At 48.8% G+C, this 70,322-nt stretch overlaps 2 protein-coding genes, 1 long non-coding RNA gene and 1 pseudogene across 4 annotated transcripts in view; all 4 read right to left on the bottom strand.

Moving 5' to 3' along the window:
• Positions 1–5,499, bottom strand: part of LOC132656434 (uncharacterized) — a 6,178-nt gene extending 679 nt beyond the window's left edge. The window contains exons 1-2 of the long non-coding RNA XR_009594184.1: positions 4,370–5,499; positions 392–549 (exon numbers count right to left, since the gene is read on the bottom strand). This is a non-coding gene — a long non-coding RNA (uncharacterized LOC132656434). The remainder of the gene's footprint in view (positions 1–391; positions 550–4,369) is intronic.
• A 13,769-nt stretch (positions 5,500–19,268) lies between these two features.
• Positions 19,269–24,329, bottom strand: Gjb2 (gap junction protein beta 2). Its single transcript, XM_021639072.2, has 2 exons — positions 24,095–24,329; positions 19,269–21,066 (listed from the first exon to the last, which is right to left on the bottom strand). The coding sequence occupies exon 2, from the start codon at positions 21,042–21,044 to the stop codon at positions 20,364–20,366; it is 681 nt and encodes a 226-aa protein (XP_021494747.1). The 5' UTR covers positions 21,045–21,066; positions 24,095–24,329; the 3' UTR covers positions 19,269–20,363.
• Positions 24,330–41,284: 16,955 nt separating this feature from the next.
• Gjb6 (gap junction protein beta 6) lies at positions 41,285–51,526 on the bottom strand. 2 transcript variants are annotated; one of them, XM_021639087.2, is made up of 3 exons: positions 50,955–51,526; positions 48,607–48,784; positions 41,285–42,782 (listed from the first exon to the last, which is right to left on the bottom strand). In XM_021639087.2, exon 3 carries the CDS (start codon positions 42,765–42,767, stop codon positions 41,982–41,984), a length of 786 nt encoding a protein of 261 aa, XP_021494762.1. In that variant the 5' UTR covers positions 42,768–42,782; positions 48,607–48,784; positions 50,955–51,526; the 3' UTR covers positions 41,285–41,981. The 2 variants fall into 2 exon arrangements, with proteins under 2 accessions (XP_021494762.1, XP_021494763.1); XM_021639088.2 differs by lacking the exon at positions 50,955–51,526 and adding an exon at positions 49,786–49,933.
• A 16,924-nt stretch (positions 51,527–68,450) lies between these two features.
• On the bottom strand, positions 68,451–69,118 carry LOC110549740 (myeloid leukemia factor 2-like; annotated as a pseudogene).
• Positions 69,119–70,322: the final 1,204 nt, after the last annotated feature.

Here is a 70,322-nt window from a genome sequence, read left to right as displayed (position 1 = left end):
ACATTCCCCAAATGTAAACACAAGCAAACATGCACCATGTCTCACTGAAACCAAGGTGTCATTGGTCATAAGACCTACTGTGGGCTGGGGGAGACATGGGCTTGTCAAGGACCCCAGAGCTTCAGACCCATGGAGGAATGGCAACCCTTATCCCCACCCACAGGGTATGGCTCAGAGGGAAGCAGCAGTCTTTCTGTGGTCCATGTGTGGATTTGTTAGTGTGCACACAGATGTCCTCAGTAACACCCCTTCCCAGCTTTAAGCATGTTTGCATCCTAAAGCCTGTTCCCCAACAGGGGCTGCTCCTCTTGAGGTTAGCTAAACTTGTCCCCTTGGTCCAGCTACTTACCATAAACCCACCTCCCTGTGCAGCTGTATACCATAAACTCACCTCCTGTCCAACTCCATGTGATAAACACGCTGAGCGTCCAGCATGTTCTGGTTTCTCCAGCAGATGGCCCAGTTCACCGGCCCGTGTCTGTCTGTGTGTCCGTCTGTGTGTCAGTCTGTCTTCTCTTCATATCCTTGCCACCAGAGTCGTGTCTGTCCCTAGAGGCCATACATGAATGAGACAACATTGCACCGCTCATAAACCAACAAAAACGGAAGCCTATGGCCACGGCCAGGTGTCGCTAATCCTGAGAGCCAGTTCTCTGTTTTAGAGGTTTGACAGCTGGAAAAGGACTCTGCGTCTTAGTCTTGGCATGTGCTGGAGGAGTAGTTTGGTTGATAGAATGCTTGCCTAACGCCCCACAAACCCCGAGCTCCATTCTCACCACCTAATCTGGCAGCTGTAGTGAGTCATACCTGTGCTCCCAGCACCTGGGAGGTGGAGGCAGGAGGAACGGCAGGGTTCCGCTCTGCAAAGCCAGTTTGAGGCAGGTCTGGGCTATATGAAACCTAACCCTGCTCCCCACTCCCCACTCCCCACCCCCTGAAAAAAAGTCTCAAAGAATTTGATCTCTCTGTAAGAGGTAACTTAGAAATAAGTTTATTATTGCTCATGGTGAATTTTTAATAAAGATCTATTTATTTTTAGAATTCCACGTGTCTGGGTTTCTGCCTTCATGTGTGTCTGTGTACCATATACATGTCTGGTGCCTGTTGGAGGCCATAAGAGGGCATCAGATCCCTTGAAACTGGAGTTACAGATGGTGGTGAACCACCGTGTGGGTGCTGGGAATTGAACCTGGGTTCTTCGGAAGAACAGCTGGCGCTCTTAACCACTGAACCATCTCTCCAGTCCCCATGGTGAGTATTTTACAGATGAAAACTATCCAGACACTCAGAGGCAAAGGCTGGAGATCACACAAAACCAGCTGGTGGTCTATGTAGTAAGAATTTGTCTCAAAAGAAGAAGAAAAAGAGGAAGAAGAAGAGGAGGAGGAGAAAGAAAACTATGATATTACAAGTAAAATTGATAGAAAGTTTACCTTTAGGTGCAGTACACATGAAAAAGAAAGGAAGAAAGAAAGAAAGAAAGAAAGAAAGGAAGAAAGGAAGAAAGGAAGAAAGAAAGAAAGAAAGAAAGAAAGAAAGAAAGAAAGAAAGAAAGAAAGAAAGAGAGAAAGCCAGGCGGTGGTGGCACACACCCTTCATTCTAGCACTAGAGAGGCAGAGGCAGGCGGATCTTTGAGTTCAAGGCCAGCCTGGTCTACAAAGTGAGCTACAGGACAGCCAGGGCTACTCAGAGAAACCCTGTCTCAGGGGAAAAACAAAGAAGAAGGAAAGGTGCAGACGCAATGGAGCCAGAGCTCAAAGTGGGTGGAAATAGTCAGGGGGGCTCTGGAGGCAGGAAATGGAGCTGGAGTTTGAACGGTGAGATTCATTTCAGCTGGAGAGGGACCAGCTTTATCTGGTGGTGCAGGCTCACCATCCAGGTTACCGAGGAGGCAGAACTGAAAGTTGAAAGCCTGCCCAGGCTACAGATGAGTTCAAGGCCAGCCTCAACAGCGTAACAAGAGCCTGCCACAAAATTTAGAAAGTAAAAAAAGAGCCAGGAAGATGGCTCAATGTTCGGGCACTTGTTAGCATGTGTGAGGCCTGAATACAATACCTAAAAAACAAACAAACAAACAAACAAACAAAACCCAAACAACTAAACCCCCAAACCAAAAAAGTCAGCCAACCAAAGAAAGGAGCACAAAGTCCCTAAAGGGGACACAGCTCATGTGGAAAAGGCAGAACAAATGAGACTTTAAAACTCACCACAAAGGCATCAGAACAGTGTAGCGTGGTACTGACATGAGAACAGATGTGCAGACGAGTGGAGCAGAAGAGAACCCAGAAAGAAACCTTTGTACACGTACGTGGTCACATGATTTTGGTGGATGCTAAGAGTATCACAATGAGGAAATGACAGGGTTTTGACTAAATAACATTTTTACTAATGTTAGAAATTCAGAAGCAAAAAAAAAAAAAAAAAAGGGTGAAAGGCATGAATCAACAATATTTTTTTTTTGTTTTGTTTTGTTTTGAGACAAGTCCTTACTATGTAGCTACCCTTGGTTGGTGCAGAACTCACTATCTAGACCAGGTCGACCTTGAACTCAGAGATCTATCTACCTGCCTCTGCCTCTTGAGTTCTGGGATTAATGTGCTGGTATCACCATGCCCAGCTACAGTACAAATTTTTGAAAAACAAAACAAAACAAAACAAAACAAAAAACCATATAGCAAAACATTGACAACATTGGGTTTGACAAGGATAACACCAGGGTAACACCAAAAAACAACCAAAAAGACATCCAAAGAGGAAACAAACAAACAAACACTACAGATAGAACTTTGTGAAAATTGAAACAATGGTTCCTTCAGTGGACACCATCAAAAGGGGAAAGACCATGAAAGGAGAAACTATTTGTAGGTCAATATATCCTGTTAGGGATAAGAATCTAAAACTGTCAAACACCAAAACACACAACTAGATTGAAAAATGGACACAGGGGCCAGAGAGATGACTCAGGGGACAAAGCAGTGGCCCTGCAACCCAGAGGACTGGAGTCCAGGGTCCCAGCATCCACAGAACCCCCAGTGGGCACGGTCTTCCACCGGGAATCCCAGTGCTCAGGAGGCAGAGTCAGGAGGCCCCTGGGGAAAGCTGGATGCTAAGCCAGCTGAGTTGGCAAGCTCTGGGTTCAGTGGAAACCTTGGCCTGGTAAATAAAATATTGAACTGTCCTGGAAGTTTTGGTTTCTTCAGAAACTCAGTTATGCCATGTAAGCATGTTTTTGTTTTAATCCCAGATGACGTGGCTGCTTTGGTTTGTCCACAGCTGTTAGCTGTGAGTGTCTAGTACCCTGGCAAGAGCATATCTTTGCCAGCAGCAGATAGTTTAATTCTCAGGACTCTGAGCTGGGAGCCAGCAGGTGGGGGTGGGGGTGCACGCCGAGAAAGAAGGCTGCTGCTTCCCCCTGCTGTTTCTGGATTTTGTTGATGCAGTTTGATGAGAAGTTGTAGATATCCTGAAACGAAGATTAGACTTACTCCAAGGAACCTAATGACCCTAACCAGCTAAGAGACCTACACTCCTTCTCCCCACTATCCTTCTTTCTCTCCAACCTGATGTTGGGGTGTTGAAAGAGACTGGGTTGGAGAAGGGAGCTAGAGGTAGAAGGAACCCAAATAAAATAGACTTAAAAATATGGGCTGCATAGAATGGCTAAGGAAGACACTTGATATCAATACCTGGCCTCCACAAGCATTCCATGTGTCCCTCATGTATGTCTCTACACATGTGGACAAACACACACACATGAAAAGTGGGCAAAAGATTTGAAAAGACATTTCTCCAGAGAAGGCCTCTATTTGGCCAAAAAGCACACAGAGATGCTCATTTATGCTAAGCAGCAGGGAAAGGCAAATCAAACAACCAAACCCGAAATGAGTTGCCTTACAGATGGATGTTACGAAGGCATTTTCTCAGTGAGGTTCCCTCCTTTCAGAAGACTGTAGTTTGTGTCGAGTTGACATTAAACTAGCAGGACGAACTGTAATGCACGTTATGTTGGTGAACTGTCATGTGCTTTGTAAGAACACAAAAGCAGACCCTGAGCAAGGAGACTATCTCTGGTACTTTTCAAAGCCTGTCCTCCTGGGCAGGCCGACCCTCTGACTCCATAACAAGGAGAAAGGAAATTAGCAAGCAGTGAAGGGTATTGAAGCACCATGTGGTTGACTGTAACAGGTTGACTATGTATAAACAACTCTGAGCGTTCAGCTGTGGGTCCAAGATGGGTTTATCAACTTCCCAACGTTCAGGCCTTAGGAACCTCACAGAAGAGGAAATGGGACGAATGTAGGAGCTGGTAGGTAGGGAGGAGAGCTACGAAATGCTGACTTCTAGACACGACATAGCAGATGCACTCACCAACGCACGGAAGCGGTGGTTTCCTGAACAAGATCTGCACGAGAGCAGGCCAGTAAAAATTCCAGTAGGGATGGAGGAGGGTCCTCTGAGGCCTGTGTCTGCTGGAGGACTTATCGGGAGATGAGGGCTGCTGAGGAAGGGAGAGTCGCTCTCTTTGGGGACGTGGCCACCGGTAGATTATTCAGGCCCCAGTGGATGGTCACATACCCGTGTACATGTGCACAGCACTAGCTGGATATGAGGCTCTCAATAGCAATAAAAATAAAATAAAAAGAGGACATGAACTTGGGAGTGAGGTGCGGTGGAGACACGTTAGGTAGTGGTGATGGACATAATCAATATGCATTGTCTAAATGTTCGAAACCTTCAAAGAATAAGCAAATATTATTTTTAAAAATGACAGCTAGAAAGCAAAGTCCTTCCAACAGAGGTTACCGCCGTTTATGAAATCATCCAGAAGTGGAAAGAGAAGCCGGAAGCTTCTCCTTGGAGAGGGCGGAGAAGACACTCCCAGGGGCCCTCTCATTTTGGAACTCCATCTGGCTAACCCTGAATTTCTGCGGAGTGGTTTTAAGTGCCTGATTTGATGATGTTATTATCTGCTGCTATTTGTTTTTTTCACATGGAAGCTTTACCCAAGAGGACAGTCTGCCTGGTCCGGGAAGCTCAGTTAGGGGTTGTGCACTGGACTGATCCTTCTGAGCCTTCAGAGGTGGCTGTGGAGGCCTCTGACCCCATGGGCCATGTGCTCCTGCACATGGGGATCTTTGCACGTCATTTTGCAACAGCAGAACCTCCACCATGGAAGAGGAAGACGGCAAGCTCTCCAGACACAGCCAGTCTGAAGTTGGGCAAATGTAGGCACCGAGAAAAGCCAGGGGGGTCTCGGTGAATATTCCACTTCCACCATGAAACGCTGACCCTCACCTTTAAAGGGGTCCAGTGGACAGGGGTCAGCTTCCAGGGAGGAGAGCAACCAGAGAGGGGCCTGGCCAGCACCAAGTCCCCAGGACAGGATAGGCCGCCACACTTGCCCAGCATGCTTGACTTGCCTTAGTGGATTCTTCTCTTCCACACTTAGCATCCTTTCCGACTGTCCTGGGAACATTCACATCACTGTGAAAAGCTTTCCAGGCATCTGGAAGACAGGGACCCACTGGCTTCTTTGTTTTGTAGGTGAGAGGCAACAGACCCAACCACGGCAAGAGGGGCATTCAGTGGGTCCAGAGTTTCTCCTGCATGGATCCGTGGCTGTGTTTGGTGGCAGGAGCTGCCACGGCCCTCTCTCCTATAGAATGCCTGACTTGAGTGTGTTATAAAGAAAAACAATGTTTGAAGCTGAGTGTGCTGAGGTTGCGGGCAGGTGCCACAGCCTACGGTGGCACTTTTCAAGTGTGTGCTGGGGGCCCAAACTCAGGTCTCCACGCTTGGGCAGCAAACACTTCACCAGACGAGTCATTTCCCCAAGGTTGCAGGTGTGTGCCGCCAGGCCGTCTGGAAAGTCAGCTCTTGATACCCCTTTCTAAAACAGAAGAGCTGCCTGCTCGTGGGTGTTGGCCTTCTTACGGACAGACCAAACGGCCCCTGGGCTTGAGGGTAGTGCCACCCAGAACAGGCTGGAAGGTATTGCGCCTTGCAGGTTGATTTCATCTCCCAGATGGAGAGGACAGGGGAATCGCGGGGGTGGGGAAAGGGGCGGGAGGGCGGGGCACGGAGGGATGGAGGGAGAGAGAAAGGACACTGGGTGATACTGAGTCAGGGTACCCAACGGGGCCTCCTCATCTGAGGCTGACGTGTCACTGAACCCACAGAGTGGGAAGGGGCCAGGATTACGATTTACTCCATAACAAGGAGACTTCTGGATCTTACATTCTTTAATCGCTCCACTAAGGGCGGAAGTGGAGCGAGGACCCGCTCTGTGCATCTTCCGCTGGCCCCATGGTTCTCGCGATTTTCTTACACTCCACGCCATCCTCACCTTGGCCACCTGGTCCCTGGCTGTTTCATCCAGGCCTTGTCCCCTCAGCTCATCCTGACACACCCTGGCTATGTTTGCTTTGACCTAGTCAGCGCTGGCGCAGGACCCTGGGGCCTGAGCATCTGTGATACCCCTCTGGCCCCTGCCCCCAGCTCCTCCTCCAGCGCAGTCTGGGATGTCGCCATTCCTTCCCATCCAGAGACTCCTGCGCTTTCTCATCAGATGTGGGAGACAAAGGGCTCTGAAGCCCTACGACAAACCGGTCCTGACCTCGCCTTGGCACCAACTCAGAGAGAGCTTGCTGAATCACCCACACCGGCCCAGCACCCCGGTAATGCCTGTAATTATGGCCTCTCTTCTACACCTTGAATCATGCAGCTCCGGAGTCTGAAATGAGGGGTGTCCTAGGGCCCGCCACGATTTTACAAGCCGTACATAGCCACCTTTTCTTTGGAACTGAGGGGTGCTGCCTGCTTCTGGCTTCTGTTGAGGCGGAAGTGATGCGTGTGGATTAGTAGAAGATCATTTCGCTGCTGTTTGTCTTGGCCTCAGTACTTCAGAATTCAAACACTTGTACTCTTGACCCTTCAGTGGTGGCTGGTTTTGAGTCTGCTTCCTGTCTGATTGCGAAAATGCTCACTCCCTCTCTAAGGAGCTTTAATTGAAGTCACTGGCCTGATACCATTTAATTAATTAATTAATTGCATTTTTTTTTTGCAGGGTTAGTGATGAAGCCCAGAGCCTCACAATGCCAAGCACGCACTGTGTGATCAAACGCTTTCTTTTTTCTTATTTATTTATGTGTTTATGTATTTATTTATTGTGAGACAGGGCCTCAAGTAACTGAGGTCAGGCTGGCCTTAAACTTCCTCTGTGGTCAGGATGACTGTGAGCCTCTGGCCCCCCTTCCTCTCCCTCCCATCGTGCTGAGAGAACAGGTATGCGGCTCCACGCCCAACACCCTGCTACCATGAAGCACTCAAGGAATGCACATATCCCAGGTTGACTGCTAGCTGTCGAAATACTAGACATTTAAAATAATTTACAAGTCACCAAAAAGCTTTCTAGGGCACTTAGTCCAGCTGGAATTATATATAAACACACACACACACACACACACACACACACACACACACACGTGCGAGAGAGACATAGATCTTTCAAATTCCAGCTTGGTGGCTTGATTTGAGGTCTTCTTTGGACAAGCCCTCTGGCTCTCCTCAGTCTGCTTGGCCATAACGCAGGGGAGGCCACGCCCACTTTATTGGCATTCTAGAGATGCCAGCATTGGCAAAGAGAGGGGACAATTACATTCACTGAGGCCCACGTGGTGTGTCAGCGACTCTGCAACCGCTTTCTTATCTTAGCATCGTTTAAATCAGTGTGAACACTTCAGAGGTTGTGTAAACGTGGGTGTCTAGCGTTAGTTGTTGCTTTGTTTTATGACGAGTTGCATTCCCTCGGGGAAGTGAATTGCTTGGAGCTCAGTTCCTTTATCTGCAAACCTGGGCTAATACTCCTGACTCTAATGGCCATCTGTCACAGGACTTAGCTGAGAAGGAGAAGACTGAGGCAAAAGTCAGAGCGATTTACAAATATTAGACGCCCTTACCGGTGCCCGTGATACATTCTTCAAATTGCTGTGTGATAAAGATCTTGTCAGGCTTTCTCAAATGTCTATCTTCCCATCAGAGTTGTCTGTCCAAGTTAAAGACAGCTTACTGGAATAGTTCTGTAACCTTTCATCCTATCCAGGAATTAAATATAGCCTGCAATTAGATCGAAAGGTCCATTTAAGAAAAGGGGTGGGGGCAGGTGGCTCTGAGTCCACCCCAGGTGGTGACCCTGGGGTCTGAATTCTAAGTCCTGGAAAGGAGGCTTTCTTTCTGGGAAGAGAGGCTCGCTGCCTTTTGCAGTTTTTGTTTCGGTTTTTAAGACAGGTTGGGGGGTGGTCCATCTTAAGTATCCGAATGGTGTGAAAACAAGCAAGCAAGCAATGCAGCTACTGTTTGGGTGGCCTCTTTCTGCCAAGTTTGCCTCACCTGAAGTGAGCTCCTGAAAAGCCTCAGCACCCCCTGAGACCTGGTGTAGGGTGAGGCTTCCTGTCCCCAAAAGAGGAGGCATTTAAAGGAGGAGGAGGGACCGGAGAAAGGGTCGCCCAGGCAACAGGTCCCAGGCACCTGGCGGGAAGGAAGCCTTACCTTATTATTCCTTGAATGTGTGGAGAGAAAAGCCAGCCAGGACCCTGCCCTAGAGCCCCACTCAGGCAAGCGGAAGCAGGGACAATGCAACCCTTCCTTCTACCTGTTCTCTTCCCCACCATCGTTAAGGAGGCCCCCACGTGGGTGTTGCACAGCCGACCTTCATTCGGGCACCTAAGCCCCACTCCGTGGACTCTGTCAACTAAGTTAGCCTGAAGTTGGAGTGAGGAGATGTAACATTTAATATAATGGGTCTGGGACACGCAGATAACTCGTGCATTGTACTGAAAGCCGTTGATGCCTTTCAGCCACCTGACCTTGGTGGCGACTGAATAAGTGACCTTGGTCTAAAACAATTGCTCCAATGTTCTGTTCTGCTCTGACGCTCTGAGAAGGCCTTGTGTCAGAGCGGATGTTTTCAGACTGCTGCTGGGGCCAGACTTACATTTATCGCTATTTCCCAGCTTGTTTCTTTGTTGTTGTTATTGTTGTCTTTAGGTCTAGACAGGGTCTCATTTTGTACCCAGCACGGCTCAAAAATTTATTAATTTTCATTCTTTGTGTATTAGTGTCTTGTGTGCATGCATGTGTGCGTGCCACGTGCACACCTGGTGCTCAAGGAAGCTAGAAGGGGTCAGATTCCCTGGAACTGGAGTGACAGACGGTTGTGAGTCACCATGTGGATGCTGAGGACCGAACCTAGGTCGTAACCACTAAGCCAGCTCTCCAGTCCCCCAGGCTGGCTTTGAACTTGCAGTCTCCCGGCCTCCAGCTGCTGCTCTAGCAGGTGTAGCACGGCTCCATCGGGCGCCATCCCTGCTTTGATCAGGAAGCTGACGGCTGGGGAGGCATTGCTCAGCCGCCTGCACTCGTGTGGGAAAGATTATAACCAGGCTTCTGCTCATAGCTTCTGCAAGGACCGGCTGGAAGGGGCAGGGACCTCCAGGCGGTCTGTATCCCAGTCCAACTTCCACTGCTCTGTGGACGCTTGATGCTCCATACCTCGGCACAACCAGAAACAGGACTTGGAGGTGTGGAGGGCAGGGCAGGCTGAGAGAGCCAGGTACCCCGGGCCCTGTGCACAGAAGAGCTGCTGTCTGGGAGGGGAAGCACCGGAAAGTCCCATTAGTCTCAGTTCTTGAAAGGCAGCAAGGCGGGGCCAAGAGCACGGAGCGCAGATAGGCAGGTGGTGAGAATGGTCGGGACTCTGGTTCCGCTAGGCTTCTGTTCACACCCATTGGCTTTCGCTCCAGACCGCTCAGATTTTAAAAGTCTTAGGTTTTTTCACGGACAGAATAACTGTACGCGTTTATCAGCCATGTGTTGTTTCTTTACATGTAAATACACATCGCTCGAAGTTGGGCGGTGGTGGTGCACACCTTTGAGCCCAGAGCTCAGGAGTCAGAGGCAGAAGAATCACTGAGTTCAAGGCTAGCCTGGTCTAAAAAGCCAGGGCTACACAGAGAAACCCTGTCCTGGAACACAAACGAACAAAAAAACCAAAATACAAACAAAATCACTTGACCCTCTGTTGGTTCAGTTATCAGTTATTTTGTTGGTGAGAACACTCAGGACTCCAGCTTCTTCCCAAGATTCTCCCTCTTTGTCTTCCTTCCTCCCTCCCTCCCTCCCTCCCTCCCTCCCTCCCTCCCTCCCTCCCTTCCTTACCTCCTTCCTTCCTTCTTTGTCTCCTTTGCCAGAGCCAGGGCCTGGAGCATGTCCCGCCAGTGCTTTGTCCCTGAGCAGTGTCCCAGCTGCAGTAAAGGTGACTATGGTTACCCTACTGTACGGTGGCCACCAAGACTCATTTTTCTACAGTGTGTGGTACCACATCCGGGACCCACCTTTCCATTATTCCCTCGTTCTCACTGTCCCCAGAATCTGCTAACTACTACCTTATTTTCAACATGGAGTCACAAATATGTCTGCCATGCCAGTTTTACACCCTCTGGGCGTATGCTCAGGGTTGGAGTCATAATGTAGCTACTTTTAATTTTTGAGATAGTCCCACGTGGTTTTCACAAAGGGTGTATAATTTTTTTTTGGGGGGGGTGTATAATTTTTATTTACCACCAAAGCTCTGGCCCACATCTCAGAATTTGTTATCCTGTCTTTTTGGTAAGCCATTCGAAGAGCTACATGCTGTATGTCATTGTGATTTTGCAGTTTTCTGCTGATTAGAAAGGTCCATCTGCCTAACCAATGCCCCTCCAACCCCAGTTGGGCCGTGTGGCCTTCTCAGTCTCACCTTTGACTTCATTTCTGCTGCCTGAGCTCTTTCCCACGAGCTCCCCAAACACCATTCCTGGCCAGATTGCCCTCAGCACCTGCCTTTCATTGGACTTTGCTTGTGAGCTGTCCCACTGTGGTTTAACTAATGATTGACAGTTACAGGGTACACATGTCCAGACCTTGTGGCTGGGCTAGCACTTCTAAAAGCGTCTCTTCAGGGAGGCTGTCACCCACTGTAGCTGGCTCACCCAGGCTTCTTAAGATTCCCTGCAGAGAGCCTCCACTCCTTCCCATTGTCCCTGGCATTTCCCAACCGTGACATTCGGTCCTGTCACGGTGTTACTCTATGGGATCCCAACGCCTTCCCGGCTGCAGGGAGAGAGAGTTCAGAGTTCACTTTTCTTTCTTTCCCTTTCCTGGCACTCTCATTCTGAATTCAGACCTTGCCCCCTTCCCTGCCTGCCCTTCTCCTGTTTTGCTTCAGAGACTGTATCCAGAGACGTCCACAGCATGACCCCGACAGAAGCCCAGAGGACGGCTGCCCACATGCATGATTCTAGCCCTGATGTTTTTGCGTTTTGTAGTGCCGGGGGTGGAATGCAGGGCGTCTTGCATGCTGAGCAGGGAGCTTGGCCACTGAGCCATGCCCCTAGCCCTCAGCCCTGATCCTATGTCATGAGTTTCTGCCAAGCCTTTCTAGGGCCTGCCTTATTTCCCCACTTTGCACGTGACTCATTTCCAACATGCTTTAACTCGGTCGCACCTGTCAACACAGATACCTTAGTTACTTCATTTCTGTTTCCCAATGCTCAGGCATGTCTCCGTGATGTCGTCCCGGCTGGCTTCAAACTCACCATTCGGTTAAGAATGGCCTTCAGCTCTTGGTCCTTCTGCTTTCGCGTGGGGATGCTGGGGTGAGAGGTGGACTCCACCACGCCCCACTGCCTTCTGTTCAGGGGTCTGCGCTACCAGTGCTCAGCGCCCACCCCAAGCCCCAGCTCTGAAGCGTGATGCAACGTCTTTACTCTGCGAGGCCTCCTTTTGTTCTACAGGTTTCCAGGCCTGAGTTCACAGGGCTTCCTAACTACTTCAGAGCGCGGTCGAGTTCATGTTTTTCTGTTAAGTCATCCTTAGATCCAATTAAGTTTTCTCATAAACCTTCTGGGTTTTTCTATTTAGTTCTGTAAATAAATGGAATAGGGTCATTTTATAACATTTTGGACAGATACAAGTAACTCAGAGAATTAGTCTTGGACATTTGTCCTGTGTCTGCCTGTTTGAGAAAAATTCATCTTAACTCTCCCATGATACAGTCCTATAAACATAGATATGCCCTGGTCCCCTCCCACCCCGACTCAGTGGTTCTCAACCTTCCTAATGCTGGGACCCTTTAACACAGTTCCTCCTGTCGTGGTGACCCCAACCATAAAATTATTTTCAATGCTACTTCATAACTGTAGTTTTGACATTGTTATGAATCACAATGTAAATATCTGATATGTGACCGCCAAGGGGGTCATGACCCACGGGTTAGAACTGCTGTCCTGACTGGACCCAGACCCCTCCCTGTTCTCTCTTCTCCTTGCCCCAGAAGGCAGCATGAGCCGAGAGGAAAAGCAAGCAAGGAAGTGAATGCTAGCAATAAAAGGTGTCCATTTCCTGTGTCCTTAAAAACTTAGTTGATGGTGGAGCCTGATGGCACAGGCCAGTATCCTCACTGCTTGGGCAGCTGAGACAGGAGGATTATGTGGACTAAAGAGTGAGTTCAAGGCCAGCCTAAGCAACCAGTGAGACTCTGTCTCAAAGTAAAAAATAAAATAAAACAGGACCAGGGATATCTCAGTGGTAAACTGTTTCCAGAAAAGACAAGAAGAGAAAAGGAAAGGAAAAGATACAAAAGGGAAGGCCAGTGAAGGGAGGGGAGGGCAGGGAAGGGGAAGAAAAATGTAGTCACTTCCAGGAGTATTGGGAGTGTGGTCTTGTGACGTAGTTAGACTTTTAAATATTTTCTTTTATTACGTTTATTTGTTCATGTGTACATGTATATACACATACACATACGAGTGCATATACATGTGTGGTCGGAGGAAGGCTTGCAGGAGTTGGGGCCAAGGGCTCAAACCGAGGTAGTTGGTTATGTTTGGTGGCAAGGGTCTTCACAATCTCACACACTTGTGAATATAAAAGGCGTGACGATTGCTCAAGCTTCTGTTTCTGAACTGGATGGAAATGAAAATCCCTAAACAAGATCTCCGAGTAGACATAAGTATGAATCTACGCCAGCTTTGGGAAATAAGTTGTTGTGGGCTTAACAAATCAGGGTCCTAGAGAGCAGGGAGCTTTGGGAAGCTGCCATGGGGCAAGACCCCATTTTTCTCAACGTTATTTGAGAATAACATTTCCCCACAACATTCCACATGACGGAGGCTTCCAGGGAGCCTCGGTAGCTTTGAGATGAGCAAAGGTCACTGCTGGCTGCCTCATGAATGCGAGGCAGGATGATTTTCTGGTATTTCTCCCTTCAAGAACTTGACCAGACTACAACACGCTTGTTTTCATGAGGCTGGCTAAGCCTCAGCTACGTGTGCTGACTTGTCTTCTTCATGGAACGCTCATGGTTAATTTATATAGGCTTAGGAGGCTATTTCGCGCAGCACAGTGCTAATAAAGTAAGCCGGGGGCGTTGACAGTGTTAGAGCCCGCATTCGGAGCACATCTCGGTGAGCTGTGTCTTCCTCTGTGGGCCGTACACTGTCTCCTGGGTGGAGAAAAGAGATCTTCTCCTCCTCCTTAAAATATTGTAGTAGGAATATCTAAACAAACTGTCATCTTAACTGGTTTTCTTCTTTTTTTCTATGTGGTTCTGGCGCTCCTGGAACTCACTCTGTAGACCAGGCTGGTCTCGAACTCAGCTATCCTCCTGTCTCTGCCTCTCTAGTGCTGGGATTAAAGGCATGTACCCGCCCCCCCCCCCAGCTTTCTTAGGTGTTTTTAAGTACGTATTTTTTCTTACTGCTTTATGGCCAATTCCACCAGCCGCCTTCAACACTGTTTCACCCCTCCAAGCTTGCCAAATGCTCCTCTCCCTCCAGTTTTTGACAACCCTTCTGTCTTTGTATTGCTTTGGTGTCTCCTGGAACTACAGGGTATTTGTCCCTTTGTGTCCTGCCTGTTTAACTTAGCGTGATCTCCTCAGAGTTTGTGTAGGTCTCAGGAGCCGGATTCTCTTTCCTGTGGAAGGGAGGGTTCTCTGTTCTGTAAACCGAGCAGTTTGTTGATGGCCATCTTGGCAGGTGTGAGTAGGAGCACCCTTTAAAATGGGGTTTACAAATCAGTTGGGATTGCTTTTTCTTTTTGGAAAACGTTTGGTAGGTGGGAAAAATGCTTTCTTGAGTTACTATAATTCAGAATTTTCCCAAGCTCGTAAATGTTTTGAGGTTTTGAGAAGTAAATGTCACATTTGTGAAAGGCCTGGTATTTGTGGATGGTGACTTCTGGGGTAGCTCAGGGGCAGACTACTCGCATAGCATGTGTGAGGGCTTGAGTCCCCTCCCTACCACAAACAGGCAAACATAGGACAGAAAACCAAGGAATGCTGACTCTTCAGAGATGTCCTCGGTGTTAGCTAACCAGGTTGGAGCAAGGAATGCCCCTGCGCCGAAGACTGTGGAGGGAGAAGTAATGAGACTTCACTGCAGTTCTGATCCAACAGCAGGCTTTTAAAATCAACGCTGGAGGAAGAGCCGACACACGGACCTGTGTGAGGCTAAGTACGTCACGAGGCCACACAAAGTGGTTAGGACTCTCTTTGTCCTGTCTGTGAGGAAATAGGGTGTGGGGACTTCAAGCTCCCTTTTATGGTCTCCATAACAAAATACAAGCAGGCATATGTCTATGAATTACAAATGCAACCCCAGAGCCGTGGGATTGGAGGTTTCTATGCAGGGCGGCAATGTTCAGGCTGAGGAACGTCTGGAGGCTCTTTGACGCTCCAGAGACTGGCAATTACCCCCGACGGACTGCAGGTGGCAGCAGAGAGAGGCATGCCACGGGACTCAGGTTCTACTCTGGGTCAGGGCCTCTCAAACAGGAGAAGGTTATTATGCAAAGAACAAATATTTAAATATACTAATCTAGAGAGTTCCAAGACATATCATTGAGTAGGAGCTACAGAAAAACTGACTTCAGAAATGTCAGCAAAGGGCAGAGATGGCTCAGTCGGTCAAGGCACTTGACTTCAAGGCTGAAGATCCAAGTTTGATCCCTGGAACCTCCATGGTGGAGTACTGACTTCTCTGAGTGCTTACCTATCCTCCACATACTCAGGCTAAATAAAGAAATGTGACAAGATGCAGCCACGTGAACCAAAGCCATTTTTATAATGCATGTGTGTGTCCTTGACTGACACCAGCTTATAGCCTAAAACCTGCTGGTAAATTGAAGAGATTCTGAAGTAAAGATTTTATTAATTGCCAGGCAGTGGTGGCGAACACCATTAATCCCAGTACTCTGGAGGGAGAGGCAGGAGGGTCTCTGAGTTCAAGGCCAGCCCTGGTCTACAGGTCCAGTTTCAGGACAGCCAGGGCTACAGAGAGAAACCTGTATCATAAAACCAAAATGGAACAAAGCAAAATAAAAAGAAAATGCGAGGGGTCCACTCACTTTACTGAGTATTTCGGCTCGGTTTCAAAGCACGCTGTAGAGTGCTGTGGTTTCCCTCATGATCTCAAGGCCAATCAGGAGCTTCGGTCACTGCTATGGCCCAGCAGAGAGAGCACCAGACAAACAGTGCCCCAGCCCAGGAAAAGGTCCACATTTGAAGTCAGAGTATGAACTCTGGTGCCATCAAAAAGTAAGACACTCTCAAAACTGAACTGTTGCTGCTGGGGGCTGTTTGTACAACTGTACGGGAAAAGACTTGGAGGTCATAGGACGAGATACGGATAACTGAGATTTCTGGCCAGGAGGTGAACGGCAGCTGAATCCCACTTCTGACTGTATACAGCTCTGCATTATTCCATTTGAAATAAAAATACGCCTCTATATGAACATTTACACAGTAACTAACATTAGTTGCCTTTTCATTTAAAAGTGACCGAGGGAGACAGCGCTGCTAAAGTGTCAGGTTGAAACTAGTGGGTCACTAGTGCACAGGGAGGCTGTGGGGACGGGACTCCTGGTTGTAATCGCAGCCCAAGGGTCGGGAGCTGTGGCTTACTCCTTCTCGGAGTTGCTTAAACCAGCTCGCACTTACTAGGGCAGTTTACAGCAATTGCTTAAGGCTCAAAGAGGTGTCAAGTCTGTCCTCAGTGATTTGCAGAGTGCGCTCTAGAAGAAAATAGATCTGCTCTTCCTCTCCAAGTGAGGGCAGAGCGAGGCTGGACCTAGAGCAGGTGTGGCAAGGAGGCCGAGGGTGGGTGGCTTGGTCTCACGTGGACAGGCCATCTCCACTTTTGCTTAGGTCATCTGCGTACATGCCCCTGATTCCTGGCATCTTTTCCCAGCCCTCTATATCACGGCCCTGAGACAGGTGGCTCCTTGTTACTTGTTTTCTTTAGGCCTCTTTGAAGAGTGACCATCCCACAGTGGCCTGTGTGGGTACCATGGCCTGGTGCCTGACATTCCCTGCTCTCCCTTTGTGCTGTGGCGTTGGCCTGCACCAGACACAATCTGTGGGATTTGTGGACATCTGTCCTTCTTTAGCATAAAGGCTCAAGTTCTTCTTCTTTTTTTTAAAATCAGCTCCAGTTCCAGGTACTAATACTGTCTGATATTTAGTTTGTGCCCAATCGATAGCAGCTGATCATGAGGAATGTGCAGGAATGGAGCATGGAATCTTGTGGGGTGTGGTAATGCCACGGACCCCAGTGTGGTTGCAACAGAGGTAGGTGCTGGCCTGTGGAGTTAGTCTGAGCCTGGGAGGGAGGCCACATAACCTTTGTTACGAGTGGCTGGACGCTCTCATTGGCCTTTGATCTTGACAGTTACCAGAGCAGTGCCTTCTCGAGCAGCCCCTGCCCCTCCACAGCAGGAAAGGGGAAGGGACACTTCTTTCACAGTGAGGCTGGAAGGAGGCAACAGATGTCCTATGGAGACCCTGACAGGACAAACTTGAAAACATTCTTTGTTACAATACTGGTTCTCTTTTCTAGCTGCTTGTTTGTATTTATTTAAGGCTTTCCCCCCCCTGTTTTGAGGCAGAGTCTCATGAAGCTCAGGCTGGCTTTGAAGTAAGTATGTAGCTGAGGATGACCTTGAATTTAAGATTCTCCCGCCTTTGCCTCCCAGGAGTTGGGATTGCAGGCATGCCATTCCTATACATTTACTTTCTCCAAGGCTAGGGACGGGGCCTATGGCTTGTGCGTGGTAGGCAGGCGTCTTGGCATTGAGCTGCTTACTCTTCGGCCCTCGACTTTGTTGAGTTACAGAGTGATACAGGTGTGACTCCTTTTACCCTGCTCCCGTGTCTGCAGCCAGCCCTCCTTCCCCTGCTGGTGTGGCTGGTCCCTCAGGTCACCGTGTTACACTTCCGTCAACATGTGCTTTCTCCAGCTTCCCGCTAATTGGGCTTTGCTGGAGACATTCCTGTGTAAGATGTCACTCATGGTCTCACTCAGGGTCCACGGAGTGGAAAAGAGGTGACGGTAATGGCGCTGTCCTAGGTGGAGGAGAGAAGCTGTGGAAACCACCCACTGATTTCCCCAGGCCTGGGAAGTATTCGGGAAGCCCCCTCTAGCCAGGGTGAGCAGGGAGCTCTCTTTTATCCACTGTGGCCCACTCCTCATATGCAAGCTGCTCCTCGGTGGGTGAGCCAGCCGGTTAGAAACAGCGCCACCAGGGAAACCCTTAGACTAGCAGTGGCCTGTCTCTCAACAGGTGGCATCAGGGCTCCTGGTCAGTGAATGCCCCCCCCTCCGAACACAGGTTCCCCCTCCCCATCACCTGTAACACCTTCAGAGTTCACTCACATCACGGCGTCTCCTCCAGGACAAATTGCCAACTGCTGGCCGAGGATGATCATATTTCAGAGGTCAGGCTTTAATTTTCCAGCTTGCGGCCAGACCTCTCCGTCAGTGCTATGAAGTGGTTGGTGGCGGTTTGTAATTACTTTGGCCCCGTCCTTTAATGCCTGAAGAGTGATAGTCTTCCCAGTGTGTGGGAGTGGAACCAGCCATTTAAAAAGCCGTGTGTTCTTTTAACAGGGCACCCCGGCAGGTGGCAGAGAGCATTCACCTCGGCTCTATTACTTGAGTGGAGGTGGGCTGAGTTTCATTCCTTTCAAGCTATGCGGAGACTGTATGGTCCTCCATAAAACTGTCGTCACTGTGTTTAAAATGCCTTGACATCCTCTGATGGGAGGCTTGTGCCTTAAAGGATGGGAGTGTTGCTGCTGCCCCGCAGAGAGCTGCATGGGGCAGTCACTTCCTCGGGACAGGCTTGCCTGGCAAGGTATGCCCCATGGGAGGAGATATGGAAGAAGCATAGAGCCGTCTTGTGGGCTGAGTGCTCCCAGACACAATGAAAATGTTGGTAAAGTCCCAGAGGACACTGTGGGCCACAGCTCGTGTGGTAGTCCTCACAGTGGGAAAGGTTTTGATTTTTAAACAGAAGGAGTATTGTTTATTGATTTCTGTGATGCTGGTTGTCAAATCTGGGGACGCACCTGTGGAGACTTAGCGCTGACCACACACTGACCCTAAGAGCCTCATGAACTGTGAGTCCCTCTTCCAGTAACTGGACTGATCCTGTCTCCAGGACTTAGTATCCCACGAGCTGTGTTCTCTCACACGTCACAGTCCTTAGGGACGGGGCTCACTGAACCTCTTAGGGTGTTATGGATTTGGGGAGCAATGCTGTCCCCTCCCTCTTGATCAATTTTTCCAGCCACAGGGCATTTTCTGTGAGCACACAGGGTGGCCTGTGAGCACACCCGTGGGATGCTGCAGTTATAGACTGGGAAATAGATGTACACACAAACCACCATAGTTGTCCACCTTTGATCTCAGCACTCGGGAGGCAGGGGTGGGTGGATTTTTGAGAGTTCTAGGCTAGCCGGGGGGACATAGTAAGATCCTGTCTCAAAGGCAAAACGAAGCACAAACCCCCAAAACTTACGACTGAGTAAGTTAAAATTTGGTGTTCTATTAAAAACCTCATTTAATTTTAAAGTATACAAAATAATCTTATTTTAATAAATGACATTTAAGAGTTTACAAAATTATCTTAGTGACAAGCATGAAACCACAGCTCTTATGTATTGTTACAAAATGGCTCCCCAGTGCCATTCTTGGCAGTAAGAAGTGTCCCCTGCTGGAGCTGCTGAGTGTCATCTGTGGGAAACACGTACTGGCAAGATTAAGGTTCAGCTTGCCCTAGAAAAGTTATATATTGACCTAAACTCTAGTTTCTGTTTTTGTTTTTTTTCCCCAAATATCTGTATTTCTGTTTCCAGTTAAGAAGCCAGTGCTGAAGAGGGAAGCAAACAGACTTTCAAAGTAGAAAAACTAAGTTTTAATCAACAGAATTTAGTCTAGATGTTTCATTGGTTCTTTGAAAACAGTCAACCCCCTGCCTCCACCCCACTTTGTTTCTGCACCATTAAATTGTACCATGGCAGTGAAATTCCCAAGCAAATTCATGAAGTTGATGCGTCTTCTGATGCGGGCTGCTACATCCCACAGCTACAGAGAAGGGAACCGGCAGGAGGGGTGGGGAGGGGCTGAGTTAGGCTCATTACAGGTGGCAGTGGTTGGCACAGTCTAGCTGTCTCTTATGCAAAATTACACTTGCATTTTTAATTCTCGTCAGAAGCCAGCACGAAGAGCTCCCAGCTTGTCTCCTCTGGGACAGGAAGCATTGTGGTCAGCTCGCTGATGCCCACAGTGGGTGGCTTCAGCCGCACTGCAGATTTCCCGGCCCACGTTTTAAAGACCGCGTGAGATCTGGTTACACACCATGTTCACATCACAAACTGAACCTTGGAAATAGGAGGACTGTATAATGGTTTCCAGATCATTTTAAGAACAAAAGAACCTATCTTATTTTAAGGTTTTCATGAAAAAAAAAATACACAGCAGATGAAGCATTAAATAATTATCTCCAATATTCCATTGTTGCAGACTTAAACTATCAAAGCAAATAGCAGAACGGAGATTGTTTTCCTTTAACTGGAGCAACTTGGGGAAGGTTGCCCTAAGGGGGGAACAGTGAACATTCTTGGGAACCATCCTCAGGACTAGGCTCATCTCTCCTGTCTGCAGAGAACGAGAAACAATGTGAGACCCTTTGTTTAAGCTGTGAATGTTTCCTACAAGAATAGTGGCTACCAGCACGGGGTCTCAGTGGAACTAACTTTAGAACCGATTAATACAGGCACAGAATTGGGCCTTTGTTTGGGAGCTTTGGGGGAAGGGAGTCCCATGGAGGCTCCCGGAGTTTCACGGGAGGCCTACAGGGACTGCAGTTGGGGCGCTGAGGGCGGGAATGTTTGCTTAGGAAGTGCTGCTGGCTGAGCTTTGACAGCTAAGCACTGCGTTTGTCTCATCCTCTCCCTCACGCTTGGCTCTAGCAGCCAGGCAACGCATTAAACTGGTTTTTTTGACTTCCCTGAACAATATCTAATGAACAAATAGCACAATTCTGTGATATTTAGCAGGATGCAAATTCCAGACACGGAAATCATGAACACCGTGAAGACAGTCTTCTCCGTGGGCCTGGAAATGAAGCAGTCCACCGTGTTGGGGCAAGGCCACGCGTTGCACTTCACCAGACGCTGCATGAAGAAGCCATTGTACATGATGTAAAAGACGTACATGAAGACGGCCTCAAAGATGACCCGGAAGAAGATGCTGGTGGTGTAGGTCCACCACAGGGACCCCTCGATACGGACCTTCTGGGTTTTGATCTCTTCGATGTCCTTAAACTCGTTCTTTATCTCCCCCTTCATGAACTTGCGTTTCTTTTCATGTCTCCGGTACGCCACGTGCATGGCCACCAGCAGGGCCGGCGTGGACACGAAGATCAGCTGCAGCGCCCAGAGCCGGATGTGGGAGATGGGGAAGTAGTGGTCGTAGCACACATTCTTGCAACCCGGCTGGAGAGTGTTGCAGACGAAGTCCGCCTGCTCGTCGCCCCACACCTCCTTCGCGGCCACCACGAGGATCATGATGCGGAAGATGAACAGCACGGTGAGCCAGATCTTCCCGATGCTGGTGGAGTGCTTGTTCACACCCCCGAGGATACTCTGGAGCGTGCCCCAATCCATCTTGTCCTCCGGGTGCTTAGCGCTGGAAAGGACAAATGAACACAAGACAAGGATCACTGGGCTGCCCAGACCCTGGGTCCTCTTTCCGGTTCTGGGTATATATTCTTAACTGTCTTCCCCAGCAAACATCAACACTCTCCTCTAGGGAGACAGGTGAGCGTACGTCACCATCTCCATTTCCCCAGCCATCTCCCACATGCTTTGGTGTGTTCTCCAAGTTCACATCAGCGGCTCACCCTGTCGTTAGCACGGAACAGAGATGTGGGCACAGGGGTGTTCCAGAGCAAAGAACTTCTTACCCTAAAGGCAAAGCCGGGCTCTGACTAAGGTCACCTCATGTGTTCCCATTTCCATACAGGTCATTCCATGGGCTCAGGCTCCGCAGCGCATCACAGTGACAAACAAAAGCTTGGTGCAACCTCACCTTAGAGGCACAGCTGCCTGGTTCATGTGACAGAATTTGTGAAATTCCAACATGACCCAGTCTCTAGGCTGAAGCCTGTTCTTCAAAATGTTCAGTATTTATGGGCTGGGGTGAAGAGTGAACCGTCATTACTAGTGGTTACTTTACATTTGAGATTCCTCAACTTAACCCCTCACTGTAAGCCTCGCTTCCAGCCTCTGTGTGAGGGGAGCAGGGTGAGAAAGAGTCTCCGTTCTTAGGACTTTACATGCAGGTTCGTGGCTCCACTGTCAAGCCGGGACGGTTTGGTTAACTCTCCGGATCTGTTTTGATGTGTTGCAAGTGAGTGTTGCACTGTGAGCTTGGCTACGGGTTTAACCTCGAGGTGATTCTAAAACAAATACATCGCGAGCAATGACAGGAAATCTAGCCCAGTGGCTCCCCGGCTACTGGCCCCAGGAACCACCTGAAACGTCTTGCCTTGGATGACCTGGATGATCTTCCATGTCCCAGGGCAGGAGCTGCCCTCACTGATTCAGGGCTACACCCGCCTGTCACACTCAATCCCTCTTCTGAACGATCCCGCCCTCCTGGGTGATTCACTCGCTTTCCTCCCCTTCCAAGCGTAAGGACTCTTCTTGCTCTCATCTAAAAGCATCCCCGCCTCCTGTGGCTGCAAGTCGCATCCTGTTTCTCAGTGGACTCAAAGCAGGCTCAGAGCGAATGTCCCTCTTCGCAGGTAGTGGCTGTGGCAGAAACCCCAGGAGCCCACTGGGCGGAACCCGCTCCCCTCTGCCTTGCTCAGGGGAGGCAGAACCTTGCGCATGGAAGTTAAGGGAAGCTGATACACACGGGTGAGACAGCAGGTCCTCTCCAACTTGGAAAACAGGAACAGGGCAGGAAGAAACAGTGGCCCGGCAGGTTCAGCCCTGACCCATTTAGACCTGGACTGTCGCAGGCCCCAGGGAAGCTGACTGGCTGACCGGCCTCGCAGCTCCCCGGGGTCTGCCCCCAACAGCAAGCTATTGAAAGCAGCAGTGTCCCATGCTTAACAAAACAATCTGATTGGAGTTAGACCTCCTGTTCGTCACTCCACTCGCTGAGTGGAGATCTAAACAGTCACACACCTGACCCCAAATACGGAGCTTGAGGGTACGTGGGGGCACCTTTGCCTGCCTGTAGATCCCACAGACTAGCCCAGTCACTACCAACTGGGAAAAAACAAACTTCTGAGTAAACCTCGCTTTTTTCAAAAATCAAAGTATTTGTCCACTGTGAGGTTTGCCGTGTTCGGCACAGCATGGTGGTACACATCTGCGCTCCCAGAATTCTGGAGGCTGAGGCAGGGGGATTGTGTTAACTTGAGGAAAACTTGGGCTGCAGAGCAAGACCCTGGCTCAAGACACAAACACCAAAAGAGACAAAAATGAAAAACAAAAACAGGGGAAAAGGTTGTCAGGATTCACAAACAAGGAGCGGGGGTGGGGGGGAGGGGACAGCAAAAGAAAACCAAGTAGCTGGGTCATACCTGTGGACCCTGGCATATCTGATTGCAGCTGCTAGTCTTAAATGACCTTCCCAAGAGGAGGGGGAGGTTGAAATTTGACCCCACAAGAGGGCTAGGAGTGCTAAGCCGGCAGGGGGGTGAAATCGTCAATATTCAACTGTGGCCTTCCGACTAGGGAGGTCACCGGAAGGTCCCTACCTGGCCTGGGTCACCTGCAGATTGTCTTGGAGGGTCCCAGTGTGTGTGTGTGTGTGTGTGTGTGTGTCGAATAGCAGCTCCTGAAAAGGAGAGGCTTCTCCTTCTTCATAATATATACGACCCACCAGGGGAGCTGGCGGGACACCTCCAGACGCTGTCCCCACGTCACCCTCCCCACTTCTACACAATTCTGACTAACTTAGCCCACAGTTTCCAAAGGACTCCGGGTTAAATGGAGCCACGGCCGTGCCAGGCTTCTCAGTTCCATGCCAGGGACCTGGACAATCCGTCCCATTTAGGCCCATGCCCTCTTCCTTTGAGGCTGCACTAAGACACACGCCATCTGTGAACCCGCGTCTAGAAGCGTCCCCTTCCAGCCGCAGAGTCCCGCCGGGACGCAAACCCTTACAAAGCATTTAAGGAAAAGGGAAAGCAACCAGAGTCTCCTCTCAAGCGCAGGCCGGGGCTCCCTAGCGCCTTTTGGGCGGTCGCCCGCGTCGCTCCCGCGCTTCAGGTGGTAAAGGTCAGTGTCTTCCCACGCAGGCCGCCCGCTCTACAAATGAAACCAAGTTTCCCCCTGAGCTCTCGGTTAGTTTAAGGACTTTCAATGGCGGCAGACAGCGCAGCTAGGAGGCCCCGGGGCAATCCTAGCCGAGGAACGACGGCGGCGCCTCGCAGTTCCGCGCGCCCCTCCTCGGCCCCCGCGCCCCTCCCCGGCCCCGGCCGCTCCGGCTGCGCGGACGCTCCCAGCCCCAGCCCCAGCCCCAGCCCCAGCCCCAGCCCCAGCCCCAGCCCCAGCCCCAGCCCCAGCCCCAGCCCCAGCAGCGCGCCCGCGCCTTGGAGCTCTCCCGCGTCCCCGCTGGCGGAGCCTCGCGCCCCAGCCGCCGCGGGGTGTCGCCCTCGGTGCCGCTGTGGCTCGGCGGCGCGCGGCGGCGGTCGCACCTGTGTCCCGAGGAGCGCGCGGCGCCGGCGGGCGGGAGGAGGCTGCTGGTCCCGCCGAGGCTGTGGTCCCCGAAGCTGTGGTCCCGAGGCTGTGGTCCCCGAAGCTGTGGTCCCGAGGCTGAGGTCCCCGAGGCTGCTGCGCCCTGCCGGCTGGAGCGCGCCGCCTGGCTGCGAGCTGGGTTGCGGAGCGCGCCGAGCGCCGCGGCCGTGGACACCTGCCGGCCCCGGCGCCTTTTAACCGCACCCCTCACCCCGCCCCTCTCTCCCCGCAGCGATTGAGAAAGTGGCCGGGGAGGCGGCTCCCGGCGGCCCGCCGCCCCCAGCGCCGCGGGCGGGGCTCTCCGGGCACCCGGAGCGGCGAGCCCTCCCCAGCGCGGCCATCCCCCAGCCTCCGCCCGGCTCTCCCCCGACTCCAGCCTCTCCCAGCGTAGCGCCCGCACCCCGCGGCGCCCCAGCCCCGGGCTGTGGTGGAGTGGGTGCTGCTGAAGCGCGCTGTTGCACCCTAAGCTGCGCCGCGGTGACATATGTTGTGTAGGAGCTGAGTGTAGACCCGCAGCTGCCGGGGCACGGCGAAGCCCCCCCCCCCCAGGGGGCCCGCCGCGCAGGGAGCCCCCGCGCCTGGAGTTTGGGTCCCAGGCGGACTAACAGAGTTCGCCGTCGGGGCCGGCCAAAGTCTAGCTTGTTTCCCTGAATCCCCGGTTTAATTCCATCGCTTTGAACAGTGTGTCGGTGGCCAGGCCAGAGGGCGGTGGAGAGGTGAGGCCATGGCCGGCCTCAAAGTCTCGGCCTGGCCTGCAAGCGGACATGCCACGGTCTCCGGGAGGGGCTCTGCCCTCGCCCTGCTCTTTCTGTCTTCTTTTCCACAACCGAGATCTTCGCAAGGAAGGGGCACCCAGATTCGGAGGGAAAGCACGAGCTGAGGTCAGGCGAGCCCATCCCTCTTGGGGTCCCGGCTGCTGGGTAGACCCCGGCAGCCTGCTCTGCCCGCTCAGCCCTCTCTCCGCTAAGCCGGGCCCGGGCTATGGGGTCTCCGTGTTCACACTGCGTGGCTACCCGCGTGGTTTCGAGAGGGAAGTGACAGCAAGCAGACGCTCCCCACGCGTCAAGAGCAGGCTAGGCTTGGGGGCCCTAGTCAGGCTAGCTTCATCCCACCAGCAAGTCTGGGGTGCAGAGCGCACGTCCTTGCAAAGTGTCCCCAGTCAGGGTTACGTGAAGGGAGGGGGCCGTGGTTCGTTCTGACAAGGCTCGTCTGGTTAAGGAAAGGCTTTCAATGAAAACAGCCAGAGCCGAGGGCACACACGTTTCCCCGCAAAGCTGGCTCGTGGCCGCGGGGAGGCGCGGCCGGGCTCTGCTGGGGGGGGGGCTGCTGCCCCCACTTCCTAACTGAGTCTTAATCTGAGAGGGAGTGTCTGTAATGAAGAGAGCCTCAGAGCCTTGAGAAGACGATGCTGAATCAGCCTGTGGGGAACGACTGGCCGAGCCAGCTGGGGTGGTACGACGCCTTTGGCCTGAGCACAGCCGGAGATGAAGCAAAGGGGTGATGAGGTGGAGGCAGCCGGCAGGGGTAGAGGACGTCGGAACCTTTAGTTTCTCGTGGGTAGTACAGCTTTGAGCCGACCGGAAGAAGATTCCAGAATCATTGCAGGAAGTTGGCTGGGAAAGGACAGGCTCGGGGTCAGAACTGACTCGCTTTCTCCACCGGACAGTTTCTCCTGAGGTTTTAGTGCCCACATTAGGATACAGGTTCAGCGCCTGCTTCCCGCACTTGCTGCAGATTTGCATAATGGCGGTGTGTTGGCTGACTGTCTCAGCTGATGGGAACATTAGGACTTACAGTTCATCTCCCCGAAAGTCCCCACTGAGGACTCAGCTCTTGACTGTCTCCTGTTCCATCCAGTTCTCCTCGTTTCTTTGTTCCCAGCTAGACCAGACAGAACTCCTCTAGGGTAGGAGATGCTAAATTTATTCGTGTATGTTCATACTCCAGAGGGGAGGAGGAAGTGGGGGGAGAGGAGAACAGGAGAGAGGAGGCAGAAACGAGCGGGAATGGTTTGATTAAGATTATCTCCAAATAAGGCTAGCAGATTATGAACAAGAACTTGTGGGCCCCTCTTGTGCGTGACCTTGACAAAAGCAGCACTGGAAAGGAAACCCCAGCCTTCTCACCCCAGCTTTCCGTGTTCACATGCTTCAACCATTTGGGCCCATGAGAAGCTCGGCTCCAGTGACACCGTGGGCCTGATCGGAAGCTGTGGCCCCACAGCGGACCGCTCACCTTTGTCTCATTCATGTGTAGGGACTGACCAGGTAGAGAATAGTCTTGGATCTGACTTTGAGCAGAATCCTACAGCATCTTCCAGGTCGGCCTTGAATAAAGGGGAGAGCAGGACCAGACAATGGTAAGGGGTGAGCAGGGGCCCAGGAAGCAGCCATTGGTGATTAACCAGCGAGTATCTCTGAGCACTGCAGCTTGTCACATATCCCTGACAGGACGGGGTTTTGTGTCTGCTCAGTATGGAGAACGTGAACCCTAGGTCATCATTACTCAGCTGATCTTTCCTGATGATGGTGAGAGCACTTACAGGGTAAAAAGGCTAACATCTAGGCTATTGGTACTTCAATTTTGATAGTTTTTTTTAAATAAACATATCCAAAAGAACTTGCTCTTGTGCATGAAATCAGTGCAAGATAAACTGTACAACTTGCCAAAATTTTGGAGAATGACTGCTTGCTGGCTCCCTTCTGGGGCAGTCTCTTGAATCCTGGGGAGAATTCTCTGAATACACATAAAATGTCTTACATTTCTGACTCATAAATCAAATGTAGGTGATGGCAGAGAATGTTTAAGAACAAGAAAAGGCTTGTGAATGTCTGGTTAGTCTCTGCACATGAATGAGACAAAGGTCCTACCACTTGACAAGTCTTCAGGCAAGCTGGCCCATTGAGCAACTCTGGGAGAGTCACAGCCCTTTGGGTCTTTGGGTCGCGTACTCTTTTCCTGAGTTTGCTATTGAAACATTAATCCTATGAGCGTGACTAATGAATCATACTCATCTCTTTCCAAAATAGCAATTGGAAACTGAAGGGCCCCTGGCTTCCCCGGATAGTTAATACGTTTGATAGCGTAGTGTCGTGGCAGGAACGGCTCCTCTGGGCCCCGTCAGTCTGTGGTGATTAGTATCTGGGATACATTTTCACCACAATTCCTGTTGTCATTTTATTTGTTTAGAGCCAGCTTGTCCAGCCCAGGCTGGCCTCGACCTCCCTATGTGGCCAAAGGTGATGTGAATCAGCGCTCCTGCCTCTGCATCTTTAGTGCCGGCACCACAGACTGTAGCTTGGAACCTGGTTTCATTGTTTATCCCTGAGTAGTACCATCCCTATGCTTTCTAAAACCCATTCATCTGAAACCAGGCGGGAAGAAAAAGCCAATTGTTACACTCGGAGTCAAAATAGAAGGCATTTCACACTTCCAACCCTTTGACCTCTTCCAAATTAAAGACATAAAGCCTCCAGCTTTGGAGCAGCGGCAGCTGCTGTAAGAGGTGCTGTTCCCTTCGTTTTGAAACGCTGGCTCGTAAGATGTTCTGGCGAAAGCGAGGCCGCTCTGTCTCAGGGGCCTCACATTGCTGAGAGGCCGTTCTCAGTGGCTTGGCTGGCTGAGCACAAACTCGCAAGCACACTGCTGTGGGTCTTCGGTGGTTACTTGATCGGCCCGCAGAAGGATGACGGAGATTCTTCCAAACGTATCTGTGTCAAAAGCACACACAGATTACGCTGAAATGAAGCAACCATGAATGCCCTTGCAGGAAACATTCTTTTCTGCTGAATATTAAATTCTCTGAGTTTCAGTAGTAAGTCAGCACGGAAGCCCTGTAGCATCCACAGAAGAACCAGCATGATCTCGATATTCCAATTTGTGTGACAATGTTCCTACATCATTTTGAATTCTTTTTGGTGGGAACCTTCCCCCCCCCCCGCCCTCCCAAAATTCACATGCAATTGCAGAACAAAATTATAGTCAGGACTGATAACTCTTGGTTATATTGTATTTGATAGACAATAGCCATTTGGTGTGAAACACTTGTCTACAGCGTTCTGAGTTTGTTTTTTCCCCTGGGAAACATTGATTATTATGGGGTTAGGTTTTTGCTCCCAAGGTCCTAGTAATAGTATGTTCTGCAACCTGTAAATTCCCCTTTGGAGGGCTGAATATGAAACGTTTGGCTTTAAGATTCAGAGGAGAAATTATGTGGTAGCTGTTCATTTTAAACTTCCCCTTGAACTGTTTGAGAAGCATTCCCGATTTGGGGGGAAATGTTCTTAAAAGAAAAGGAGGAAACAATCTCAAGGCCAGAGTAAAGAAGGAAAAATAAATGCCTGCAATACCCAGAATGCCCAGTAGATGGCACTGAAAAGACTCGCTCAGAAGCCCTGTACTGAGAGAACAGTTTACGCTTTCTAGTTTGGGGCTGTCCCTCTTGATCTCCTGAGTAGGCTGGAAAAGAAATGTCTTTCTTTCTACCCCTCCTCCTTCCTTTCCCCTATCCTCTCCTTCTCCTTCCCCCAGCATTCATGAGACAATAAAAAGAGAGCATATAAAAATGCATTGCTCTTAAGGGTGAGCGACGCTTGGTGAACCGTTGGCGCATTCAGACTCCCAGATCTAGTGTGAAGTGCGCTTCTCGCGTCCGTCTCTTCCACAAGCAAATGTGGACAGCCACTGTCTTGTTCCGCTTCCAGGGTGTCGAGATATGTCACAGGTAAACAGCTGAATAACAAGGAGAGACCTGGAGGCTGGAAACGTCTGAGTGCAGCTCTGTTGTGTCTTGAGTTCACGCCCAGCAACCCCAGCAGTCTGGCAAGATGTGGTGAGGGTTGGAAAAGGACATCTGGTCTACCACCAGACCTTTCTCTCCCAAGACTCCCTATTCTCAGCTGAGAGCATAGCAGCACCTGGCTAGGTCTTTCTCCCCTCCCTCCTTTCCTCTCTCCCTCCCTCCCTCCTTCTCTCCTTCCCTTCCTCCCTTCCTCCCTCACTCCCTCCCTTCCTTTCTTCCTTCCTTCCTTTTTTCTTTTCTTTTTTTCTTTGAAACAGGGTTAGCCTGGAGCTTGCTATGGTGACCAGGGTGGCCTGAAACTCACAGAAATCCACCTGCTTCTGCCTTCTCATGCTGAAATTAAAGGCGTGTGTCATCACAGTGAAATTTTAGCTTTATTATTATTATTATTAAATAAAAGTTCATGTTAAAAAGAATATAATCAGTGTGCTTGATAAATAGCACTGTCACCCATGAGTCATTTTTAGTGGATTTACATATGTGAAGAACTACATATGCGTATGTATGATGTGTGCATGTGTATATGTGAACATGAGTTTGTGTGTGTGTGTGTGTGTGTGTGTGTGTGTAGGCATACATGTGGCACAGCTGTGTTGGAGGTCAGAGACAAAAAACCCTTAGGTTTCAGCCCTTGCCTTCTACTTTGTTTGGGACAGCATAGCTGCTCAGCAAGCTTCCAGGAATTCTCCTGTCCATGCTTCCTATTTTGCTGTAAGAGCACCAGGATGTCACAGGATCTGGGGATTCAAAGGTGGGTCTTTTTGCTGGCCATCTTGCCAGCCCTTTCTTGGAAACTTTCGGTAGGAAAGTTTGCATTGGTTAATTGGGCTCTGAGAAGAGACGGCAAATGTTGAAGCTTTGGATCATCTCCTGGATTTGAAATGAATGTGTTGGTGGAAGTTTAGGGTACTAGGCATGAGTGTTGCAGGGGATTTGATCCTGTTGTGAACCCTGAGATTGTGAACTGTAAAAACCTGTTTCTTGTTTGGTGTGGTTCAGCCCTAGCACACACCTTTAATCCAAGAGCTTTCCGTACACGGGATTTAATAAAGTTAACCTTGTAGGTCAGGAGGCAGAGCAAGAAACCAGCAGATAGGGATTAAGCAGAAAGGAGGGGCTCTGAAAGAAGAGTGTTTAAGACAATGTGCAGAAGAAAAAAAACCTTTTTTTTTTTTTTTTTGTCTTTAGCTTTTGTCTTTTTCTTCCTGGGCTGTCAGGTAAGTTAACAGGCCTTTTTCTCCTGGGCGGTCAGCTGAGCTAGGAAGCTTTTGGCCTTGGGCTTTTTGTTTTCTTTCTTTCTTTCTTTCTTTCTTTCTTTCTTTCTTTCTTTCTTTCTTTTTTTCTTTCTTTCTTTCTCCCTTCCTTTCTTTCTTCCTTTCTTTTTGCTTTCTTTCTGGGACTTGAGTAAGAAGGTCAGGTAGGCTCTTTCTCTCTCCCTGAGCTAGCAAGTTTTCATCTCAGCATCTGGATCCCAAGTCTTCATTGGTAAAATTGAATGGTTGGGATTTTCAGTTTTTTAAAACAATATATGAGTGAGGGGAGAAGGTGAGTCCTCGGAGCTCAAAGGCTAGCCAGTTCCCCTGAATTGGTGATTCTTCTCTCTCTGCATCCTGGCCCCCAAGAAGTGTGCTAGGTTAATGCTTCCACCAGGATGCTCTGCTTACAGTGCAGCCAACTGACTAAAACTCGTGAAGCTCCTCTCCTGATGGGTGAGGGAGAAACATTTTCTTTAGTGGAGTAGCTGTTGATAAGTCTCCCTGTTCCTGCAACCTTATGACCCTATAACTATGTTGCTGTAAGTAACTCTAATAAAATTCATTCACACACACATTCAAACAACAACCACAACGACAACAATAATCCTTCAAAGTAAATACACCTGACGTAAAAGTAGAAGGAAGACTAGCTAAGAAGAGGAGGAGGCTCAATGGGAGTGACAAGAATGAAAAGAAGGTAAGGGGCATGTAAATACAATCAAAACACACAATAAACAAATATGATCAACCATACCTAATCACATTGTTTTGTATAATTTATAAATGCTGATAAAAACTTCAAACAAACAAAAACCTTCTCTGAAACCATGGGTCCAAAACACTTCTCCCTTTAAGCTGTTTACTTCAGGTATTTTGTCACAAGGACAGAAAACTGACCCAAATGCAGGAAGGACATTCTTGGTTTTGTAACACACCTTCTTCTAATTTCTTGTTAATGGTGGGAGTTGACATATGGCTGGAAAACAGAATTACACAACTTCTCAGTGTTTGAATTCTGGAACCATGTTATTGTTGACTGCAGGGTAAGCCTCAAGCAATATTTAGTCTGTCCCAACCTCTTTCTAGCACAAACACTGATGAGACCAAAGAGACCAAACACTCCACAAAGTTTGTGTAGGAGGGAAAAGTGAGCTTGAAGTAGGAGCCCAAGGGTCCTTTGTTTGCGTCAGGCTTCAGTTGTGTACCCACAGTATCGGCTAGACTCAGCCTCAGCCCCACCCTCATCCTGAAGTTTGGCTGCTCAGGTTCTCATTCTAGCATCTGGCAGAGAGAAAGGGATTTGTGTTCACTGGAAACAAATAGTAAAACACCCTGGAGATATTTTATATACAGTATCCATCATTTGGTAAAAGATTATAAGGTGTGTAAAGAATCAGGAAAATAAAACCCACAATTAAGAAAAAAAAAATAGTGACTAGAAGTAGATCCACAGCTACATGGACATTAAAAGGGTGGAAAACAAGTATAATGTCAACCCAAATCAAAGGGAAGCTGGAATGCTGTATAATCAAAACACACCCCAAAAAAGATGAGAAGAATTGAAAAGGCAGTGCAAATGGGCAAAGGGCTATTTTATCAAGAAAACATCCATTCTAATTTCAGATTCGCTGCATATCAGCATTGTGAAACACAAGAGGCAAACTTGGAAATACCAAGGGGAAAATGACAAATCTGTATTCATAGACTAACAGAATTCATTGAAAATGTTCAGCAAAATTAGTAAGGACATAGTAGATGCCCTTCAACTTAAGCCCCATCAACTACCATTCATATTTTTGGAACATATGAGACCCACTCTCATAAACTTTTCTATGCATAACTGTCACCCACAGACTCGATCTGTTTCTCTCAAAGGTTCTGAATCATAAAGCAAAAATCAATAAATTGTAAAGAAGGGAAACCATACAGCTGTTTATAGAACCAAATTAGATAATTATGTATCTAGAACTTACCAAATATTTGGGAATTAAACAACAACAACAACAACAACATATGAATAAAAGAAATGATTATAAGAGAAATTTAAAATATTTTATTTTCATCTTATTTTGTTTTTGAGTCAAGATCTCACAGTGTTGCCCAGACTGGCCTTGATCTGGAAACCCTTTGCCTCAGTCTACAGAATAGGTGAGATTAATATTTAAAATGGATAAAGATGAAAACATAAAGATAAAAATTTGGGGATGCACTTTAAGTAAAGCAGAGAAAGAATGACATGTGTGTGTCTAAAACAGAAGGAGGTTTAATGTTGATCCCCTACACTTCTACCTTAAACAGTTTCACACAAAGAACAAGTGAAAGTCAATGTCAGTGTAGACAGGTAGTAAAGATAAGTGTTTAAATTGGGGTCACAGGACCAAAGGGAGTATGCGTTGACAATGTAGGCAAGAAATGGACTCTTGATAACGGATCAGGAGATAGTGGCGAGAGCCCTTGGGCGTCCTCTGAGTCACCCAGCAGGTTGCTTCCAGCTGTCTGCCTCCCTCCCAGCCCATACACTGGAATGTGAAGTTTAAGGGCAAAACGTAAACAGGCTTTAGAAAGTCTTTGCTGAGACAACCAAGCCAGGCTGTCTATACCCTTCACCAATCTCCACCTCCTGTCAGTCTTGGTCCTTCCCCTTGTCAACTTGGTGTCCATAGGCAGAACACCTTGGCACGGGCACCCGCTCTTCAGGAGTTGAGGGTGTACTTGTCTTCCACGTGGGCTGGATAGCACCGGGTGCAGCGTCACAGCGGGCGCTTGAGGAAAGGATCCCTCGGTATGATGGGGGAATCCTGGCTGGGAGGAGGCACTGCTGGGCGGAGCTCTCTCACTGCTCCCTCCCTGGGAGAAGAGACTGATTGGAATGAGAGCCTTCACTCAAATAATCACACCATGGTGGGGCTGGACCAATTTCTCTGGTCAAGGCACAGAGCAAATGGGGACACTTGGTTCTCACCTGGTGATGAGTTTGGCTCCTGACCTTTTGTGGTACCAGAGGAGATAAGGGAGAACATTCTGAAAGAAAGAGAAAGAAGATAGCCCTAAAGACAAAGCAGGCTGCTGGCACAGAAGCCATGAAGGCCAGGGCAGCAAAGGACACCAAATGGAGTAAGGTGGTAGATAAAGAGAAAGGGGTCCCAGGGGAACTTAGCAGAGGTCTGCAGTGTGGCCTTGCCTGGAAGAGAGGGGCAGCTAGGTGCAGGGTGTTTGAAGGGATGGCTTCCTGACCTCTGGAAGTCCATCACAGCATAATGCTTGAGGCATTCTTCGTAGCCATGGGTGGGGGTCAGGGACTCTGCTAGTGGATTGGCAGATTGATGGGCCAGCCTCAGGCCCCCTCCTTGAGGAGTCAAGTTGTAAAAGACCAAACTAATGTTTTGAGTCCACTGGCCTATAAAGATTGGACCCACCTTACAGTGGGGTGTTTGCACATTGTTTTTATTAGCCCGGCTGGACAAGACACATTTCCAGAGCGGGTATTTCCGAGAAGCCGCTGTTTCCCGGAACTTACAGGAAAAGGCAGGTGTCTGGGTCTAGTCACAGCAATCACGAGGATGGCCTAAAGAGCTGAGGACTTCTGGGCTGTGAGATTAGACATTCTGACCGTAGATCTGGGAACCTCTGGCCTGTGTCTGTGCTCACGTGACTCTTGTGATCTGGTGCCTGGATTCACATATTGAAATCCTAATCAAAGTAAAGTTTTGTTTTGCTTCGTTTTTTTAGGTGGCAAAGGGCTGGAAAGGAATTAGCATACTCATAAGAGAACACAGAGAGCTCAGCCCATTCCTTGTGTGAGGACACAGGCACAATCACTGAGATAAGGGATGATCCCTCACCAGACACCAGTGGGAGCCTGTGGGGGTCTTATCTTGGACCACCTCGGTCTCTAAACTGTGAGGAATACATCTCCATTGCTTTTGAGGCTTGAAGTCTACGCCATTCTATCAGAGCAGTCCCAGATGAGGCCAGTGCAATTTTGAAAGCAGAGCCTTGGAGGACCCTTAAGACCTTGACCCTTCTCCAACTAAAGTCACAAATCTCCTGCATCTGGGCCATGGGTGAGAAGCTGTGACACGTTTTTAGTCAAGGTTGTGTCTGGTGTTTGGGCTGGCTCACATACTAATGCTTCTGGGATATGCGTTCAGTCTGCAGGGCAAGCTGGCCTTGACCCCGCTCTCATTCTGCCAGTGCTGGGGTTACAGGCATGCGCACTGCACCGTGACCAGCTCAAATGCCAACTCTAGTTTGAAACATCCCTCTCCTGTGACTATTCAGAGGCTCCAGAAACAACAAGCATTCCTCTCTGGGTTTCTCTTCCTCCCTTTTCTTGCCCACATGAGTCTGGAATTCAGTCTAGCTCAATCTTGCTACCCCTGCCTCAGCCTCCTAAGTGCTGGGGTTGCAGGCATGAGACACGTGTTCAGCCTGCCTTTCCCCTTTTCTGAGAATGGCCCTGATGACCAGTCTCTGCCTGTATTAATTTTTAATTTTTTCTCTTTTATTGAAAGTAGATTTTTTTTCTCAATTAATACATCCTAATTATGGTTCTCTCTCCCTCTGCTCCTCCCACTCCCTCCCCACCTCCCTTCTATCCAGATCCACCCCCTTTCTGTCTCTCGTTAGAAAACAAACGGGCTCCTAAGGGATAATAATAAAATACAATTTAAAAAGACAAAACAAAAACTAACACAGAGGAATAAGACAAAAACAAACTGAAGGAAAAGGGCCCAAGAAAAGGCACAAGAAAGAGGTATAGACACAGAAACTCACTTGTTCCCACACTCCCAAATCCCATAAAAACCTTTAACTGGAAGCTATAATATATATGCAAAGAACCTGTAGGGTTAAAAAGAGAGAGAGATAAATAAATAAATATATAAATAAAATAAAAACTATTTTAAAGATGAATTTTGACTAGGAGACTAGCCTTTCAGTGGCACCTGAGAATAATACTGCAAACAGTTAAATTCCTTACAGCATAGTTAGTGCTAACCAAAGTCAAAATACCACATAAATCCTGAACCTATAAATATACAAAAATATTAGGAAAGGTGACAAGGGTTATTCTATTGCCTGTCTAATAACTCATATGTAGAGACAATTTGGGCTGACAAGTACCTTCATGTCTCTGAGGATGATGAATGACGGAGTCTCTGCTCCTGGTTATTATCTTTAAAGGGATTCTTGGCTGTCAAGCCCCAGTTCCCCCACTGAGCTGCCCTCTGAATGGTTTCAAGGCATTCTTTCCCAGCACCAACTCCTCCCCTGTCCCCCACAGCCTGAAAAGGTCTTGGCCAGCTCTTCTCTGTTTGTCAATCAGCATTCACCTAGTACTCCTAGAGGGTGGGAGAAACCATGGCGACTGAAATGCTGGCACAGTGGAAGTTGTTTACTGGTCTCAGAGCCCCCATGGTAAGGAAGCTAATGAGTCTTCTTCCCTACCCTACAGCCAGCCTGAAAGCTGGGAACCAACGCAGTGGTATTCTGGACGCAAAACACGTTTATGGGTTCTCCTTCTGTGAAGCACATCGAGGACGAAGGAGCAGCTCTCCCGCCTCCCACAGAGGAAGAAGCAGGGAGAGCTCCAGGAAGTGTACATAGCCCAGGAGTGGGCTGGAAGAGAGGTGTGGAGTGGGCTTGCCTATGACAGAAGGAAAATCTCCACAGAGCCAACTTTGAACCTATCCAGAGGACAGGCTGAGAGGAGGACAGGAAGGCAGGACAGTCCAGGTACAGACAGAGTTTCTGTGATGCCCAGAGGCAAGGGTAAGAAAGCGGCTTTGGAAGGCAGCTGGCATTGGAAGCTGGGGAACAGTGACTGGAGGTGTGGATGAGGGCTTGTCAGGGCAGAGAAGCAGTGTTGGGATCAGTAAGCAGGCACTTCTATGGCCAGCCCCAAGGAACTTGATCAGTTACCAGGCAGTTCTGAAGACACCTAGACTGTCTGCTCATGTCCCTCGGTCACCCTATAAGAGAACTGGGGCTCCTCCCCTTTCCTTCCTTCTCTCTTCCTTCCTCTTCCTCTCTGGCTCGGTCTGTCTCTCTCCCTCTCTCTCTCTCTGTCTCTCTCTATCTATCTATCTCCCTCTCTGTAACCCCTTCCCCTAATAAACCTCCCGCATGGAACCGATCTCGTGGTGTGATTTGTGGACCCGCGTGTAACCTCCTTTTCTATATTTCCTAACAAGCAGGAAAGCCAGTGACCCCAAACACCCTTGGGTGCAGACGAAAACACTGAAAAGCCCGCAACCCCTAATTAGAAGTCATTCCAGAAAAGTGCCTGTGTTTTCTGATCAGGAAGAGAGACCCTTGGTGAGGCAGAACGGTTCTAGATGCTGCTGTCGAACCTCAGCTGCTCTAGGTAAGCTCCCAGTGGAGCCTGCTAAGGCCAGACTGGGAGAGACTGTAATGGGGTGCTCTCTCCAGCAAGGATGTCAGGGAAGCTCACGTAGGAACCTGGCCTTCACCCCTCCTGTGCAGGCCTCTCTGCTGCACAGTATGATGTCAGCCCAGACTATGAGTTACCTCCCTTAACCGGTGTTGTGCCACAGGAGGCTTGGTGGGAGTCAGGATTTCCACCACTGACTGCCGCACCGTGGTGTTGGTGGAGCTCACCACAGGAGCCAGAACTCTAGTCCCATCTCAGCAGCAATAAGGAGTCCTCACCCACCTTGGCTGTCAGTGGAGGCCAAGTGCATCCTCGACACTTTCCTACCAGCTCATAGTGTCCAGGAGCCACAGCCTTGCCCTTGCCCTTGCCCTTGGGATGGTCTCAGAGAACGTTGGCTGAAATAACACGCTCTAAGTGCTTTGGGATTCTCTTGCCATACCAAGAACCATAAAGATTTCAACATGAATGAAAAAATCGATAGGGCCTGCACTCAATCCCTAGCACCCATGTAAAAAGACAGGCATGGCGACATGCATGCGACCCCAGGCCAGAGGGTGAGACGGGGCTCTGGAGCTTGATGAGTAACCTGCCTAGAAGAGACTGTGAGCTCCAGGCTCAGTGAGGGAGTATGTCTCAGAGTTAAGATGGAGAGGGGTTCAAGATAACTGATGTCAACTTCTGGCCACTATCCACGAGAGCATATATGCCTGGCGTGCAAATGTGGACACCCACACTACACACTCACACACACACACACACACACACACACACACACACTCACACACACACACACACTCACACACACACAACCCTTCAAGCAACTGCTTCAGAGAACAGTTACAAACATGTTTGAAACAAGTGAAGGAATGAAAACCCTCAGTGGAGTGATGAGTGATTCCAGAGCCGGGGAAGTGGCTCAGTGCTGGTGTTTGGGCCCCACAAGTAGGAGACGTCCATTCGATCCACAGCACCATAAAATGATGCAAAGGAGAACCAAGGGGAAATGTCAGAACGGAGAGATACAGCGGATGGGAGCTTGGCGAGCGGCCGGAGGCAGGTGAATAAGAAGTCATGAGCAGGAGAGGAGAAAGCGCTGTGTCTGAAAAGAGGGAGACTGCAGCCTGGGGAGAAAGCGCCAGGAACCTTCGTCACCACAGGCGACATCCCAGTGTTTCTGTGTCATCTGCAGGACTGAAAACCTTTAAGGAAACAATATTTGCGGAAAACTTTGCAGATTTTGCAAGAGACCTAAGCTCAGAGCCAGGAAGTGAAAGTTGAGCAGAGTAAACCCAAAGAAATCGTGCCAAGACATCCCAATTAAACTGCCTAAACAACTTAAGTAGTTTTTATTTAAAGCCAAGACCAAGAAAAGAGAGTCTTGAACAAGTCAGGAGGGGAACACCTTACCTGCTGGGGTAGGGGGAGAGGGGAGCAGGCAAGCAGAGGGTTTCCTGCTGGAGGTGACAGGGGCACAGGCAGTGGGACAATTTCCAAATCAACACGTTTTCTCAGCAAACATGCCTTCCTGTGCCAGGCATGGTGGTGCACACTTGGAGTTAGGGGTGGAGGCAGAAAAATGTTTGACTGGAGCCTGGGCTATATACTGAAATCCTCTCTAAAAACAAAACAAAGGAAAGCCTTTACGAATGAAGGGGCAAGGGACACATCTCAGAGGAGGTTTGTCACTAGGAAGGCCATTATAAAGGAAAGGAAAGCCCAAATGGGAGCGCAGCTCTGTAATCTGAGTGCCTCGGAGACTGAAGTGGGAGGACTCAGTTTAAGGCCAGCCTGGGCCATACAACAAGATCTGGTTCAGCTTGGTCTACACAGTGAGACCTGTCCTAAACAACAGCAAATGAAGGACCAAATGAAGTTCTCCTCACAGAAAGGAAATGTCAGCAGAAATCTTCAACATGTAAGCAAATTTATGGGGAAACGGAAGGGGCTCTCCTCATGTTTTCTGAATTATGTTTGATAGCTGAAACCAAACATGAAGTACCTCCTGCTGTGGCTCTAAATGTGGAAGAAATAGTGAAAGGGGTCACCAAAGGGGAGGAGTAGAGGGACGCAGTAAGAGGTAGTATTTCTATGTCACTCAAAGTGGCAGAACAGTGACACCATTTATGCCAATGATACACTAAAATGCACTAGATAAGTCAAAATGAAAAGAAGCACATAAGCCAACTACAGGAAGGCAGAGATAAAAAAAATATTAACTGATATAACAAAAGAAAAGATTCAGGCTTTAGCCTTAAAATATCAACAAGATTATTGGGCATAACTGGTTTAACTCTGTTAATTACAAGATTGGCAGAATGAATATTAAAATGACCCAGTTACATGCTATCTATAAGAAAAATCCCAATTCAGTAACACAGGTGGGTTGAAAGTAAAAGGACAGAAAGGTGGTGAAGAGCAGGGAGGGCTGTCTCCATCTCTGAGGGACGGTGCTGCGTGCTCCTACGTGACTGTGCACATGTGTCCTTGACGTTCTGTCGCCCTCCAGCTGTACTCAGAAGCACATACTCCAGTACCGTTGCTGGCCCCCAGACTGTGTCCACGGCAGCCTGACTCACACGCCCAGCAGCGCAGTGGTTCCAGCTTCTCCACAGCCTCTCCAGAGCCTGTGTTCTTTATTTGCTATGTAGCAATAGACATCCTGTGAGATGTCAGGCCGTGGTTTGGACACAACAAAGAATAAAAATATGGGTTAGACACATATGAGAATATATATCTGTACACATGCGCGCGCGCACACACACACACACACACACACACACACACACACACACATAATGGAATACTATTCAACCTTAAAAGGAAGGAAGGCAACCCTATCTTATGACAAACCTGAAAAACATTATGCTCTGCGAAACAGAAGTACACATTTTGTGTGGTTCCACTTCTCTGAGGTGGCTGAAATTGTCTCCCAGAAGCAGAGAATACAGGGTGGTGTCCAGGGCTGGGCAAAGCTTGGGGAAACCATCAGTAGTTTAATTGGGATGAAGTTTCCGTGATCACAGATGCTTAAGCTCTATTACAGACTTGTGACACATTGTGCCAACAGCCAACAAAATGATTGTGCAGATTGTGGATGTCAAGTTCAATGGCTTGTTTGTTTGTTTGTTTGTTTTTTGCACAAAAGTAAGGGGACACCAGCGAACTCCTGGAAGAGCCGGGTCATGCATTACCTTGAACTGGTAATGGAACCCCAGGCATTCACAGAGTTCAAAGCTCACCAAAATAGACACATTAAATATATGCAGATCTCTGTGTGTCAATCATACCTCAAAGCTGGAGAGAGGGGGAGGAGAGAGGGAGGAAAAGAGGGCGGGCCAGTCTGTCCTGTACTAAAAAGGTGGGCTCAAGAGCAGGGTGGGAAGTCCTTCCTTGCAGACTGCGGTTGTGCCCATGGCTGCAATGTCCATCCCTGAAGGCCTCCTCTTCCTTTTGGGTTTTATCTGATGCCCGTTCAAAAGAAAAGGGACACCAGAGAAGAATCAGACATTGTGTCTTATTCTTCATAGCGATGAAATTGTGATGTTTTAAAAGCTTAGTTGCAGCTTTCTGTATTGTCACTAGCTTGCTTATGGATGGAGTATGTCTTCTTTGCTCTTCTAGAGGGAGGCCCCGAAGCAGGTCTTTTGGGGATCAGAGTGCTGTGTCAAGCGCTCCCATGCTAGTTTGTCCCTGGCTAGGTGTCCTCCAGGTAACGTCATTAGTCATTTGGGATGGCGGAACACTGAGCAGCATGCTAACAAGCCCTGTCAGAGAGGCTGTGTTCACCTTTCATTAGTCTCAAGAGTGACCAGTCTGCACTGATTCACCCACACCCACCGGGAGGCCTGTGTGTCCAACTTGGAAATCCCTGGGGAAAAAAGACGTTTCCCCATCCCTGGGTGTGAAGTACGGGCGTTCTGCTCAGTCACTGTAAGCCAAAGGGCTCAGGTGACGAGTCCTTCAAGGTCAGTTGTGTCTGAGGCTGTCACGAGCTGGGTGTGGCTTGAGAGCATTGCACAGCAATAGCCAGTGGGTGGTGTCAGTGGCAGAACCTGCGAGGGGAGGAGCCTACCGGAAGGCACCTAGGTCCCCGGCGCCTGCCCTCGGAAGAGATGCCTGCTGGTCTTTTGGGAACCCCTAGGTTGTGATAAGCAACCTGACACATCCCCTGACTCTCTGCCTCGCAGGTGATCCCTCCCTCTCACACCCACTCCTACCAGGAAGCTCTCTGCCATGTTCAGATGACCTAGAAGGCCCTTATGGCGCTCAGCAGATGCTAGAAACCTCCAAGTCACCTAGTCTCTGGCATTTTGTTGCAAGATATTTGTGTAAGAAGACTTCCTCCCCGTTTTCTTTAAAAACAATCTTTTGACACAGGGTCTAAATAGGTTGCCCAGGTTAGCCTAAAAGCTAACCAGGTAGCCGACAATGACCTCTTCTTGCCTCCTAAATGCTGGGATTACAGGGGCCGCGTCAAGGCTGAGCTGCCTGAGAAGACATTCTCTAGAGTTCTAGGAGCACCTGTCTCCAAGCTGAGGGCACTAACCCAGCCTCTGTCCATCTGCTGTGAGCCCCAGGTGACTGCACCCCCACAGAGTAACTGGTACCTCCCCAGCAGAAACTTCCTAACACAGCACACCGCTAGTGAGGATGGTGATGGCCCGGAGGCAACAGAAACCCACACACGCGCAGAGGCTGAAGCAACAGGGTGAGGCTTTATTGGAGTGATCACATTCACGTTCGCACTGCTCACGGCTGGTGGAAAAGGCTGTTTTAAAAAGTGTCTCATTTCCTTCGATTCCATCTGTGTTTAGCAATCGGCAACACATATTGTCTAATGCACACATCCCACCTTAAGGGCACACACTCGCTCACAAAGGGTCCCCAGACAGGGTTAAACAATAGTTATAACACGCCAGACCCTTTACGAGTTCAAACTTCAGATATGTGGGCTGCCCATGTAAAGCTAGCTTTGTGTGTTTATTCCAGGTAAGGAAGGCCCAGTCATTAAAAAAATACTTTGTATAAATTCAGAGTCAGAACTAAAATATTCATTCCTATAAAAATATCTTACCGATAAAACTATTGCTTTCTAGATAAATGGCTCTTTATAAACAAGTTATATAAAATTTCAGGAAATACTAAGTCAGAGAGCCCTCACAGGGCTTGTCAAGGTGACTTCAAGGTTCATTTGTCACCAAGACTTTGTTTTCAGAGATGGAAATGTTGACTTAGGTTGTGTGTGAATCATTCAGGTGTTCTACAACAATCGAACTCAAGATCTATCTGCTATGAGTCGTTATAGACAAATCCTTGACCTAGAGAGGGAGCTGTCAGATCCGTGCTGCCTACAGAGGGGGCACTCCGCTGGCCTACACTTGACCTTGGAATGCTTAACTTGGGAAACTTGTGATGGCATTTTGACCACTGTCTGAGATCAGCTCGTTCATTTCGTTCTGCTTGCTCTCTTTCACGGCGTGGTTGGGGTGGCTTCTCTGCGCCTGGGCTCTTTTGGATCTCCTAAAACACAGTTTCAGCAGCAGGTAGCACAGCTCCGCCACGTTCAGCAGCATGCAAATCACAGAGGCGGAAATCATGAAAACGGTGAACACCGTTTTCTCGGTCGGCCTGGAAATAAAGCAGTCCACAAGGTTGGGGCAGGGTTCGATGCCGCATTTCAGGACCCAGGGCAGGTGGTATCCGTTGTAGAGGAAGTAGAACACGTACATGAAGGCGGCCTCGAAGATGATCCGGAAGAAGATGCTGCTGGTGTAGGTCCACCACAGGGACCCCTCGATGCGCACCTTCTGCCGCTTGATGTCCTCCAGGTCCTTAAACTCGTTCCTCTTCTCCCCACGGATAAACTTGCGCGCCGTTTCGTGTCTGTAGTAGGCGACGTGCATGGCCACCAGCAGGGCCGGCGTGGACACGAAGATCAGCTGCAGCGCCCAGAGCCGGATGTGGGAGACGGGGAAGAAGTGATCGTAGCACACGTTCTTGCAACCCGGCTGCAGGGTGTTGCAGACAAAGTCCTCCTGCTCGTCGCCCCACACCTCCTGCGCGGCCACCACGAGGATCATGACGCGGAAGATAAAGATGACGGTGATCCACACCTTCCCGATGCTGGTGGAGTGCTTGTTCACGCCCCCGATGACCGTGTGCAGGGTTCCCCAGTCCATCCTGCAGGGTTACTCCTAAACGGACAAAAGGAAGCAAGGCGAATTACTGGAAGGTACTTCTGAATGAACTGACCCGTACCTCGGTGAAATTCCATGTGAATCTAGGCAGGTCTCAGCCGCCTAGTCTAGTCACAATGTTTTTCTGATAAGGAACGCCCGTTAAAACGCCCATTCACTTTTCGTAGCATGATTGGGCCTTTCACACACAGTATAAGTCATCTAAATTCAAACTGAACACAGGTCGTATATTAGGATGGTGTTTGTCATCTCTCCAAGAACACAGGTAAGCCAACGCAAGCCCAAGTTTTCTTTCTTCACCTTCAAACACACACAGTGTATCAGGTGTAGCCAAGGACTCAGGTTTTCGTAACTGAGCGGCTTCTCCAGGCCACAGAATTCAGCAAAAATCACTCACTGGAATGCCGTATTCCGGTTTCCTTGGCAGGCTAAGAAGAAAAGATGCTGTTAGTTGACCTTGTGCAGTGTGTATTTATGTTTCTAGCTTGAATGGACCATCTGCCGAAATCATGTGCTCTCGGGAAAGTTAATATCTTCAACTACCTCCTCCAACAGAGAATCACAGGGTTTGACACAAATTGCTTCCTTGTTCTCTGGTGGAAACAGGCCATGTGTCGGCCGTCACTCAAAAAGCACGGGTCCCATTGCAGCCCAGGTCTGTCCTCCCTTCTGAAAGACTGATTTGACATCCAGAGAGGAAAAGATCCCATTTCACAGCAGTGCTACTCAGCCTTCCTAACGCTGTGACCCTTTAATTCAACTCGTGTTGACTCTCAGCCATAACATTATTTTTTTGCTGCTACTTCGTAGCTGTAATTTTGATGCTGTTATGAATTGCAATGTAAATAACTGTGTTTTCCGATGGTCTTAAGTGACCTCTGTGAAAGGTTTGTTTGACCCCCAAAGGGGTCATGACCTACACACTGAGAACTGCTGCCCTATGGCACTCTCGGCTGTTGTCGATTCTCTGGAGTGTCACATTTTGCATTCTGGTCACACTCACTTCCCAGTCCTTTCATATTTGCTCCTCCATCCTTGTGCCCGCCCCCCCTCCCAAAAAAGTAAAAAATGAACATAAGAATTAACAAAGAAAGAAAGGAAAACCAAGTCCAATTTCCGTTAGCTGTGTACTCACTGGAGCACGGTAAACCCTCAGTGGCTGCTCCTTAAACAGAGCTGAGTCCTTCCTCTCCCGCACCCCCTCCAGAAGCCACGAGGTGTGGAGAGCTGCGCTTCAGCAGCCCCGTCACACTTTTTAGGGGTTCTCTTTAGTAGTTTCCTGACTACAAACAGCCACTTCTTATCCCACATCACCAAGAAGAAAGAATTGGATGGCATGCTCTTAAAAAAAAAAAAAAAAGTGTGTATGAGTGTGGGGGGAATGACTGACTGACACGGAAAACCTTGAGGAGCGAGGACACTCAGGCTGGTTTTCACCCACTTGGAGGGTCACCAAAACCCTTCTGTTTTGGTCTCAGGAGGACTTTCTCTTCTAAGTGGGCGATGAAAGCTGGGGAGCTTCCCCCACAAGCCAACTGTGGTCAGCTCTAACCATGCCTGGTCTGCAGCGTGCCTTAGCACCGCTGGCCACTCCTCACACTGCCCACCGTGCTCCCCGGGGTGTCCTTGGCTGGACTAATTTTAGAGTCTGTGCCTTTCTCAGAAAGCCACCAGGTTTGGGCTTACAGAGAGGCTGCCTATCTCTGCTTCTGCTGGGTCAGACAGTGGAAGCTGAGCTGCACAGCCTGGGGCTGAATGAGGGCATGATAGGGGGTAGCTAGAAACTTCAGGGTTTTGGTTCCAAGAATTTGTCCCCCTGACATGGGCCAGAACATCAGAATGTTCATAGTTCCAGAAGTTGATCTTATGCTGTGAGTACAAGAATGTTGTCACCAGAGCAGGTCCTCCCTTAGAGCCACACTGAACTTGAGCTAAACGCTCACACACACATACCTGTGCACTGCCCTGCACAGGTGGTAAACTGATGCGGTGATTTCAATTCAGCCTAGACTGAGTTAAAGCTGAAGGTTTTATTTGTTTGCTTGTTTTTGTTTTTTGTTTTGTTGTTGTTTTTGAATAGAAGAGAAAAGAGGAACAGAATTCCATCATCATGGACTTGTAAAAGTTGGAGGGATAAGGCTTCTCAAAAAATGATTCCATTGTTATGATAGGCAGGTAAGTGTGGGGACCTGAAGCCACAGAGAGATGGGGGACAACTCATATGGAAGGTTAATGGAGAAGCCTAAATCGATAAAACAAAAACAAAATGGGAAGGCAAAAGTAAAACACCCACAATATGAGAAGGAAAGAGATACTTGTGCCTGAATTGCAGAAGGTGGCGGGTGCAATCCTTGGATCATATGGCTATGGTTAACTTTTGCTGTTGTTTTTCCGAGTCAGCGTCTCATGTAGCCCAGGCTGGCCTGGAACTCCTGACCCTTCTGAGTGTTGGCAGGCGTGTTAATGCCTCACTCCGGACAGTACAGTTTTAATTGGTGATTAATAAACCGTCACGGACAACATCTTAGGTGTAACGGGTTGGTAGACATCTTGTGACACCATACCTGGCTGACCCTCACCGTTCCTCTAAAAATACCGTAACTCTGCGGGTTAAGGAGAATCAGTGTGAGGAGCGCTGCTGTCGGAGCACCTCCCTGAAGACACACATCACTTCGTGGTTTAGGCAAGATCCTGGCATTCTGGGCGCCTGTGGCAGTGAAAGCAGGCAGTGGAGTCTTGAATGAGGGTCTCTTATTTCACTCGGGAGCAGCTGAGAAGCCCAGGGCAAACCAGTATGAGGGTTTGGACCTTGGGGCACCTGCCAGTGATATTGGCAGTTATAGCAGAAAGATTCAAACTTTGTGCTGATCTGGAACTGGGAAGCTGGACTGAGCACTGAGTGTTAACAGAAAGCTGGGGGTTTGGAAAACTGAAATAGGCTCTCCGTAAAGCTATGGTTCTCAGCTCCAGAAGCCTTTAGCTGGGGTAGACCGGGTCCCACCAGGCAGAGGAGGAAGCCATGGTTTCAAGGCTCCACAACTTAAGAGTGTTTATCAAGTATCCTCTTGTATTTACCATGTACTACATGCCCACCATAAGCATCTCTGTGGTTAAAAAAATTCTACTTCATCTTAAGTAATAGGAATCATGAAAATTAAGTTTCAGTTCTAGCTGGAAACTGCTATATTAAATTTCCCTAGCTGTTGCTGCTGGGTCCTGGAGGCACATCAGTACGTGTGGCCTGTGGGAAGGCAGAAGTGTGTAAGTCTTGAAGCTCACGAACACGTTGCCAGAGCTGTCCCCCATGAGGCCTTGCTTGTTTAAAAATGGCCTCTCATTAGCCAGTTAGCAGGCACCTCTGCCCCATACGTGAGGCTTATCAAATGAGACCTGTCCCCACCCCCACCCCCACCCCCACCCCGGTGCTGCAATGTCCACCGGGCTTGAATGGTTCTGTTGCTAGCGGGCTGCTTCTCTGGAAACCCTCTATCACGTGCCTTTGCTGCTGGTCACATGACTTATAGGAGGCAAATGGATCAAGGTATGGAAGGAACCACAGGGCTTGGATGAATGTGGAGGGGCTGAGGTCAAGAGGTCATGTTTTCTTTCTTAGAAAATCGGTCCCACACCCCTAGAAGCAGGACAGATAGAGACAATATGATGGCACTAGACCCACCGTCCCGAGCCTACAAGACTTTCTTCCTATCCACCTGCCACATAGTGGCGGAAGTGTCGGAAGACACCTACTGTTGTCTCCTGAATAGAAGACAATCAATTTTCAATACACTCACTTTGATGTTAAGAGCCAAGAATTGAGCTGTTTGTAGTGGTGTGTGCCTATATTCCCAGGACACCGGGAGATGGACAGAATGGTCAGAAGTTCTGGGCCAACCTGGGCTACAAGATCTTGTCTCAAACAAATATTTCAGACCAAACAAAAACTACAAAGGAAAACCATCTCAATGACGTATCTAAACCTTTAAAGCAGAATGTCTCAACCTTCTGCAACCCTTTAATACAGTTCCTCACGGGTGGACTCCCAGCCATAAAATTATCCTTGTTGCTACTTCGTAACTGTAATTTTGCTGCTGTTATAAGTCATAACATAAATATCAGATATTTACAGGGGTCTTAGGTGACCCCAGTGGAAAAAAAAATCAGTCAACCCCAAAGGGGTAACAGAAGAAATGAGTGAGAAAAAGAGTCATTAGCACTCTCTGTAGCTCACCCTGGCCCTAGCAGGCTATACCAAGGGCATGAAGTGAATCTGAGCTAGCCCTTTCCATCAGTGAAATGGCTCTCACAGTTTCTCTGTCTAGACCATACCATTCCTGAGGGTGTCTTTCAGAAAGCCTTGGGATCTACACAGCATTTTTCATGAGCCAAAACCAACAAAGTAGAGGTTATCTTACAAGTGTTAGGCGTCAGTATGAGGGTGATGGGTAGTTGGGTGGTGTTCCTGAGCCCTACACTTCCCTAGTCATGACCTCAGCTCTTGGGAGAGCCTGGATGCTTCCAGGAGAGTCTTCCCCACCCACGGAGCCCCATGAGGTGGACAACTGAAGATTAGAAGAGCTGTCCCTCCTGGCCTGCCTTTTCAGTGGGCAGAGGCACCTTGGCCTGACTGAAGACAGAAGCTCCCAGGAAGTTCCTGCACCCTGTCCCCAGTCGTCCCTGTAGGAACCCATGACCTTGAGGCATCTTTTTAAGATGCTTTAGTTGGAGAGGAGAGGAAGCACCCAGCACTCCTCCGAGGAAAGATCACTAATGCACAGCAACTTCCCAAATCACTGCAGCCACCGGAACCCTTTGCTACTTGCAGTGAACAAAACCCCACTTTGCTTCCAGGATCCAGTGGGGCCAGAGCTGATGGGAGGAGTCTTTTCAGTGAAAAATCAAGCTATTAACTCTTTCTTTGTACACCAGAGAGGATGGTTTAATCTGACAGCTTCCTGGCTTGCCTATACGGAACAAATAAATTGATATGCTTAGCCCTACAGATGTCACTTTACAAGAATGTGGTTACATTTAGGCTTAAGAAAGCAAATCACATGTATTTCTGGGGATGTATTTAATTACAGTGCTCAGTTCGATACTCATTCTTGATGCTGTAATTTTAGTCTTAAATATTTAACTCTAAAAGTACAGCAATGAACTCCCTTTGTGGAGACACCCCATTATGAAGTGCATTTGTTCTTCCTTTTCACATTTCCAATACACTAGGTCTACTTTTGCTTCAGCAGTGATGCAATTTCTTGATCATTTTTATACTTTTGTTTTGAGACGGGTCTTGCTATGCATCTCTGACTGGCCTTGTACTGTTAGGGTGACCTCAAACTCATAGTAAATCCTCCTGTCTCAGCCCTCAAGAAGCTGTATGCCATAGTAACTGGCTTTTGAAAGTTTCAGCATTTGAAAGTCAAGGACAATTTTATTAGCGCTGAAGAGAAAACATCGGGGGTGGGGGTGAGCTGAAAATGTCGGCAGCTGCCAGGAGGAGGGGATGGGGAAGGGGAGGAAAAGCCCTTCCTCTTGCGTTGGGTCAGCTTGTTCGGCAAGCAAGAGCTGAAACTTTCTACTTAGGAATTTAATCCCAGCCGGCTCAATAATGCCATTTTAGCTCCACCGAAGATAGAACCTAAATGAAATCCCTCAGCACACGGAAAGCTTTCTTTCTCTAGATCAATCTACAGTAGACTTTGAAAAAGAAATCGCTTGATGAGTATTGAATAGACCCGAGAGGAGAGCACACTCCTTCCAAGGCCCACGTGAGTCCTATATGCTGAGGGAAAGGAAACCAGGCAGAAGCAAAACCCCAAACCTGAGTCTCGTTCCCAGGGACTCCCACAGATTCCAGCTCCAGTGCCAAGGCGAGGTCCCCTGCGAGGACTTCTGGCTTCTCCTCTTCGTCTCCTCCTGACCCTCTAGAAGTCAGCAGCGTAGCGAGGCGGCTCTCCACACCGCTCTGTTTATGGGTGGCAGTGAGATGATGGTAGCACCTGTTGAATGAAAAATAAAAATCATCGTCACCATATTCTTTCAAGTTCTGTGCAAGTTCATTGGATGACCTTTGTGGGTAGTTTTTCTTCATCACCAGATCCATTACAGAGTACACATGGATATTGTCAGTTTTCTATGCTTTGTGCTCCCCTGCCCCATCAAAGGCTCTCTTCAGCGTAGGTTTGTTTTTCTGTAACCATGACAACGATCATGATGATGATGTTGGTACCATAGCCCAAACCTCAAACCCAATTTTCAAGCATGCAAAGAGTGGTAGAGTTTGAGAATCAGGGCACAGCCACCCTGTCCCATACCAGAGTTAAGAAAACAACTCAAAAGCCTTTCTTTAATCAATAAATCTCTAGAAATCTCAGGTGACCCAAGAGACAACCTGATAGTCGGGTTTGAAATTTAATGATGCAAACCATCAGGAACTGTGATTTCAAAACAGGGACTAGCGCTGCCGTCAGGTTGAGGGTTCGTATACCTTATCAACATCAAGTCAACGCCAGTGAAACTTTTGCTTGCCTTTAAGTATAAGAATGGACAATCCACGAAATTATGTTTCTTATTCCGTTTGATTTTTTAAAATAGTTAAGTCCAACATCCCCTTTATAGGCCTTCTGAGCAGCTTCCTGTTGCCCCCACCCCAAACATTTCAATAAGTGACTGTGAAGGCAGGGAGAGTCTCCTTGGGCCCAGTTCCACTCTCCCAGATCAAGCGACAGCTTCTAAAAACCCCAGCTAGCACACTGTAAGATTATGGCCTCACGGGCCAAGAAACTCGGGTTGAAAACAGTTTCCTCGGAATTGTGTTCCACTTAACCAATGCACCCAAACTCATAGTCTCTGGAATTTTTAGACTGACTCAGAACTGCATGGTGAGGATGTGCAGGTCAGAATTCTTCCTATTGCTGGAAGATCTTACCCAACTCCTTTTCTTCTCTTCCAGTGCAAAAGAGAAAAAGCAATAGCGAACAAAGCCACCATGGGAAATTACCTTTACTTAGCAATTGCCAGTGACCCAGGTTGGCTGGCCAGTCTTCCGGGTCTCAGACCCTGTGCTGAGGTGAATGGAACCTTCCCACCGCAGTTATGTGACAGGCTAGCGCCCAGGCGGACCTCTCCACCACCTCCTCCCCTCCCTGGCACTGTTCAGTCGGCGCACCCCTCCCCCCCAGACTCTGCTGGATCCAAAGAGCTGACAAAGCTCTCCACAGGGCCAGCTCTGAGCAGCGTCCTGCGGTGCTAAGGAAACTGCCCCAGCACAGGACATTTTCTTCTAGAACACTGCTTAGACTCTGCTAGAACTGGGGCAGAGGAAGCATACGGTCCGCTTGAAGGAAAACAGGGCTGCAGCGCCAAACTCAGCCAGGCACAAACTGACTAAGGTAGCCCGGCTGGTGTCCCTTACCCAAACTGCAGTGTCCACGGCTGTATGAAGGCCACCCTCTCTGAGACCCGAGGCCTGGTCCCCAGGAAGAGAAGGAAGCCCGAGTCTGCAAAACCAGATTGCAAACACCTGGGACCACGCTCATTCACCCTACAGGAAGTACTACTCGTGTCTGGACTTTTTAATCAGATGTGTCACCAATTACTTTTAATTACTATTGTGCACACAAGTGTCATCTTCGTTTCATAAGTTCCCGAGTCTTAATCACGCAGCCTGAATGGACATTTCTGTCCAAAACTTCTCCATTGCTCCAAGCAGGGGGGTTTGATTGAATTTAAACATCATTCCTTGTTCTGATTCTCTGCTCCCCAAATCCAAGCGGAACCGGTCGGTGACAGCCCAAAACCAAGCAAAGAAAATGGGGAAAGGGATTCACTCCGGACTCGGGCCACTGTACACAACCTGATGTGTTTATAAAACCTGTCGTGCAAGTCAGAGGGGCAGAAGTCAAGCCTGCCGAGCCCAGTTCCTGCAGCAGCGTGCGGGGGAGGGGGCGGCGCGGCAACAGCCACCGCGCGGAGGTCGCCGCCCGCGGGGGGCGCGCAGCGGCGGGATGCCGATGGGAGGCAGATAAGGATTGGGCAGCCCAGGTGCGGGCACCCACCGCGCCGCCCAGACTCTCCTCGTAGCCACCCCCGCGCCCCACAAATACGGCGAGGAAGGGGACGGACCACTCCTTCACCTGCCGGGGCTTCTCGGAGGAAATTGGCGCTTACCTGCTCGGTGGGCTCCGGCTCCGGGCTCGCGGCGGCGCCCTCGGCTGCAGCCGGGTGCTCAGGCTGGCTCGGGCGCCGGCGGCTCGCGGCGGGAACCGGGACTGTGCGGGTGGAGCCCCGTTCCCACCTGCGGCTTCTTTTAACCGCGCCCCACCCCGCCCCTGCCTGACGCCGCCGCGCGGGAGGGCTGCGGTGGAGGAGCGCGGGCGCGCGCCGGCCGGCTGCGGGGCGCACCTCCCCCCTCCTTCCTGGGGAGCAGGGGTCCCTTCCCTGTAAGAGCAGCGCGAGCCCGTCTTAGGGGTGGTAGATTAGAGGACCCAGTGGCACCCTTCCTCTGTCGTCACCAGGTGCAGGATGGTCTCCCCTGGGTTGGGGACGTAAGGCGTGCCCCTTCTCGTGCGGGTGGAGCGCGGAGCGCGGCGATGGGCAAGCTCAGCCAGGTCCCGTCGAGGGCAGGGAAGAGTGGCCGCTGAGGTCTGGCTGGGGCTGGGCACTGGAGGGCTCGGGCGATGAAGTGAGGGTTGGGTGAGGGGGCCTAGCGCCAGCAGGGAGTCGCTCCTGTCACAGCTGTGTTAGGGAGGTAGCTGGCTTGCAGTCATCCTGCTTTCTGGACCCTTCGGGCACCCTCTCCTCCAGAGCAGCCTGGAGGTTCTTTATTCTTTAATGACCACTTAGGAGCCTCAAGAGTTGTTTTTGTTAGTCACCTGAATCCTCCCGGGAAGTGGAGTGGACTTCCCTCTGGTCTCTGGTACTGAGAGGCCTCACTTGTGTCTGCTGTCTCAGATGGGCAGGTAGAGGTCAGGGCAAGCACAGAGGGGGTTTGCGGGGTGGGGGAGGGGGAGAGGGAGGGGTTGCTGGGCTGGAAATGCTGGATGCTTTACAGGGCCTGCCCTATCCTACATCAGACAAGAGATGTGAAAGTTGCTTATTCCACAAAATTGTTGGTAATTATACGACCCCTACACCCTACCTGTTGTCATATCTCTCACGAAATAAGAAGAAAAAATAGTTTTTCATATGATATCTCTCTTGGGTCATGGAAGTTGAGCCAACACTTTGTAAGAACCCACCCTCTAACTTGAACACAGGGCTTTCAGAATTGGCCCTGGATCACGCAAATCTGGAGCCTCTGGCTAGTCCTTGGAAGGGCCTTGAACCGGGGGACGGAGACACAAATGAGAAGCTGCAGGCTGCCCTGGGGTTCCTCCCTGCCTCCCACAGTCCGGACACAGCACACCCTTAGTCCCTTCTCTGTGCTACCTGAAAGCACACATTCCAGGATGGCTCGCCTGTGGCCACAGCAAAACAAGCCTTTTTTTTTTTCCTTCCCTAAGCGGATTGTAAACATCTTTGGAGAGCATAACATTTTAAGTTTTAAGTTCTTGCTTTCTTTCTCCTTTCTTTATTCCTACAACAACAGGCGCTTTGCACACAGTAGGCATGGGTGCACAAGTATTTGTGTATCGCTTGACAGAGCTGAGCCAGCACAGGAGACAATCCTGCAAAACAACGTCTGCTTTTTCCTGTGGAATGACATGATCTCACTGCTGGTTCTGGCTCCTTGTACAGCAGTGCCAGGGTAGGCTAGCAGATGATGCTTCAGGACCACGCAGGACAGAAGTCAGACAAAAGAGCCGTGAGGATTGTCTTATTACACAGGTGTCCAAAGTGGAGCCCCCTCAACACAGGAAAATCACCCCTTTTCATGTTGGGATCATCTATGCCAGCTCAGGGGCCTTTGATCTTGTCACTTACTTGTCACTTACTTCTTGTCGGTTACTTTTATTGTTCAGTTTTCATTCTCACCAGGGAGGCTTGTTGCAGCAGAAGTTACTGTAGACTTTGAGCTTACTGATTTGAGGCGCTTCTCCTCAGGAAACTGAAAAGTCGGTTAATTAAACATGAGGCAGGAAGGATACAAGATGCCGTGGCTCTGAGTATCAGACATGGGAACTTCCAGGAGACAAATACAGTGCTACTATATCATTCCATCCGGAGATAGATCCGTGAAGATGGGTGGTGACGGGTGACCTGAGTTAGTCTGATTACTGCTTTCCTCTGTGTGAGGTGCGTGCTCTGCATTGTGAGATGGAAAGAGGTGAGCACGAGAGATTCTTTTGAACACTCCTCCCTTGAGTGCCCTCTGTCTCTTTGCCTGGCAGCTGGTGTATGTTCTTAGAGCGGGAGCCCTGCTCTATGGCTCAGGCTTCCACTGTCCAATCTGGAAACACAGGACCAGGCTGCATTTTGAGTGGCATCGTTCTCCATGCCTGGGAGAGAGGAGAATGTGCGTTCTCTGAAATAAAAGCTAACATTCGTCTATTCGTTCAACAACAGGCCCTCATTGGGGTTTGTCTGATTCTGTCTGCAGGAGTAGATATAGGTTAAGTACCTTGGGAGAATGACCATAGCAGCAGAGGGTGGGAGAGGGTGGAATCATTTCCCGCACATCCTATCAAAGACACACAACAAACCCAGTGAACTGGCCCCTTACTGCTGACGCCCACTGAGGCCAAGTGGCTGAGGTAGTGTCTGCCAGGCTTTGCCATGGCAAGAGCACTTTCTCCACCACCCGCAAAGTACTTCTCTGAAGGAGATCACTTGCACAAGCCCACACCTAAGGTGTGGGGTCATATGGTAATTTTTGCAAGGTGAGATTTGTCCCTTCTCCCAGTCACTTCTTTGTATCAGCACGGTTTTTTGTTTTTGTTTTTTTTTTTTCTTTTTGGATTACAATCCAGTGCTGTCTTCATTATCTTGTTGTTCAGGTCATTTCCACTTTTTTTTCACTTGACTTGTGCTTTCCCTTTGCTGCACCCCGGCAACTGTGTGTATCTGTGCGTGCAGCAGCACTTCCTGTCTGCCACTACAAGACACAGCAGGCTCTCTTTGGATGCTCCCGGCTGTAGCCCCTGGAACCAGCCGTTTCTCTAAGGATTTTGTGCTGGATGATGCATGCTTGCTCAGTCATTGTTGGTCTTCCTGCTCGCACTGAGATTCTCGCTGACACAGCATCATCTGGCTCTTCAGATCCCCACAAGCTCAAGAGCTGTCTTTGATGTACACTGGGATTGCAGTAGGTGTTTGTCAGGTGAATGAACGCATTCAAGAAGTATGTGTGGGACTGGGGATGTAGCTCGAATCAGTACAGTCATGAATGCATGAAACCCTGGGTTTGATCCCCTTAACAGCCTAAACTAGGCTGTAATCCCTAGGCTGTAATTGTAGTGGGCACCTGTAATCCCGACACTCAGGAGGAAGAGGTAAGAAGATCAGAAATTGGAATCTTCTACTACATCGTGAGTCTGAGGTCAGCCTGAGTTATTTGATACTTAATTTCAAACATTAACAGAATCTGGTTATTAAAAACAATCAGGAAATGGGTGGTTCTAGCACATTTTACCCTCGGTCAAGTGCCTTGAACGTAATGTAGTGGCAGCTAGAACATAACATTGCGCTTTTTGTGAGAACTGGTCCAGTCTGACAGTGAAGTGTGACGTATGCTTGTTGTGTGGTAGAAGGGGATCAAACACAGAGGTGTTCCCCAGCCAGCCAGATGTTAAAAGGCTTCTACAGAGCCGTATATGTAGGGGATACCATTCCGGTTCTTTACTGTCCAGGCCCAGATTGAAGATGAGTGCTCAGAAAGGGTTACATCCTAGGCCACAACGCCAGTGCATTTTCTGCTGGCGATGACCTGCTAGGCAATGCCCACAGTGTGGTCTGCTCTTGAACCTAGAGAGAGGCTCACAACAGCTGGGTAGTTTGAAGGTTCCTTCTGCCATGAGAGCCTGCTGCACAGGCCTTCTGGGAAAGCGATCTGAAGTGACTACAAGCAGGGCGTCTTTCCATGGAATTGTGGATTCTCCGTCTTTGGTGTCTTGCTGCCTAGCATGTATCTGGCCTAGCAGCTGTAATCTGACAGCATCTTCTCACATGCATGTTGAAGTACACCTAATGGCATCCCAGTTTGCTTTCTCTTGCTATGAGAAACACCAGGACAAAAAGCAGCTTGGGCAGGAAAGGGTTTATTTCAGCTTACAGGCTACAGCCTGTCACTGACAGAAGCCGAGGCAGGGGTTGTAGCAGGAAGCATGAAGGGGCACTGCTTACTGGCTTGCTCTCTATGGCTGGCTCGGCCTGCTTTCTGATACACACCAGGACCACTACTGGTCTACCAGCACTCACAGGCCAATCCGATGGAGGCAATTCTTCAGTTGCAGCTCCCTTTCCCCAGGGGATTGTAGTCTGTGTCAAGTTGACAAAAACTAACCAGCACGGATGGTAACATTCTTCCAATACATTTACAGAGATTTTTAAACATTTTATTTGCTTTAAAGATGGATTTTTAAAAAAGTATTTCAACCGTTTCTTTAATCTCTTCTTTGGGATGTTTCTGTAGCAGGACGGTACTCAGTGGAGGGTGAGGCTGTCAGCCTTGGATCCAGTAGTGGGTGACTTACTAAAATGCTTTCACTTCTGGACACAGAAGGGTACGCTGCATTGCATGATGACATCACACAGTATCACTTCACAATATAAAGATGAACAGGATGGAAAAGTTTACAAGTTTTCTATTTTTAGGACACCAGAAGAGGGAAGGAAAGATCTGGGACATCTTTTCATCTTGGGCTTCCCCCTAGGGGTGGCTGGGAGAGTCTGATGTGTGTTGCTGACAGTGAGGAAACAGGCTGGCCTGCTCAGAGTGGATGGCCTGTGCTGGGGTTAAAAGGACACACTGGTCAGGGGTGGGTTGCTAATCTGGGAGAGCAGTCGAGGCAGGGCCAGCTCTGGGCAGCGCTAGGAGATCTTAATGAAGATCATGCTCAGGACCTAGTGTTCTCTGAGGGCCTGCAATGGGGCGAATGTGCCCTTTGAAACGACCATGCAGGATTTAAGAATGTGACAGTGCCATGATTAGGTTACGTTTAGGCTTCCCTTCTGAGGGGGTTAATGTCTTCATAGAAGGGTGAGCTTGGTCCTTACTCTTGTCTTTGTCCTCTTCCCCCTTCCATGTGAAGATGGAGTGTTCTTGGAAGAACAAAACCCACAGTCTCAAGAGTGCCTGGGGTTGGTGACCTCGGCCTTGGGCTGAGCTGAAAAAGCCCCGTGAACTGAGATGGCAAGTCAGGAGTGAAGCTCTGGAGGAGAGTCCAAGCTCTGTCTCTCACCGCCTCTGCCCTTCCTTTACCCTGTCGGTGCTGTTTCCTTCCTGCCCTGTTCTTTTTTTTTATTTTATTTTATTTTTTAATTAAAATTTTTTATGTTAATTAAAGTTTATTCACTTTGTATCCCAGTTGTAGCCCCCTCCCTCATCCCCTCCCATTCTCCCTCCCTCGTAACCTACTTGCCCCTCTCTAAGTCCACTGGTAGGGGAGGAGAACCTCCCCTTCCATCTGACCCTAGTTTATCAGGTCTCATCAGGACTGGCTGCAATGTCCTCCTCTGTGGCCTACCAAGCCTGCTCCTCCCTCAGGGTGAGGAGGAGGCATCAAAGAGCCAGCCATTGAGTTCGTGTCAGAGACAGCCCCGGTTCCCTTTACTAGGGAACACACTTGGACACTGAGCTGCCATGAGCTACATCTGAGCTGGGGTTCTAGGTTATATCCATATATGGTCCTTGGTTGGAGAAATAGTCTCAGAAAAGACCCCTGTGCCCAGATATATTCGGTCCTTGTGGAGGTCCTGTCCTCTCCAGGTCTTACTAACTCCCCCTTCTTTCATATGATTCCCTGCACTCTGCCCAAGGTTTGGTTATGAGTCTCAGCATCTGCTTTGATACACTGCTAGGTAGAGTCTTTCAGAGGCCCTCTGAGGTAGGCTCTTGTCCTGTTTCTTGTTTTCTCCTACTTTCCATGTCCATCCCATTTGCCTTTCTAAGTGAAGATTGATCATCTTACCCTGGGTCCTCTTTCTTGCTTAGCTTCTTTAGGTGTACAGATTTTAGTATATTTATCCTATCTTTTAGGTCTAGTATCCACTTATAAGTGAGTATATACCATGTGTGTCTTTCTCCTTCTGGGATACCTCACTCAGGTATCTTTTCTAGATCCTACCATTTACCTGCAAATTTCATGATTTCCTTGTTTTTAATTGCTGACTATTATTCCATTGTATAAATGAACCATAATTTCTGTATCCATTCCTCTGTTGAGGGACATCTGGGTTGTTTCCAGGTTCTGGCTATTACAAATAAAGCTACTACAAACATGGTTGAGCAAATGTCCTTTTTGTGTACTTGAGCATATTTTGGATATATGCCTAGGAGTGATATAGCTGGATCTTGAGGAAGCGCTATTCCTAGTTGTCTGAGAAAGCACCAGATTGATTTCCAAAGTGGTTGTACAAATTTGCATTCCCACCAGCAATGGAGGAGGGTTCCCCTTTCTCCACATCCTCTCCAGCATGTGTTGTCACTTGTGTTTTTGATCTTAGCCATTCTGATGGGTGTAAGGTAAAATCTCAGGGTCATTTTGATTTGCATTTCCCTTATGACTAAGGACATTGAGCATTTTTTTAAGTGTTTCTCTGCCATTCTGTATTTTTCTACAGAGAAGTCCCTGTTTAGCTCAGTACCCTATTTTTTAATTATATTACTTTATTTGTTGCTGTTTAACCTCCTGAGTTCTTTATATATTCTGGATATCAGCCCTCTGTCAGAGATACCCTGCCCTGTTCTTGCTGGGGACATGTGCAACAATCCACTGTTTCCTGGCTTCATTCTTATGGAATCTACCAGGCTCTGCCTCCTCTCTGACCCACCCCCACCTACCTCTACCCTTCTGGAACACTCTAACCGATGGGGTGAAATGGTACAGTTCAAATGGAATCGAATCAGCATACAGTTGTTCAACAAAAGTGAAACCAGAGGAAGCCTTTGTACTCGAGCCCTTTTGCGACAAAATGCAGTCTCCTTTAGTACAGATAATCAATGAGCCAGTCACTAAAGCAGGCAGTGATGGCAACTGAGCTCCAGCCATGGGCTTGTGGTCCATTGTGATCAATGGACGGACTCGAGTTGGAGCTAAGCTGGGAACAGTCAAGCTGTCTCCAGATTTGCTCATTGCAGCCATGACCACCATGACTACCACGTAGGCAAGCCGTAGCTCCGCAGTCCTCAGAAGACACCTTAGCCCCAGGACTATCTGCTTCTAGAATTGTGAAGAAAGGCTAGTCTAGATGTGTTTGCTGGGTTTGTCGTGGTTTTGCCTCCTGGTTAGAATCCGGTGGGAGACAGTGTGGAGGCTCAAGCCCACACAGGTTCACCTGGGCTGGGAGTGGGGTGAAGGAGGAATCAGGAAGGGTGAAGGTGAGGTAGGGAGGCAGCTGGGCTGGGGAGGAGCCAGTGTGGCAATGTGTGCCCAGGTGGGGACAGTTCCCTGAAGGATGTTGTGGGAGTGAGTCAGCGGTCTCCCGAGACAGCCTGTGCGTGTAGTCAGAGAGGTTCGTTGTAGAGAATTGGCTTTTGAAATGTGGGGCCCACCGAATCGGACATCCTCAGGGCAGGCTGACGAACCAGATGGAGCAGTGACTCAGCGTAGTCTCATGTCAGTCTGGGGCAGAGTTCCCACCTCCTGGGCTGACCTCAGTCTTTTCTCCTGTGGCTTTCAGCTGATTGTGTGAGCGCCACTCACATTACTGAGGGCCATCTGTGTTATTTGTGACCTGTCTTCTTAGTGGCACCTAGACTGGTGCCTGACAAAAGTCATCTGGTCCCTTTGGACCAGGAAGGTTCATTTATAACATTAAGTGTGGATTCTTCATCCTCCCAGCGGGTGCTGACAGATTCCCATGTGGGGAACCCTGCACCCCACGAGTTCCTTCTCCTTTGAGGGTCACAGTTTGTAAGCAACCAAGGGTAGAGATCCTGGGCTGGCTATCCAGGAGAAACGGAAGTGAGCAGCATCATCCAGCTGGTAGGGACTGTGCTAAGGTCAAGGGCCACACATGCTCCCAAGAGCATGACAGCCACAAAAAGGTTTCCGGATGGGGCAGGCACTTGCTGAGAGCATAATTTCCTCTGTGGTTGCACCTCCATGAATGTTCTTATTTGTTTTGAGCCAGGGGTTTGCTCTGCAACCCAGGCTGGCTTTGAACTTGTGATCCTCTGACGTTTGCTTCCAGAGCACTGGGAACACAGGCACGTGCCAGTACCCTTCGCCCCACAAGTGTGGCCTGTTGTCTATTATCTATAAGAAGTGATCTCATAAACAATTTTACTTTTGTTTTCTGCTCTCCCCACAATGAATATGTGATATATTTATTATGAGAAAAAAAAAGATTAGAAACAAGCCAGAAGAGAGTTGGGATATTGGAGTATGAATGTCTTAACCTTTTCTCTAACAATAATAACAATTATAATGTTATACTGGAGATGTTCATAAGTGAGTATGCCCTTGGAAATAAAGAGATCACCATCAGCAGATGCCAAGATCATTAATAACAAATGCATCCTTTTGGGGAGGAATGCCTTCTTTTTAAAATTAAAAAATTTTTAATTATTATTATTTTTTATTTTTTTTTGAGACGGGGTTTTGCTGTGTAACAGCCCTAGTTGTCCTAGACTCACTTTGTAGACCAGGGTGGCCTTGAACTCACAGAGAGCCACCTTCCTCTGCCTCCCAAAGTGCTGGGATTAAAGATATGCACCACCATGCCGGCTTTTTTAATTAATTTTTTATTATATTTGGGTTGTTTTTTGACAAAAATATTTATTTGAAAATTTCCCAGAACTTCAAAACCAAACTGAACTTCAAAATCTTTGTGACTACAAAGTTCTATTCAAAACAAAACAAAACCCACACTTGAACATGTTGTGATATTTCATACAATTGTAGTTAAAGAGAAAAAAAAATCCTCAAATGTCCTACTAAGAAAATTAAATAACCCTTCACAAAAGTGCAGGGAACCAAACTTGAGTCCGCCACAAAAGCAACAAGCATCCCTAAATTCTGAGCCATCTCTCCTGCCCCCGCATATACGCATTTTTTTTTCCAGCGACCTTCTTGTGCTCACTTTTGCCTGCTTATTCCTTTCCCTAAACTGTTCTCTAAAATAGAAGCCCAAGGTTGGCAGTTTTAGCAGGTGGGTAAATCGCCAATGAATTCTTTTAGGGCTTGAGCTGAACACAGGATATTGTAACGTTGTCAGTCCTAAAGGAGAACTAGGGAACGCAGCGGAACTACCGGACAGCTCGGAGGACGCGAGACATCCTGCGCCAGGAAGTACGCACTGACCATCTGCGCTAGCGTCTCCTTAGGAACTTTCTCAGCAATATATTGCGACGGTTCATCTTCAGTTGTCAACCTGACGGGTTGGAGTCACCTAGGAGACACAGCTCTGGGCGCAGCTGTGAGGGCAGTTCCCGAGAGGACTGACTGAGGAAGGAAGACCCACCCTGAACAGAGGCAGCACCGATCCCTGGGCAGAGATCCTGGGCTGGCTATCCAGGAGAAACGGAAGTGAGCAGCATAATCCAGCTGGCTCTGCAATGTGACGGCTTCCCACCACAGCCTGCCATGGAGGTCTGCAGCCTCAGCAGTGAGCCGGAAAGAAACCTTGCCTTGGGGTGCTTTTGTCAGAAATTTTGTCACAGTAACTACAGAAGTAATTATTATCCTGCCCTCCACCCTCTCTTGGCTACAGTGTCTCTAATTGTTCTTCCTGCTTCAAGAACCTTTCTGTTTGTTTGTTTTGCTTTGTTTTTCCTTAGCCAGTGGCATAATGCTTGGTGCGTGCAGGTGGAGGCCATGTGGAGGCCTTGTTCTTGGCTCTGGGGTCTTACTCAGTGGGCAGCCAGTCGTACCTGAATTTTCAGACTATTCTGGGTATCCTTAGAGAAAGCACAGGATGGCAAAGGAGGCCCAGGTCTGAGAGAGGTGCTGGGCTATGCCAGAGTAAGCAATGTCTCCCACAGGCATTTAGAATGCTTGGTCCCCAGATGTGGTGCTATTTTGGGAAGCTCTGGAAACTTTGGGGGGGGGGTTCTACCTAATAGCAATAGTCACTATGGGTGAGCCTTCAAAGGTTCTGCCTCACCCCAGTTCCTGCCTTGGTCTCTGCTTTCTGGTCTGATACAATAGCTTTTCCCTCCCACACCACTCCAGCAACCATGAACCGAGCTCTCCCATGGTGCTCTCCCAGCCAAGAGGAAGCCCTCTGAAACCATGGGCTGATTTAAACCCTCAAGTTGTTTGATCAGGTGCTTTGGTTACAGTGACATGGAAATGACTAATACAAGCTGTTCCTTCAAGATTCCAAACTCCCTGCCCTGCTGGGTCCCTCCCTCAAATGTTTCCTTCAAAGTTCTTCATGAAAAGGCCTTCCCTTTCTGGGCTTCTGAGCCCAGTAACCCATCCTCCATTGATGAAAAGATGCCACTAAGAATCGTGCCACCCATTCAGAGGCACCACACACCAGGCAGGATCTCTCCCGTCCACCAGCTCACAAAATGTCCCCACTTACAGGGAGGTCATCGTGATGTCAGATTGTCAAATGGTAGGTACTCTATACCGAAGCCGACTTTTGCCACTTTCACTCTTTCTCTCTCTTTCATTCTTGCCTTATTGATCCATCTACATTTGGTGACTTCCTGGATGTGACCTTCACTGCAATCAGTCTTCAGTGGCTTGGCACACTTCTCAGCTGCCAGCCACGGTTCTGAAAGTTTCCTGGGCTGTGTAGGTTGTAGAAAGGTTAACTATTGCCATGGCCCAGCTCTCATCAATAACCTCACCATTCACCTCCTAGCCCCCATCCAGTGCCATCCTTCTTAACCATCCTCATCTGGGCCTTCTTCCATCCATAATCTTATAAATACTTGCTTGTATTCTTCACCTGGGCCTCTCCATGCCATTACTGAAGTCCTTCCTCCCAGCCCACGTGGTTTCTTCTCCACACTAACCCATGCTAACCCATCGTGTCATCCTCCTTCCTCCTCAGTTCCTGTCTGCCTGTGTTCTTCTTGTTCTTCTCCTCTTCCCAAAGCCTGGGAACTTTAGCCATGCCTACCCCATTCTGCCCTGCCCAGGTTTTAGGCCTTTTAATCAACCAATCAGAAATAATGTCTTAAGCAGGTTTACACAACAAGGATAGGTTTATACAGGCAGTAACCAGACCTTGAGGGCTAGTAATTAGCATCAAAATACAAGCATCAGACCAACCCCTAGCCCCAGGGGACATTCCCATTCATGTCTCTTTTCCTATCTTTTGCTCATTTCTCTCTTGTGGGGTCATGTTCTCAGTTAAGGGCATCCTTGCAAGGTGAGTGGGGGGCATGTCTGGTCTAAGTGTGACAGTCCTTTGTCTCCATGTTCTCCATTGCATCACTGAGCACCTTCACTCTACTGGGTTGCTCCAGTCTTTCGCTCGCAGAAGAGCAAAGGAAACACATGGCAAGGCAGCGAGCCACAGAGGCCATAGCCAGGGAGAAGCTAGGCTGCAGAAAAAGGCTGCCTAGAAATACTTTCCTGCATAGGCCTTGGGTTCAAGGCTATCCCATGGGTTTCTTGTGCTTTATTTTGAAAGGTGTTTGCCAGGACATCTCATTGTTCCTTTCTGTTACTCAAGATTTGGCAAATGTGTGTCAGGTGTGGTGGCACACACCTATAACCTCAGGACTGGGCAGGATGGGGTGGTGATGTGATCCCGGGCGACACAGTGAGACCCTGTCCAACAGCAACAAAAGGCATTATGTTAACTCAGACCTCGAAAGATTTTATGATCCAAAGCAGTTCATTGGAGGAAGAATAATCTTTTTTTAAAATTGTGACATCGCTCATAAAAAAAAAAACTGACTTAAAATGAATAATAGATCAAATAAAGAGTGCAAAACTGTAAATCTCCTAGAAAACAAATGGGAGAGAAAATTTTAGGTGGCCAAGGTTTGGTGATAACATGTTAGGCACAACACTAAAAGCATCACCCCAGAAAGAGGAAACTGGAAAAAGACTCTTCATCCTGTGAGAGACACTATGGGGTGGGGGTTGGGAGATGAAGAGACTAGTCAGACTAGGAAAACACACACACTCACACACACACTTAATTATGAGTTAGTATCAAAGGCAGACAATGAATTCTTTAAACTGGGCCCCAAGCTCCCTAAACTATTCAAAGCGTGAAGCGGTGGCTCACATCTGTAATCCCAGCACGTGGGCGAAACAAGGCAGAATTGCCACAAGTTTGAGTCCAGCATGGACTATGCAGAGACTTCCAGGCCATGCCCTCTCTGGCCCCAGCTATTCAGTTTACAATACAAAAGGGCAAGAATCTCAACAAACACCTTCCCCGAAGACACTGACACATAAGCACATCAGGCTGCCCCACGTAACATCTCGTAAAAAAAAAAAAAAAAAAAAAACGCACATTAAAGTAGCAGCGAGAACAGCACCACACACCTTCAGAATGGTCCAGGTTCAGGACAAGGGCTGGAGAGGATGTGGAGCAGCAGGGACTCTCTCATCACTCATGGGGGCATGGAACTTTGGAAGACAGTTAGGCACTTTTCTGAAATGCTGCTTTATGATCTAGCCATCAAATCCCTTGTGATTTACCCAAAAAAGCCAGACCTGATGGTCACAGAAAAACTTGTACATGGTGTGTACAAAAGTTTTATTTATGGGTGGCAGAACTTGGCAGCAAACAAAAATGCCTTCCTTCTGCAAGTGAAACAAACTATGGTACATCCTTGCAGGGAAATATTATTCACCAGTCAAAACATCCGCTACGGAGCTAAGGAAATGCATGGAGGAACTTTGTGTGTGCTCTGCTGAGTAGAACAGGCAGTCTGGAAAGGTAGTCCACCGTCGGGTTCTTACAGTCTGATATTCTGTAAACAGTGCAGTTCTGCTGAGAGTAAAAATATCAGCAGATGTGAAAGGCTGCTGGATCTAAGAGGGAGTGGGTATGGCGAAAAAGGATTTTAGAGGGTGAAGTGATTCCTAGATGCCCTAAGGGCAAACTCACAGAGCCTAGTAAAGGTCTGGCCTTGAGCTGGACTTTGGTGGATAAGTGTATTAACACTGTCATACCGCTGTAAACAACCCAGCATCTCCATGCAGGATGTGACGAGCAGAAGCACTTGGGAGAAGGGGTCTGTGGGGACTCTTTATGCAACATGAATAATTTTTCTGTGAAGGTGACAATGCTCTCAACTGTCGCTTGACAGATCTGGTGGTGTCCAAAGTGTAATTCCAGCACTCTTAAATTACTGAGGCAGGAGGATCACAGTGTGAGGTCAACCTGGGCCCACAGTGGCTTCAAGGCTAGCTTGGGTACCACAGGAAGACTTTGTCTTAAAAGCAACCGAGGCTGGAGATCAGCTCAGGGGTAGAAAATCTGCATGTCCTGAGCTCTGTACCACAAGAAATAAAACAACAGCAAAATCTACTAATTAAAAAGCCCTTGGTTCTTCAACTTCAAACTTGTATTAATTAACAGAAGCAAATTCTATAACAGCATTTACATGAAGATAAGACAACAATGTTCAAGCACCTTCTTATTTTAATAAATGTGTTGTCTACTATTTTGCTTTTTGTATTGATTTTTTTATTAATTCATTCAGCAGTAGTCAAACACTCATTATTGACCAGGCTTAATACAGTGTCCGCCAACCCTTGCTGAATGAATGAATCCAGTGGTGGCCTGACTGGATTTTAGAATACATGTGTGTCACCTCACCCCTCCCTCTGGTCCGTATTGCCACAGCTGCCTCGGCCTCCATGAACATGTCAGTTCATTTACAACCTCTATGATGTGGCCCCTTAGGAAGTTTAGGGGCTGTATATTCTTCTTTCTTTATGTTTTTGATGTTGTTGTGTTGTTTCTCCTAAAAAGAATCTTACTCTGTTGCCCAAATACGTCTCCAGCTCATGGCGATCCACCTGCCTCGGTTCCCAGGTACTGGGATTAGAGGAGCGGGCCACGAGAGACTTCATCCTTTTCATAAGAAATCAGCCAAGGACAGGACCCAAGAAAAGTCATTTAGAAAGCTCCGCCACTTTCCCGGGACAGGGTTTCGCAAAGCACTGATAACCTACTCCTACCGGAGACTCAGAACCTCAAAAATGGAGCGCTGAAAGCGCGAAAGAGATGGAGGACGCAGGGGTGTGCTGTAAAATGCTGTCTTCCGGTCACACCGGAAGTCACTGTACTCATGAGCCCATAGCAGCTGTGGTTCCCTGCACAAGGCTCGCTCAAGATCAAGCTTGTAAGCACTCCAGCAAGGAGGGAGGATGAGCTCCTGTGGCCCCTCCTTACGTAAGAAGCTCTCGGTGGTTGGTGGTTGATGGGAAAAGGAGAGTCATTTTTCTTTAGGAGTGTGGCCTCTGCTCCAGTGGACCCACACCCATGTGGGAGCACAAATAATTGGACTTAGTAGGTTTAAAAAAAAAATGGAAAGAGGGCATGAAGTTGGGAGGAGGAAGTGTAGATGCGCTGGAAGGGGATTGAGGGGAACTGGAGAAAGGAGGGTATGATCCAAATACATTGTACATACCCGGAAAATTCTCAAAGAATAAATAAAAGTATTATAGATAAATAAAAAGGGAGAGAAGCATTAAGTGATGAGCTAGTTCACAGCAGCACCCGACTTGACTTTGGCTCTGTGGACCAGACCCATACCCACCCTTTGCCAGATTTTGACTGGGAGTCTAAGCTGTTTATCTCTCAGGCTCTTGTATCAAAGCCCCAAAGTGACAGCAATCCAAGCAGACGGGATCCTCTGTCTTAGCCGATGAAACAAGATTATGTCTCGCTGGTTCTGTTTTGAACCTTTAACTAAAAACTTGGCTCAGCTGAGAGCTGGCTGTGTAATCCCTAACTCCAGCCCAGGGAAGGATCAACATCCGCCCAAGGCTGGTGACAAAGGACTCTGTTCCCGCCGGTGTCCGAAAGCTCCTCAGCAGTAGCTGAGCTGTGATACAGCCTTGCCTCTGGGAGGCCACGGCTGGAGGAGCCTCTCCAAAGCCACCACTCACCTACGTGAACCGGGCACAGAATATCTCCCGACAGATTTAATAAATGATAATAATAAAAAAAAATTTAAAGAGAGTGATTCGGTTGATGTTTGTTTCTTGGATGCTAATTTTCCAGGGGAGCAAGGGAAGGGGAGAACTTGGGAGTAAAGACTGAACATCCATCATTTATAGGTTCAGGTTCAGCTCCTGCAAGGGGGTGGGCAGACTGGTGGTTAGTGGACAGGTAAAAACAATCTGAAGATTGAAGCAATCCACTCTCCCTTCCGAGGCCGGTCTCTGGTCAGGCTTTGGTAGCCTTCTCCCCTCTGGCTAGACATATAAGCATTTTCTATGCCTCTCCAACAGCAATGAGCCACCTCTTTCCCTCTCTCTCAGCAGTGTTGGGTTTCGAACTCAGAACCTTGCTATGCTAGGCAAACTTCCTACCACTGTGATCTTTCCCCACCTCTCAGTTTTTAGAGACTGGGTCTCTCCATGTAGCTCAGGCTGGCCTTGAACTCACAATCCTCCTGCCTCTACTGTCACACTCGTTTGCTCCCTCTGTTTGGTGGTGCACTGTAGACCCTTGGATCCCTTTTTATCCACTCAACAATCTTTGAAGTATTGGCAGGTGTGTGGAGCCCAGGCCACAAATAGGTCCACCAGCCTCAGTCCTCACTCTCCTGACCTTCCAGAGGAACAATTAACAAATATCGTAAGTACGATTAGGATTTCAAAAGGGAGGGGCAGGGGCAGGACGCTGGGAAGTTGGGTGGCACCAGCCTGTGGCTTTCTGGGAAAGCATTCCAGAGGCTGTGATGTTTGGCAACAAATAGAGGGATCCTGAAATGCCAGGAAGATGTAAACCAGGTGCCACCTTCTCCCCTCCCTGCTCCTGGGGTGCAGGCTCAGACGGCTTCTTTCACCACTCTCCACACACCCCCACAGGCCTGGCTGTGGCCCCCCACTCTAGCATATTCTGTATCCTGAAGACCTGCTGCTGGCCTTGTCACAGTCTCCACAGTCACAGTCTCAGGCGTCGTAATTCCCAGAGCACACAGCTCCACTTCTGCCGCGCAGCCCAGCAGCCAAATCTCTGCGCGGCTCCTTCCATTTAGTTTCTGCTTTCCTCATCTTCAGAAGTCATTCGTATACTTCAAGACACAAAGATTATTTGGTTCTCATAAATAACGGCAATTCTCCCTCTGTCCTGAAACATTGCTCTTTCTCCCAGGTTATTTCGGAAGTTGCTTTGCACGCTTTTAGAGTACAAGACCCTTGGTGACAGAAACCTCATTGCTTCTCCTCTCCCAGCACCTAGTACCTCATACCACCACCGGCACCTAGGACCTAGCACTGGCACAAACACACAGCACCTAGCATCCAGCACGAGCACCAGCCTTTAGCATAGGGTTAGGGTTAGGGTTAGGGTTAGGGGTTAGGGTTAGGGTTAGGGTTAGGGTTAGGGTTAGGGTTAGGGTTAGAGGACCTCGGTGTGAGTGACACATGGGGAGTGGACAAGAACATGCTGGATGGCATGCCTGGGATATGACTCATGCTGCGTTTAGGGCTGCAGATCCCTATGTGGAGGTGGATCCACTCTCTTCACAGTCCTTGAAGCTCCTAATATCTGCCAAATCTTATGAGTGGCCCCAAGAAACCCTCTCGAGTTGAATTTTGTCACTTTCTGTCCTTACAGGTCCTGCCACCTGTCTAAGCTGCTTGGAAGCTTAGTTGATTCATTGGTTTTCGTCTGTATTTCCTGAATTTATTTTTTCTAGGGAAGAGTGTTTATTTTTTTGTATACTGGATTTCTTTCTTTCCTTCCTTCCTTCTTTCTTTCTTTCTTTCTTTCTTTCTTTCTTTCTTTCTTTCTTTCTTTCTTTCTTTCTTTCTTTTTATCACGAGTATGCTGTTTAGAGAACAGCATTGTATCCACAGGCAAGAGCTGCTTCTTGTGAGTTCTGTTGGGTGTAAATGGTAATCTACTTTCATGGGTGATGTTTCCCCATAAAGCACCCACTAAGCAGTCTTTTTAGATCACATAAACGCTCAGATGGAAGGTCTTTTGCAGACCGTGTTTGTCCAGGCAGTAGCACTGTGGCCTGGTGCAATGGGGACCCCTTGAGCTGTCTATGTTGGTTGATTGGCTTAGGCGCAATGAGATGAGGTCTCATGACACAGGAGTGACCAGCGATGACTTCACCAGCTGAGCCCTTCAGTCAGACTGTGAGCCCTGATGTACATGGAGGTAACTCAAGGATGTGCTGTTAGTGGATATAAGGTAGGTGAGGTCATCACGGTGAGGAGATAAAAGACAGAAAAAGGAGGCAAAGGGAGCTGGAAAAGGTTCTCCCTGAGACCCTGGGAGAGGTGGGGGCCGGCTTGCCTGTTAATTTAATATTAAATTGGGTTGGAAGTTGAAAAGGACAAAGTTGTTTCAAAGGGGTAATGATTTCTCAGCTTGTATGAGAGAGGCTGAGAGGCTGGGGCCTTCCTTCACTAGTCATAGCTTCAGACGGTCAGGAGAGGAAGTCTTCAGTCACTGGACAGCTAGGCTGGGAGGCCCCTTGGCTCCTCCTCCCGCCCCAAATGCCCCATGCAGTAAACGTTCTAGGGGATGTTGCTGCCTGAATCAGGATGCCTCCCTTCACCACTCATCATCAAATACTGCTGCCTCACTTTCATCCATGATGACACAGTCCTGGTCCCCTGTGTGATAGTGGCTGTGAGCCCTGTCCTTAATGTGATGCCCAGTAGACTGGCATCTGCTCTAGACCATGGTCTGCATCCTGAGTGGTCCTCTGTGTCTCCTGAGTCCCTCCTGAGGTAGAGCGCATCTCAGATGTCTCCTGGTAAACCTTGGGGGCTCTTTGGGGACACCTTGGAGTAGGAGATGACAGTGGAGGAAGAAAAGATCCGGCAGCTTCCTCCATGTGTGTCATGTATCTCAATCATGTTGCTCATCACCCCAAACAAGTACGTGAGGCCATCACATATTCCCAGCATCCCAAATGGGGAGACAGCCCTAGCCTACATCTTGCAGTTGGCAGGCCTGGTTGCTGGCATGTTACCATCTGTGATGCCAAGGCAGAGGCCATATCCAAAGTCACCTGAGAACACTCGGCTCAAATGCTGATGGTGAATTGCCAAAGGGTCCATCAGGAATGTGGTATCCTCAGGCTCCACACCTCTCATGACGTGGAACATCCCGATCTCAGCTCCAAGGGACCCTGCAGGGTCCAGACTCAGGGGCCCATCCGGGCAGCCTCTCCAAGGGGCAGGGGCAGGAACAGGACTGTGGCCCAGGATGCAAGGATTGGCCAGTGAGGGAGCCTCTCACCTCCCACACTTGCCTCCTGCCTCAGCTGCCATCTTTATACCCTTGACCTCGGCCTGCCACTTTTACCTATAGCTTACTGTTTATTTGTAATTTAATCCTGTTTGGTCACAGTATATATTTTATAGGACTTACAACTCTTGAAATTTATTGAACCATGGTTGCAGGTCCCACCCAAAGCCAGCCTTGGTGAATAGTTATTTTCCTTAAAAATAATGTTGATTTCTGTCCCACTTGGGCTGGTGCTTTGTATTCAGATGTTACTTGCTAACCTCCCGTCTCATTCTGTTCTACAAGCAGTCCCTTACCAAAGTGATGCTGTGTAACCTTGCCTCCGAATTATCCCTGACTGGCTAAATAAAAATGCCTATGCTTGGGAAGGGCAGAAGTGAGGTAGGTGGAGCTAAGATTTGAGGGCTTGGAGGACAGAGGGTCATGGGAGGGGAAGAGAAGAGAGGGAGAGGGACAGAGAGCAGGAGAGGAAGGGGCAGACCACCAGGGGTAGCATCAAGAACCACATGGCCGGGAGGAATTTACTCTGAGGACTGGAGTGGCTGGAGAGGAGCAGCCTAGATGGAAAGCATGTGCAAGCATTTGTATTATTTTGGATGGAAAGGAGCCCAGATGGGATTGACTAGAGCAAATGACCAGGAATGTGGGGATGAGAGATAATGAAGTAGTTTACAGAGGAATGTGGGGATGAGAGATAATGAAGTAGTTTACAGGGTTAATATCTGTCCAGCCTCAGGTTAAAAAAAAAAAGCCTTATTAAAAATCTATGTCTTTTATTGTTATGGTAGAAGGTTTAAATAATAACCACCATAATAAGTATATGGATTAATAGAAAATATTAATAACCACTTTTCAACAACAGATTTCATAGTTGGGCTCTGTGACTGTCAATGAGGCAGGTGATGTCATTTGGGTCTTCTATTTCCTTGTCATTTTTTTCCATCTAGATGCTCAATTAATGAGAGAGGGTTGTTACCATCTGCCCACGATCACAGCTATGTCCGCTCTTGCTGTTAGTTTTGTCCATTTTACTTCATGCATCTTCAAGTCCTATCTCAAGGA

The sequence above is a fragment of the Meriones unguiculatus genome, chromosome 9 (genome assembly GCF_030254825.1).
Source record: "Meriones unguiculatus strain TT.TT164.6M chromosome 9, Bangor_MerUng_6.1, whole genome shotgun sequence".
NCBI classification, from domain to species: Eukaryota; Metazoa; Chordata; class Mammalia; order Rodentia; family Muridae; genus Meriones; species Meriones unguiculatus.
The sequence above is the reverse complement of the archived record's forward strand: the minus strand, read 5'-3'. Positions and strand labels throughout refer to the sequence as shown.

Excerpts from the sequence above, each read along its gene's own strand:
- Gjb6 (XM_021639087.2), bottom strand. The coding sequence starts at position 42,767 with ATGGACTGGGGAACCCTGCACACGGTCATCGGGGGCGTGAACAAGCAC.
- Gjb2 (XM_021639072.2), bottom strand. The coding sequence starts at position 21,044 with ATGGATTGGGGCACGCTCCAGAGTATCCTCGGGGGTGTGAACAAGCAC.